The sequence below is a fragment of the Gossypium hirsutum genome, chromosome D07, assembly GCF_007990345.1.
Source record: "Gossypium hirsutum isolate 1008001.06 chromosome D07, Gossypium_hirsutum_v2.1, whole genome shotgun sequence".
Lineage (NCBI taxonomy): Eukaryota > Viridiplantae > Streptophyta > Magnoliopsida > Malvales > Malvaceae > Gossypium > Gossypium hirsutum.
In genome coordinates, this window is record NC_053443.1 from 1,332,282 (window position 1) to 1,398,888 (window position 66,607).

The 66,607-nt window shown below is 28.6% G+C and overlaps 6 protein-coding genes across 9 annotated transcripts in view; 4 read left to right on the top strand and 2 right to left on the bottom strand.

Annotated features, from left to right (window-relative positions):
* The window catches only part of LOC107932233 (receptor-like serine/threonine-protein kinase ALE2), a 6,924-nt gene extending 6,148 nt beyond the window's left edge, over positions 1-776 (bottom strand). The window contains exon 1 of the mRNA XM_016864194.2: positions 85-776. Coding sequence (XP_016719683.2) covers positions 85-166 — 82 coding nt within the window. The 5' untranslated portion in view covers positions 167-776. The remainder of the gene's footprint in view (positions 1-84) is intronic.
* Positions 777-12,524: 11,748 nt separating this feature from the next.
* LOC107932213 (pathogen-associated molecular patterns-induced protein A70) lies at positions 12,525-13,304 on the top strand. Its single transcript, XM_016864174.2, has one exon. It carries the CDS (start codon positions 12,525-12,527, stop codon positions 13,302-13,304), a length of 780 nt encoding a protein of 259 aa, XP_016719663.2.
* Positions 13,305-20,362: 7,058 nt separating this feature from the next.
* On the top strand, positions 20,363-23,277 carry LOC121219219 (translation machinery-associated protein 22). Its single transcript, XM_041096975.1, has 7 exons — positions 20,363-20,626; positions 20,726-20,797; positions 21,132-21,196; positions 21,291-21,372; positions 21,459-21,526; positions 21,617-21,700; positions 22,927-23,277. The coding sequence occupies exons 1-7, from the start codon at positions 20,479-20,481 to the stop codon at positions 22,981-22,983; spliced, it is 576 nt and encodes a 191-aa protein (XP_040952909.1). The 5' UTR covers positions 20,363-20,478; the 3' UTR covers positions 22,984-23,277.
* Positions 23,278-41,622: 18,345 nt separating this feature from the next.
* Positions 41,623-45,591, top strand: LOC107932208 (cytokinin dehydrogenase 3). The gene is made up of 5 exons (XM_016864166.2): positions 41,623-42,321; positions 42,975-43,102; positions 43,484-43,759; positions 44,307-44,575; positions 45,119-45,591. The coding sequence occupies exons 1-5, from the start codon at positions 41,715-41,717 to the stop codon at positions 45,411-45,413; spliced, it is 1,575 nt and encodes a 524-aa protein (XP_016719655.2). The 5' UTR covers positions 41,623-41,714; the 3' UTR covers positions 45,414-45,591.
* Positions 45,592-55,590: 9,999 nt separating this feature from the next.
* LOC107932249 (putative transcription factor bHLH041) lies at positions 55,591-59,565 on the top strand. 4 transcript variants are annotated; one of them, XM_041096979.1, is made up of 8 exons: positions 55,591-55,878; positions 56,045-56,146; positions 56,266-56,374; positions 56,483-56,515; positions 57,047-57,109; positions 57,208-57,882; positions 58,305-58,688; positions 59,364-59,565. In XM_041096979.1, the coding sequence occupies exons 1-8, from the start codon at positions 55,760-55,762 to the stop codon at positions 59,430-59,432; spliced, it is 1,554 nt and encodes a 517-aa protein (XP_040952913.1). In that variant the 5' UTR covers positions 55,591-55,759; the 3' UTR covers positions 59,433-59,565. The 4 variants fall into 4 exon arrangements, with proteins under 4 accessions (XP_040952913.1, XP_040952914.1, XP_040952910.1 ...); XM_041096980.1 differs by having other exon boundaries at positions 56,483-56,497; XM_041096976.1 differs by having other exon boundaries at positions 56,266-56,515.
* A 6,447-nt stretch (positions 59,566-66,012) lies between these two features.
* Positions 66,013-66,607, bottom strand: part of LOC107932242 (nucleosome assembly protein 1;3) — a 2,868-nt gene continuing 2,273 nt past the window's right edge. Inside the window, exons 11-12 of the mRNA XM_016864209.2 lie at positions 66,477-66,494; positions 66,013-66,389 (exon numbers count right to left, since the gene is read on the bottom strand). Coding sequence (XP_016719698.2) covers positions 66,324-66,389; positions 66,477-66,494 — 84 coding nt within the window. The 3' untranslated portion in view covers positions 66,013-66,323. The remainder of the gene's footprint in view (positions 66,390-66,476; positions 66,495-66,607) is intronic.

Consider the following 66,607-nt stretch of genomic DNA (forward strand, 5'->3'; position numbering starts at 1 on the left):
AAAGAACTAAACTCAACTCATTAAAACACAGTTGAATTTCAATAACTTCGAGCAAGAACTGGAAATAAAAGATAAAAGTTTTACCTAAATATCCTTGAACAAGCAAAGCAAAGCCAATGATACAGAGTTTGGCAAGGTGAAGAATCAGTGGCATCAACATCCCCATCCCATAAAGCACCAAATCTCACAAATTCTCTAAATCGAGCTCACTCAATGATTATGAAGAAGAAGAAGAATAAGAAAAATAAAAAAAACCAAAGAAAGTAATAAAGAAAATGAAACTGTATTATTTTAAAGAAATATACAGGTTACTTGAAGCAAGAGAAAAGGGAAGAAATATTAACAAATACCCCCTCCCCTACCAATCCCCCATACACACAAACAGTACAAAACAAGCAAAGATTAGTTGTTTTCTGAGAAAACCCAGATTGGGGTTTGGTAAAAAAAGAAGCAAAGCAATCTTTTTTTTTAAAGCTCTCAACTTTACAAAGTTTATGATTTTCCCATGTTAAAAAAGAACTGTTCTTTTTGCTACCATAAAGTTTGATGAACACACATAAAAAAGAAATGAAAAATATGAAATTGAATGAAAAACAAAAAAGACACCTCACGGAGTTCACAGTGCCAAGTAACATACAACCCTTTTTCTAAGAAAGAGAAACCAAAAATATATTATATAAAAAAGGAAAAGATTTGGACAGTTTGGTGGATGTTAAGCGTGTGAGAGAGAAAAACAAAAATAAAAAAGGGGAAAAGAACAGAAATTTAAGTTTAATATAATAGTAAATGCCAGTTTAGTGATGGGTTTTTAATGGGGTTTGAACCGAACTTTTTAATTGCATTGGGATTGAAATTTCATTAAGAAATTGTTTAATAGGGGGGGATTGGCTTTTGCTTAAAAACCCATTTTTTTTTCTTGTTGATTTTCAGTTGAATCTTGTTAGCCAGTAAGAGATAATGACACTCCATTGAAAGTGATGGACTATTGGGATGTGGCAAATTTCTAGTTTGACACCTCAACTAAAATTTGCTTTCCTTTTTTTTTTCTGAGTGATAAAAAGTTTAATATTTTTAAATAAACTTTCAAAGTTTAAATATTGTACATAAAAAGAATATTGAGAGAATTTATCATCCTTTTTAAGAGTTTGATTTTGAATTTATTAAAATTCAATATTGTTATCATATGCTAAAAATTTTAAGACAAAACAACCATTTCTTTTATAAGTTTCAGATAAAAGTAAAATTGTATTTTGTTCTTTTTATTTGAACAGTAAATAAATTAGTCTTTGTCTATTAGATCAAATAGTAAATTGATCTTTAGTGTTAAAAATTTTATTCATTCTATTATTAAAAATTGTTGTGGTTGACGAAATAATCAGCAAATTACACGTGGAGTTAATGTAAAATGACTAGTTTTTAATAATAAAAATTAATAAAATTTTTAACAAAAAGATCAGTTTATTTTTTTGATCTAATGCACGAAGACTATTTTATTTATTTTTCAAGTAAGAGAAGATAACATAAAATCTGATCAACTAGGTCATAAAGTCCAACTAATACAAAACTCATACAAGTTTAAAAAAACCCCATAAATTATAATTACAAATGATAAAACTCGAGACCTCAACCTTAGTGAACAGTGCTGGCATAGTTAGGGCTAAATCAGGGAGGTTTGAAGCTTTTGGAACAAATCTAAAGGCTATCATTCTATTACATCAGACAATGGACCCACCATTATGACAACAACATGTTGTTTTCATGGCATTCAAGTATGATATCTTTGAATGAATGAATGATTTAAGCCATCTCTGAAAAACAGGGATGAGAAGAATTCCCCTTTCCTCCTTTCTCTTTCCTTTTTAATACACCGACAGTTTTTTTTAAATGGTCATAAATAAGTTTAGGTGGCCACTAAAATAAAAGATTCTTAACCCATGGTTTTGGACAATTTCTTAAGGTTAAATTATAATTTTCATCCCTTAATTATATACTCAACTTGGGTTTTAGTTTTTATACTTTAATTCACTACAATTTAGTCCTCCTAATTTATGTATCATGAGTTAATTAGGCACTTATCCAATTAAAAAAGTATCCTTATTTTGGAAAGTTAGATCATATAATATATATATATGAGAGATAATGGGGTTTAAAACATGGACCACCAAGCTAGTTTCCAGACCGTAGTGGAGAAACTAAAAGACATTTAATGGCTAATAATGGGGGTCTCAACTCTCAACTCTATATTGCCCCACCCCACAATCAAAGCTAGACAGAGTCCATGGGGGAACTTGAAACAAGGGTGGATGTAGCCAAGGACAACACCTTTTTTCTCCAAAGACTTTTCGGTGTTCAATAATTAATATCGATTTCTGATTAAATTTTTATATTATTATTTTCCTATTTACAAAATTGAAATCCTAAAATTTATCTGATAAATATCCAACTTCTTATCATTCTATTCAGCAAAGAGAGAGGTGCATGTGACTAGAAAAAGGGGACCCAATAGGGTTGATTCTCCATTCAATTTGTATTGAATAAGCCTCCATTGTATATGTTTTGGTGATTAATGAGAGCTTAAAGGCTTTTAGTTTTCTATAAAAAGGGTGCCTAAAAGTAAATAATAAGTATTATAATAATTATAAAGTTTAAAAGAGCAAGTAGGCCTTGCATGTGCCCTATAAGATAATATTCTTTCCTATTATCTTTTATTACAACTATATATATTTGTATCGAATTTATTCTTTTTCTTTTAAAATTAATCATCTGTTTGGATTTTTTCGGGCTTGATATTAAATAAAATATTTAATTGAAAAATATCAAAAATTAATATCTAAACCTGAGTATACAATAGAGTTTAAATCCGTTTAGAATTGTTTAATTTGTTTCAAAAATAAACTACAAAAGTTGGCAAATAAATTTAAAATAGTGTAATGATTTTAATAATTTAGATAGCTTATTGAATTTAGACAAAAATTATTATGCCTAAGGTTGGTCCATTTCATTTATATAATATTTTTGTTATTTTTTTCTCCTAACAAATACAGCAAAAGCACCAAATGACAAATATCCTATTCAAACTACATTTAATTTTTATTTTTTTTGTCAACAACACTTAAATTATCTAAGTCCCTATTCTTTTGGACTGGGGGCTATATCATAAGAATTTAAAAATGCATATGATATATAAATGTATTTATTTTTAAAAAAAATGTTTATATAATGAATATTCGTAACATAAATATCAAATATGAATATTTTGGTCAATTTATAATTTTGGTCCCTTTATTACATTATACTCAACTTTGAGATTTAGTTCATCTACTTTAATTTGACACAATTTGATCTCTCTATTTTTATGACGTCATTAGTCAATCTAAATAGTTAATGTTGTTAACTAATCCAGTTAAAATGATGGGATGCATTTTTTTCTTAAAAACACCTATTCTAATACACACACAAGGCTTTACGTAATTTGGTACTTGAATTTGATGAATTTTTCATTAAATTAATCCTAAAACTTAAATTAAACACTAAAAAGTTAGCATCATTACACATAAGTACCAAAATATATAATTTTTGTCAAATGCAAATATCTATTGGACCAAAAAATAATACAAATATCACATTAAAAAATTCAAACTCAGATACCAAATATGTATATTAAGAAAAAAAAATCAGGTGAGAAATAGTGTTTAAAAAGAATTCCGCATTTGCTATAGACGAGTTCCCGTGATGAAAATTGGGTTTCAGCTCAAACAAAATGTCAAAATAAAGTACAAAAATTAACCCCAAATTTAAGTATAGTATAGTAGAGGGACCAAAATCAAAATTTAACCCAATATTGAAAAAAAATTAGATAGCATATGGGTCATACACAAGAAAGATTGTCTATGAATTATGCACAAAAAAAGATCACAAACATGTGGATGTTGACAAACACCCCCTTATAAATTCCCATTTCCTCTTTCGTTCCCACTTGTTGACCTACGTGAAATCAAGTGGAAAAGCACCATCTTTCATTTGTCTTCAAGCATTTTAGTACCATTATATATATATCATTCAACAACATAATTTGCAGTACCCACTCAGTTAGATTCTGGTGGCCCAATTCAGATAAAAGAAAAAAACAGAACATATATCACCATGTATGTTTTGTCTCTACTGTGTTTTTACCTTATAAATGACCCACAAACTCTACTTTGCTTACATTTTCAATCTAAACCAACCAAAAAGGAAAACTTAAAGAGCAATTTAAAGTTATGTGAAATAAAAGGGTAAAACTGTAATAATTTATTATCGAAAAATTCATATAATTCAAGAATTGTGTTTAAATATTTACTTGACTTTAAAAATATTGAAAATATTTAAATTGAGTTGAAAAATTTAAATTGAAGTGGAGCGATGGTGGATGTATCTAACATCCATGGAGGTAGTAGTGGATTTTAAGATTATTCATCCATTGATATCCCTATTATTAATTGGAGCCTACCAAAATCATTATAAAAACAAAAAAATATTTTTAAATTGAAACCATCAAAATTTGATACGATCGGACATATACTATAGCGTGAGATAAAAAATAAACTTAACGCATCGCATCACACCTAATCGCCCAACCAAAATAACTTGAACTTGGATGAGTTTCACGTGGAGTTGTAAAAGCAAATAATTTAACCAAATTTCATTTATCTTTCTTGCATCACAATCCTCCAATTTCGGTGCTTCACATCACTACTTTTAGCGAAAGAGGGCCATGCCATCTTCTTTCTTTTTTGCAACCCAACAACAAAACGTCATAGGCTTTGGGGTGTTGGGACCAATTCATAAAGGTTTTCAACTACTATATTTTTCTTTGTTTTTCAAAAGCAATACCACGTGGACACAAGCAATAACCTAACATGCACTTTCTTTTGGTAATCTCAAAATCTTTTAGTATTTAGTAGTCGCATTAAGTTCTGATTTAATTTAGAATTAAGTCAAGTCAAATCTTTAAACATGAACAATATTCTTCTAATACCGTGTTTCTTCATTTACAAGACTCAAACTCAAAACCTTATTTAAAAGATATTAAACTCTTTACTACTCGATCCAATAGACTGTCTGTTTATATGTGTATATACTCTATTGCCTTGGTATGCCTTTGTTTAAGGCTGAAAAGAGTAGCCTTTTTCTTTTTCAGTGAAATTCCACCAAATCGGTTTTGGAATTGGAACCCCTTTTACCTAATTTAACCAGCAAGAAACCTTTCAACGACCAAAGACCCACTCATAAGATATTTATATGCATCACTACTCTATTCAGTTAAGACCCCATTAGCCAGTAATGGCTATGTAACATTTTGAAAGGTTGGTGATTGAAGTGAAATGGTTTCCCTTTGATTTCTTCTCTTATTGGAAAAGTCAAAAGTGCACAAATGCAGATCATAAGGCAGTTTTGCATGAAATAATGTTAATGGAACCTAAAATTAGATCACCCTACTCTGCATGAAATAGTTGAAGTGCTTTTTGGTAAGGTTCTGGTTTTTCAAGTTAGGTCATTTTTAGGTTCGATTCATTTCGAGTTACATATTTAAAACACTTCAAATTTAAATCATTTTGAGTTTGAATTAAATGGATTCAGGTTTCTAACTTTATATAATCAAATTGAATCGAATCAAGTTTGAACTTAATTAATCGAGTTTCGTGTTCGAGCTAGAATTGACATGTTTATATGATGCCAACGTTGATACCAACCAAACATGGACATAGACAAAGATTCTCTCTTCTTCATCAATTACTATTCCTCGAAACAGTCCTATCCCATTAGAACTTGCATAAGACTACATCAAACTTATTCTATTCCGAAATCGAATGAGTGTCAAACATAAATGTTTTAATTATATAATTAAATGATTGTAAATCATAAACTCGAACTCAAATGTATATCCGAAGAATATAGTTCAAAACGCTGAATTTGTGGCAAATTTGCTACTAAGATCAAAGGCCACTAATTTTTTTGGTAAAGAAATTCAAAACCCAGCTATGGTCTTAAAGAGGACAGGCTCAAATGGTTGGAGCCTTTCTAGCCCATGCTTGTAGTCTATGAAGACAATATCACATGGGCTGACCCTTTGTAGACACAACATTTCGCAAAATGTATCTAGTGTTGTCTGTTGTGTGGGTAAATATGGGCAAATTAAAACATGACAAAACAGTTATAAAATGTATTTTTTAATTCCATCTACGATGAATTGTAAGAATCGAATCAAATTATTATTATTATTATTAATTTAATTATACTATTTCTATATTAATTTTTTTATGTAATTATATGTTAAAAAAAGTTCATAACTTATTTTGTATATAATTGTTTTATTTTTCTACCCATAATTGGAAATTAAGATCCAAAAGCTGCTTTCGTATTTTTTAAAATTTTGGGTTCATGAAATTAAAATATGTTACAACAACATTATATATATAAATAAAAACGATGTAATATCATGCATAAATAAAGGAATATTGATAATTTAATATCTCAAAATAGTGTTTGTAAGTCGACTATTAGGATTTCTCTAAAATCTATTTTTTACTTTTAATTAAAATAAAACGAGAAAATATTTAGTACGTTGACAGTTGAATTTTTGGATTCTACAGACAGAATTAGGGGTTGACAATTGTCTTAAGTAAAATATTTTTTAAAAAAGTCACATATCAATTTTTTTAAGTTTGCCTGCAGGGGCAAAACTAGAAAAAAAATTAGGGGACCGAAATTAAATTGTAATTTTTACGATAGTAAAAATACAATTTCATCATTTTAATACCCTCTATTTTTTATAATTTTTAAATGATTAAATCAAATTTTTATTATTTTAGGGGTTTACTAATTTAAAATTTTAAAATTTTTAAAAGTCCTAAATAAAAAATTTATCATTTTAGGGAGGCCGGGGCCCTATCAGCCCCTGATTTCGCCCTTATTTGTTTGTAAAATAAAAAATATATCGTAACAAATACTCACCCAAATAAAATTATAAGAAATTATTTAACTATTTCTTCGACGTGGTAGTTTAAATAATCTATTAATATATTAATCTTATATATTTTTTATTTATTAAAAATATACCATCAATTTGTTTTCAACTTCTTTAGTGAAAGACTTACCTCAATCTTATCCTTAAAAGAGAAGTTAATAATAATAAATTTGCCCTCAAAATTATACCCGCTTTTTTATATTAATATATTTTTTTTATTAAAAGTGATATTTAAATTAAAAAATTTTTGTCCCATATTGACACCTCGGTAAATTAACCATTAATCGATGATGGCTAAAGATGACGTGGCCAATCACATAAGGGCATGTGACAAAAAAACCCACCTAAAAATTATTATTTATATCAAATAATTCCAAAAAAATAAAAGAAAAAATTTATAAAAATCAGAAAAATATATTTAAAATTTTAAAAAATTAATGAAAAAATTATAATATATTGAATATACAATTTAAAATATAAAAATATATTAAAAATAAACGACCAATAATATTATTACACATGACATTTTAATATATTAAAATAATTTTAATTTTTATATAATTGGATCAATTTTATAACTTTAAGAGCTGAATTAAATTTAAAAAAATTAAAATAATTTAATTAATTCCTTTTCAAAATAATTCAAATACCATTCCAATATGATTTGTTTAGTCTAAAAATATCAAAAACTATGTTGGGTGCAATCTAAAGTCAAATTTCATTTGAAATATGATTCAATCAAAGTATGAGGACAAAAAAATTAGGTTCAACTTAAATGTGATCGAACATTGAAATATGAAACCCATTCCTTAGAAATTAAGATCCCATGTTCCCATCAATGGGTCCAATCCAAAAATGATTTTGCCCCATCCATGTGATTGATTGTTGATGCCTTCTAACTTTATCAAACATTTAATTCTTGAAGGGTTCCTTTTCCTTAAAAAGATCCCAATCTCAGACATAATAATTCCACACCATACTTAAAAAAAAAAATTATTTGTAACACATTTGATGATAGGGGCGTTTATGGGTTAGATTGGGTTTATGCGTAACATTACCTCATTTCGATCTAAAATATGGGTTTCAAAGTTTATATAATTGGTGAAGACGAAGTCTTAGGTCATGTGTGAGTTTTAATTCGATTAGTTAATATATATACGGGTCTCCATCTCTCCAAGCTCTATCATGTGATATTGTCATGTGTGAGTTTTAATTCGGTTAGTCAATTGTAGTTTAATTTTTTTCGATTCTTAACATGTTTTAATGTAATTGATTTTACACTTTATGGTTGCTTTGATGTATACTTGTATCCGTACTTTAAATGTGCTTGTAAACTTTCAAAAACATAAAATATAAAATTAATATGTTACAATTAAAACCTTATTAGACATTGAATGTTAGAGTCCAAGTTGGACCAATATTTTAAACAAATATAAAATTTTGTCTAAACTCATTTATAAGTAAAATATAACTGTCCGAACTCTTTCGAATATCTAAGTGAAATTCGAGCTCAAAAATGTTTATATTCCATAAGCATAATTGAATTGGTGAGATATACCCTTTAAGATATAATAAAAAAAATAAAGTTTTAAAGAACGTATTATAGTTTTTTTGGTAAACTACATTAATAGTCACCTAATTGTTGGTAGGTTTTTTGTTTTGGTCACCCAATTATGGAAAAGTTACAAAATGGTCATCCAACTATTCAATTTTATCTTTTTGGGTCACCAACTCGTTAAATGGCTAACAAAGAGATGATGTGGCGGCTTTTAAAGTTTGCATAATAACAAATTTAACCCTCAACATTCATACATTGCTTCAATTTAGTATTGATTCTAAAAAAATTAACCCTCAACATTTACATATTGTGTAATTTGATTTTGCTTTTCTTTGTGACCTTTTCACCTAAAAAGCTAAAAAAAATTTTATGAACTAAATTTGACTGCAAATATACCAAAAATATAAACACAAAAACAGTTCAAAACAATAATTTTCATATTTTATCATTTCTTTAAAGTTAACCCTTAATGTCACAAAAGAAAAGCAAAACTACAAAAAAGATCAAACTACACAATGTGTAAATGTTCAGGGTTAAATTTTTTAGAATCAAGAACACGATGTATGAATGTTGAGGGTTAAAGTTGCTATTATACTAATTTGAAAAGCTTCCGAGTTATCTTTCTATTAGTAATTAATGGATGGTGATAAAAATAAAAATAAGAAGTCAAATAATTGGGTGACTATTTTTTAACTTTCCATAGTTAGGTGCTAAAAAAGAAACTTATCAATAATTTAGTGACTATCAATGTAATTTACTTTTTTTTACTCTACTTATAAATTAAAATAGGGTAAACTACACCCAAGGTAACTAAACTATTAGTAAGTTTACATTTTGGTCACTCAACTTTAAAAAGTTACAAATGGTCATTGAACTATTTAAAAGTTTTCATTTAAGTCTTGAACTATTTGAAAGTTTTTATTTAAGTCACTGGATTGTTATGTTGCTTTTTTAAAGTTCGGCTAGAGAGTTTCAAGTGACGATTCGACAACTGGTACAGTGGATTAGTACTTATCGACGAGTAGAAGAATATACATTATATCCAAGTTGATCTGACGGTTAGTTTCGGAGATCGGATAAGAAAGTTGTTTGGATTTTGGTTCACAGATTCATGACCTTTAAAGTTGTCTCATGAAAAAAATGAAACTATAGAAAAGAGGGAAAATAGAGCTTTTGACTGGTGCAGACGGTGCGAATAGAGAAAGCCATACAGTAATAATTTTAACAGCCCAATGACTCAAATGAAGATTTTCAAATAATTCATTCAATGACCATTTTATAACTTTTTAAAGTTAAATAATTAAAACATAAATTTACTAATAATTTAATAACATTAAGTTATGAACACATAAAATAATGTAAATCTGAAATTGAAGAAGTAGGTCCATCGACGACCAAGACTTGTGTGTGAACGCTTTCTACCTAAATCTGTACTCAATTTGTAGTCACATTTTTCAAAATCTTTTTTGACTGCCACAGTATTTTTTTTGTCGTTTTCGCCTAAATAATTTATTTTCTTCAAAATTTTATCCTTTTTGCATTAATATTATCATTTTAATACATTAGTGATAAGCTCGAATTAGGCCTTTGAGGTTTTTCCCATTTAATTCACATTATTTTTTTGATATAATGTTTAAATTATGCACAATTCTTTTAATTTTTTAAATTAAATGCATACTTAAACCCCCAATACTTAAGTTACAAACAATGTTCTTGACATATTAAAAACTTAATATTTAATATTTTAGGTTAAAATATGTTATAAATGTTTATAATTTTTTTATAAATTTAGAATTTAATTAATTTTTTTTTAGAAATTTAGTTTTTCTACAAGTTTAATTGTTAACCTTGTTATTTTTTTTGCTAAATTTATTGGTGTGACATTTTGAAATTAAAAAAAAAACTTCACTTGATAGCTATGTAATTGAAAAAATGGCGTGATAATGAATCTAAATTTAACAAAACAATTTTAACAATGTTAACGATTGAATTTATATTTTTATTCAGAAAGGTAAAAAAAAAACCCGAATTACTTAAAATAAACATACAAAAACTAAATTCTAAATTTAAGAAAAGTATATGGACCAATAAAATTTTAAATCACATCTTTTATAATCAATAATTAAAATTTTAAATCACATTTTTTTTTATGAATTATAAGAGGAAGGTAAAGGTCTAGTAGCAACGTAACTAGCGCGATGAACACCCTAATCATCAGGCCAACACAAGAATTCTTAAACTACATCTTTTTAAAACAATAAAATTGTGATCTATATAAAATTTAAAAAAATATTTTAATCTTTTCTAAAAAGAAAACCCACACAGTTATATATGTGTCACGTGTACAATCACATATTTTAAATTAATAATAATCCTAATTAATATAAAATTTTAAATTATAGCATTATTGGTCTAACTTTATTAAATAGTTAGATTAACAGTATTGATTCCCTCAACAAAGTATGTATGTATATATAAAAGTGTAAAAACGTCACTCAAAACACATGATATCATCAATCAAGTAATCTTATAATGAATAATTTATTAGAGTTGAATCTTAATTCGACGAACATAATTATACTTATAACTCAAAACACATGATATCATCAATCAAGTAATCTTATAATTAATAATTTATTAGAGTTGAATCTTAATTCGACGAACATAATTATACTTATAATATTTAAGAAAATTAAAGAGATCATGACTAATTTAACACTTGTATAATAAAAGTAAGAACAACCAAAATTGAAAATTTTTGTTTTAAACTTTTAAATTTTATAAATTTATAAATTAATACACGATAAAATTATAATTTGTATCCTTCAAATTTTTTAAAATTTATTTTAACTGCAATACTAAATCTCAGAAATAGTAAAATCTAACATAAAAGAAAAAACAAATTTTATGCAAAGGGGTCCATTAAAAGCATCAATGACTTGACTGAGGAGTGGACCCTCTCCTCATATGTCCAATTTCATTATCAATATTTAATTCAACCTTTTATTTATTACTGGCCACATATTTGTAAAAATTAAGTTTCTTACAAAAATCCAAGAAAATGGGTATTTAACAACCTTCCATTTACTTATGGTACCAATAAATTTTCAAAATTCTCAAAGCTAGAATAAAAATAGATTTTTTTTTGAAGTGCAAAATTATTACCATTTAATAGTATATATGTGGTAGTTTGTTTGCATGTTATGAATGTGAAAATTCAGAGCTCATATATGTTAGAATGGGGACAGTGTGGATCTACCTGTCTGTTGTATGATAGCTGTCAATAAAATTTGGGTTTATATTTGATGGATTTTTTGGTAAAATTTTATATATTATTACCATCGACAGTATGGGTGACAAGTTTATCTAGATGGTCGACTAGGTAACATATTTATTACACAGTATTGTGTGATACTGCTCTAACATTATCCCTAGAAGTTCTATAGTGAGCGGCTAGAAACGAGTCACTTGGCTTGAGTGAAGTTCGCAAATGACCGATCATGAATGATTAGATGGAGGGCTACCCATGGACATCCGCTTGCAAAATTGCCAAGTCATTCTTCATTCTATGACGTGCCGGGTAAAAGTATAACAAAGTTTAGTCTCTCTTTTTTTTTTTAATTTTAATTTTAAAATGTTTTCATAATTTATTTATTTCAATTTCAATAATAAATAAATTTAAATCTAAAAAAAAAAATCAAGATATCCAAACCCATCACCTTACGTTCCTGGAAGTAGAGTGTAACCCGAAAAACCGAAGATTGTTCCTATTTTCACTTTACTCGAGATTGAAATTGACTTGAAAGCAATTGCAAAGCTACGTGCACCATGCTGATACGTTGAGTTTCTCTATTTAAGCCCTATAAAAAACAAACCGTCCTTCTCCATATTGTCAGCTACCTTCATATTCCTTCTCCGACGACTCTCCGGCAACACTATCACTTTACCATTACCTTCAATATGTTGGGTTTTATAGCCAGCTGGTTGACGCCGACGTCTTTGTTCCTCTTCCTCAATGTCGTCATCGGCACCATCTTCCTTATTTCCAACTTATTCCCTCCCAAACCACCGCCTCACGACCGCGGAGAATACTACTCAGCTCCACCACTCCAGCGAAGTCCGTCGTTACTCGACCGGGTCAAGTCAGTTAACTTTTCGACTTTCAAGTTTTCTCTCCCGAACCCGGATTTCGCTGACGATTATCATCTCCGACAGGAGGATAACAACTTAGAGCCACACCCGCTCGAGCGAGCACCGTCGATTCTCGAACGGGTCAAGTCTATTAACTTATCCCTCTACAAATACCCACCTCAAAACCCGGACCCAGTTTACGTCGAACCGTCCCTAACCCGAGCACCGTCGTTGTTACAGCGAGTGACCTCCTTTTGCAGATCCGACTCCGGTAAACTAAACACAGGAACGGTTCACAACCCTGAAACAGATGAACCCGGTTCAACCAAACCCGAGCACAACAACAACAACAACAACGTAAAGCAAATGAAGAAATCGGCGAGTGAGAAAACAAGGGAAAGAGCCGAAGAAGACGAAGAAGAAGTGGAAAAGAGACGACCGGTGACTACGAGGATAGAGAAAACGACGTCGTTCGGAGACGGCGACGATCAAGGCGTCGATGCCAAAGCCGATGATTTCATCAACCGGTTCAAGCAACAGCTGAAGTTACAAAGGCTGGATTCCCTGTTACGTTATAGGGACATGCTCAAGTCAAGGTCTAGCAACTAAAATTATGTAAGGTTTCGCCATTTTTGTTACTCTTTCAAGGTTTCCACAAAAAAGAACATGGTGTTTTCGTAATTTATCCGGTTTTTTATGATCCGGTTTACTCCGACCGGTGAATGGGGAAGTAAAGGGTAGTAGTGGATATCTAGCTCAGGATCGAGAGTACTGTTTTCACAAGCATGAAAATAAAGGTCTAACTCTGGTTTTAGTCCCTCTTCTATGCTGAAATTTATGATTTAATTCTTATTGTGATTTAGCAAATTTGATTGTCATTATTAGTAGGTCGGATTTGATAGCATCGTTATTAACGGTTTACTGCGAAAGTGATGAATTGATAATATGAATTTTTGCAGTAATGGAATTACTTATCAACAAAAAAAAATCTATATCAACAGTGGTTAACAGAATTATCAAATTGGACTTACTAACAATACTCTAAAATAAAAGAATCATATTATGCAAAAATTAAATATTTGTGATTAAATCTCAAATTTCAACATAGTAGAGGGACTGAAACCGGAATTAGACCAAACTAAAAATTACCAATGGTTGCCCTTTGGTTTCTAGTAAATTTTGTCGACAATGATGGGGATGTACGCTTGCATGGTTTTAAACTTGTAGTGTGTTCAAAGCATCGAAGACGAGAATTGAATAATGTTTTTATAGGGACTTAATTGTGGTATGTAGCCATGTTTATGACAATTAATGTAAATATACCATAATTATTTTGTTGCCGACTTCACTCACTGTCGTAAAAAACAATCTTACTTATAATTAATCATCATTTCATTGAATAGGATGTGTTAGCGTCAACCAAAGATTAAAAATTACGTCTAAAATTTGATCACATGAGATTAGGTTGTTTGGATAAGACATAAATATTTTTATATTATATCTAATCAGGAGATTATGAGACATCCAAGACAATAAAATTTAACTCCTCCATTAGATTAATAATTAGTTGATATATGGATTTCAACAGATAAGTTAAATAATTTATTTAGAATTTATAAAAGATTAAAATTTGAGATAAAAAAAGTTAGTAGTTAAATCGATTGCGTTTCATTATTGTTGAACTAAGGGTTAAATTGATCGAAGTGATTGAATCAGGAATTTTTTAAAATTTGTGCACCAAATAATTGTCTATATTTAAATTTGAATTTGTTTATGGGTTACTACTTGGTACATTGATGGGGTACTATATCTTATAAGATACTTGTCATCACCTCAACTCTGTTTGTGGAGTTTAATAACTTCACCAACAATGTATCAAATATTTTCTCTAAATCACAGTCAAGACTTCCTGATTCGTATTGTATGACAAATCAATAAATTTTGGAGCGTCACATAAGGTACCATTGTAAAATGGATATTCAAAGTAAAATGGATTTAGAGAGGTGAATCCAAAAAAAAATTTAGAGGAGCAAAATTGAATTATAAAATTTTGAAATGTCAACTATAAATTTTACCATGTATTAATTTATTATCTTTGAAGGGAGTAAATAGAATATTTTTATTTTTTATTTTTACAATTTTGGAAGGACCAGAGCCCTGCCTGCTAAAATATTAATATTTACATCTACTTCAAAATCAAATATAAATAATAATTCAAATATTATCAAATTTTAAAAAATAAATCCGCTATGAGTTTTATGTACTATAATTTTTGTACATTAGATTAAAGAGTAAACTGATTCTTTTGTTAAAGATCTCATCTATTTCTGTTGCTCAAACTGGTCCATGTACCTTAACATGAGGTACACGTGGCATGTGGCATGTCATATGTCATTGTTTGGTTATTTCGTCAACCATACCAGTTTTTAACAGCACAAATGGATAGAATTTTAACAGAAAGGATTAATTTATAACTCTTTAATCTAATGTACTCTCTTAAGTAGGGGGCAAAATGCAATCTAACTTTCAGTACAGAGACATTAATAGTAATTTTACCTGAAATAAAAAATAGCAGATGACTTACAAAAAAAAATATTGATGACTTTATTTAAACATAATTAAATATTAATTAGGGTATCTACCACCTGCGAGTGCTTTCCGAATAAATAAATGATTAGTTATCACTATTTTTATAAACGGATAAACTCTTGATAAGGTGAGTGAAAGATTAGCATGACATTGCTGGTCACATTTGCTTTCTTAATTGTAAACATTTGAAATGAGTAGGGGTAGGACCATATTTTCCGTTGGGTGGATTGTTGACAATAATCAAATTTTGGTTGATCCAATTTTTTGTTTGAACCTTTTAATATTTGGAAATTTTGAAATTATTTACTAAAATGAAAAAATTGCATTATTTACAAATTGAGATATGGAGACCCCGACGTTCATGGTCAATTCCAACTTTTTTTTTCTTTTTTGATGGAAACTTTCGTGCTAAAAGTAAGACATCGACAGAAGTACCTTTATAAAGGTCTACATATTTATAATTAGAAAGGAAAAATAGGCAAAAGTATTCTTTTTTTATATTTTACCAACCTCTTCGAGTTCGAAGATGTTTTGTTGAGCCAATTACATGAGTAGTGACTCTTGTAGTATTGCTTTTAGCACTGAGATAATTAATGTAACTTGCCATTTTTTATTAGGTTATGAATTTTGTTGATATTGTGATAATAACATACTTGAAGATTGGATCGGATCAAACAATCACACATCTGTGGAAATAAGGAGACTGGATCGGACTATATTATCTTGAACTTTATTATTATATTGCATATGTTATTTTAACTCCAATTTTTAACAAATCTCAAACTCTTAAATATTTGAAGAGACTTCTATATGTTGTGTATGAAAAACATTTTAGCACTTATTTATTCACTAAGGAACTAAAGAATCGGAGTGTGATATGACTTAAATAAATTGTTGTATTGGGATTAAAGAGAGTGAATTATCTCACTGAACTAGATTTCGCAGACATCGAACAACCGAATTGCGTAAACAACCGTTTGCGCTTTCTTTTTGTTCTTGTTATGATGCCTTTTTTATCTGGCACTGCAGCTGGCACTTCCATTTGTATAGCTTTTTTTTTTTGTGATTATTGATAGTAGGTTTCAACTAATTTGATATTTTTTAGCGATGTAAAAATTACAAATCTTATTTTATTTAAAGGTTCGACCAAGTTTAATTTCATATTTAATTATGTAATTATCGAATAATAAAGAATATAAAAAAAATAAAATAATATCACAGAAACTAAAAGCTTCTTTTGATGTACAAGTAATGTGAAAGCCAATTGGAGTCACACTCAATGTGCGATTCCATGACATGCAAGAATCTTCTTTTATGTACTTTTCAATTAAAAAACAAATTAATACACATATTCAAAGTTTTTTTTTCATTTATATATATTTTTTCAAATGATAAAAGCAAGTATTTTAACCTTGTTTAGGCTTAATGGATTCTTTTTATTCCTTTCTGGGGTGTTTAGTGTAATCTTATATCATGATTCTGAACAAATGTGATATCGAATCTATGCCATAATTCTAATTGAATGTAATTTCTTGGATAATATAATCGACAACGTTTGATATATATTGGAAAATAATTCTAAGAAAGTTAATCGAATGTGATTTTTTGTAATGTGATTATTAGTAATGTAATTGTCGAGAAAGTTACTTTACAACGTTTGATATACATTAAAAAGTAATCCCAAAAAAATTACATTATTATGTTCAGTACTAAATATTTCACTGAGAACATGATGATAATTTACAAAATTACCTTTATTAAATAAAAGATAATATTCATGTGTAAATATTAAATAATAATATTTTAATTAATAATTTTGTAGGTTACCATTTTGATTTATAATTATTTCAAATTTGTCTTACATGTATTTTCTAAATATATATAGCCACGCATATATACAATTATGTATTTGGAGAGAATATATATATATAATATGTTAAAAAAATAATAAAAAAAAGAAATAACATTTGATGCACCGTTGATACATAAGTCTTATACACCATTAATGAATAATAACATGACATCTCATCATTAAATTAAACAAAAAATATGAAGGACTTGTAAATGAAAACTAATAACTTTATTTAAACATAATTAAAATTAATTGTAGTTATAATAGATAAATATTAATAACTCTCGAATTTAGAATATTGGATTTAAAAGTTTAGGGTATAGAGTTTTAGCATTTATTTATAATTAATTAATATTTAATTATGTTTAAATAAAATTATTAATATTTATTTATAAATCCTCCACTATTTTTTATTTTATTTAATGATAATGTGTTATGTTTAAAATTTTTTTTTGATTTATTAAAATAGACTTATATTTTAAAACCTCATTTTTAATATGCATAAGAGATTTCATATATTAGAAATTTTATCACACACGTATGCATGTTGAAATCACAAATTTAGAACAAAAATGTGTGTTTAAAAATAATAAATTTGGCGAGAGAAAACATTTTATATTAAAAGTTAATTTTTTTTAAGTTTACTCAAGAATTATTATTGATGTAGTGGTAAAAAATTTGTTTATGAATCCATTAAACATAAGTTTAATCCCTAGATATGTTAATTTTAATTTTTTATTTTAAAAAATTGTTATACCAAAAAATAATTTTTATATATTAGAAATTCTGTTATATGCGTAGATCTGTCCGAATTTTGAGAGGGTCTGGGTAAAAATATTAGACCCGAAAAATGAGCTTGACAAAATAAATTGGGCCCATTTAAAATATGGGTTGAGCTTGAGCTTGAACATTCAAGGCCCTAGCCCGACCCGTTTTTAAGTTTATAATATACTTTATATTGTGTTATTTTTATATATTATGTAATTTAGAACACATTAAAAAATAAACATATACTAAATATATATAATACTACTCTAATGTAAACATTAAAATAATGTTAAGACTTGAGATGACTATATAAAATAATTTAATAAATAAAAAATGGATAAATTATTTTAAATTAAAAAATAATATGGGTGGGCTTAAAATAAGATTGGGTTAATCTTTTTGTAAATGTGAATGAGTTTGAGCAAAATTTTAAGCCTATATTTCAAGTCGGGCCGGGTTTAGACCCGACCCATGAGCACCTCTATGTACATAATAAAATTAAATTTTGGGTAAGTTGTAAATTTGAAGTTTTGTTAATCCAGTTGGCATGGATTCAAATCTCATCATATATTTTTATTGATTTTTTTAACACGAAAAGATTAAAGTACCCTCAAATAATATTATTTATTTTAAATAAATATAATTAATTGAGAAATTATACCTAGTATGAAATTTTGGACCCATAAGTTTGAGTTTATAAATTTTTTATTAGTGAAAAATTAACATAATTTTGTTAGTTAATTCTTTTTGGTTTAAAAGAAATTTAAATTAATTGAACTAATAAATATCTAAAGGAGTTTTGGGCTGGGTTGAATATAATCTGTTACACAATGTCAACGTGGTCCAGCCCAATCCGAGTAATGAACTTTTCTATTCAAATTAAAGGCAAAAATGTCTCTCTAGTCCCTTTTAATTTTAATATTGAACAATTTAACCTTTTGCAATTTCGAAAGTGAGACAATTAGTACTAGACTTCGCTTTTAATTTTAATATTGAACAATTTATATATTCTATCAATTAAATTTTAATTCCCATAAATTTAACTATCACTATTTACAAATTCGATTATTTTAGCCCAACTTTATTTACTAAAATATTATTTACCAAAATAATACGAGTTCCAAATTATTTACCAAAATATTATCTTTTGAACAATAACTCGAATTTTCACAAATTTTTTATATTCCCTAATAAATTGAGATCTCGAGATAGCAAAAATTTTCTGTTTTACTAGAGTCTAGACATCACTCTAACATGCCATATCGAGATCTCAAATCACCACCAATAATGACTATTTAATGCCAAAAATTACCTTGGGATTTCTAAATTGCCATAAATAGTGGTAATTTGGTGTTAAATTTATTAAAATATTGTTGATTTCACATAATTTTGATAAATAATTATAAATACATATGTTTAAGTAAATAATTTATATTTTTATAACATTTAAGTAAAAAAAAAGCCTATTCAACTTCAATCACAGCTTTTAATTATCCCAAAAAAGAAAAAATGTTTTCGTAATAGTTCATAAAAAATGTTCTTAATTTTTCTTTATGGTAATAGTTTCTGATAGAATAATTTGTTTTGAGGTTCAAAAGAATATTTTGATGGAAAATCAATATTTTTTTTATTTGTGAATATTAAATTGAAATCAAATCAAATTAAACCTGATTTTCATTTAGATAAATTGCATCAGTAGCCATCCAACTATTAGTAATTTTTTTTATCACCCAACTATGAAAAGTTATAAAATGGTCACTCAACTATTCAATTTTGTCATTTTTTATCATTAGTCGGTTAATGGTGGTAGCTTTTAAATTAGCATAATAGTAACTTTAACCCTCAATATTTATAAATTATGTCAATTTGGTCTTGATTCTAAAAATAATTTAACCCTCAACATTTACACATTGTGTAATTTGGTCCTTTTTTTGTTGCAATTTTGCTTTTCTTTGTGACATTAACGGTTAATTTTAGAAGAATGAGAAAATATGAAAAGTATTATCTTGGATTTCTGGACGTTTCCATTTTTTGTATATTTTAAATCAACTCTAGTTGATAAATTTGTTAGGTAAAAAGGTCACAAAGAAAAGCAAAACTACAAAAAAGATCAAATTACACAATGTGTAAATGTTGAGAGTTAGATTTTTTTAGAATCAAGACTAAATTGGCACAATATATATATGTTGAGGGTGAAAATTACTATTATGCCTATTTTAAAAGTTATCACCGTTAGTCATTTGGTTACCAAAAAGATAAAATTAAATAGTTAGGTGACTATTTTGTAATTTTTCATAGTTGGATGGCTAAAAAATAAATTTACTAATAGTTGAGTGACCATTTTGTCACACTTCATAATTAGATGACCAAAAAGAAATATACCAATAGTTTGGTGACTACTAGTGTAGTTTACCCTTTTAATTTTCTAGATTTTTCGCCCTATTTGAAAACACATATTATCATGTGAAATTGCGTTTTCGGAACGCTGCGTTTTGGTTCTTTCATACAAGTTTCAAGCAAGTCCTACAGTGAAGCTAAGAGAAGAGAAATTGAAATCCTTGAGGCGGCGGTCCAATGGCGGAGAAACCTCAACCGGTCGTCGTTCAATACTGTCAAGTCTGCGGTTTACCCGCCGAATACTGCGAATTCGGATCCGAATTCGATAAATGTAAGCCCTGGTTGATCCAAAACGCGCCCGACCTGTACCCGGATCTCCTCAAAGGTAACCGTTCTTTAACCACCGCCGTTGAGTTAAAAAACTTGAAACAGATCTTTCGACTTTATTTTTTGAATAATTTTTTTATTCAATTTACATTTGCAGAAGCGAATGCTAAAGAAGCTGATAAAGTTTCTGATCAATTACAATCCACTGGCATCTCTTCTGCTGATTCAGGTTAATTATTATTTGTAAATTGTAATTCTCTTTTACTTACTTTAGATTTCGGTTTGAACATCAGATCAGATCTGATTTGATTTTTGTTTGTGTAAGTTATTTTTGTATTTCACATTCTAATAATTGTTCCAAAAAAATGCTGTTCATTTAATTTTTACATTAATGCTTACTATTCAAAATGCTTCAACTTCTTATATAACGAACACATATGATCCATGGAGTTAAAGCTTAAAAACCATGCTTAATGATGCATATTTTCTCTATGTGCGCGATTATTGCTGTCATTAGTTTTGTTACTTGATTTTTTGCTTAAATTTTTTCCTTACTTGGTCAGGTAGTAGTTCAGAAGCTAAGCAAGAGGAAGTTAAACGTCTTCCTGGTGGGAAAATTAAAAAGAAAGTACAATCACAAACTCTTCTATGCATAAAAACATAACTTTAGTGGATTCATCCAGTCATTTTTATAGAATTGAAATTTGGATTTTCTGGTGTAGGAGAAGAAAGAAGTTGTAATTGAAAAGGTTGTGCGGAACAAGCGCAAATGTATAACTACTGTAAAAGGCCTGGAACTTTTTGGTGAGCCAGATGCTAGTTCTTTGCTTTCTAAAGTGTAACATGATGTGAATGTCAATATCTCATTACTGTGCTTTGACTTGGGTCAGGTGTAAAATTAAGCGATGCTTCAAAGAAACTTGGAAAGAAGTTTGCCACAGGGGCCTCTGTTGTAAAGGTGCAATACTTTGTGGAAAAGATAGATTAAATCTTTTTTTGTTGTAATATCTCATCGTTTTGTGCCTATTTTCCAACTGATTGGTTTCAGGGGCCAACTGACAAGGAACAGATTGATGTTCAAGGAGACATATCTTATGACATTGTGGAATTCATCACCAAAACCTGGGCTGATGTAATACTCATAACATTCTGGCCTTTTTTAATGTTCTATGCTAATTTGCATTTCTCTCCATTTCTTTGTTTCAAGTTCAATGATCAACTTCATATAGGCAGGCTTTTCCTCTTATACTAAGTTGTTCAACCAAACTAGAATAAGCATGCATCCAGCCTTATAAATCAAGATAAATAAATAAAAGCAGTCCGTCTCTCTTTATAACAATTCAAGTTGTACCCAATAATGCTGGCTGTCCCTCCTTGTATCAGTTCTCCCAGCCAAAATAAGCTAGTATGGTATGTAATTGGTTGATGTAAACCATATGAGAGACACTTTTCTTTCTTTACTTTCTTTTCCATTCTCTCACGAAGTAAACATGCATCCAAGAGGGAAAATGGAAAATGGTGCTGAAACTTTGCATTGGCTAATGTACCCTTTTTTTTGTGCGCATTGCTTATTGCTATTCTTAATGGATGCACCTTCTACATGTATACCTGCTGACACCTGTATCACTGTTGAATTCTGTTAAAATTCATTTGGATATTGTCATTTTGGCATAAAAGAAACAAAGAGGAAGTGTATTTCTTTTATTATTATGTGTTTTTTCTTCTTTTTAAAAGACCTAAAAGCACGAAAAGATGGTGTTTTGAAGTTTCTGAAACCTTGATATATTGACTTGTTGAGTAATATCAAACCTATAATGTGCGGCTGAAGAATCGTTGAGGGTTTAAAGGCCTAAAATTTCTTGTAATTATACCTAATTCAGAATTTTGTGCTAAGATTAGAAAAGAATATTGTAAATGTTTTTCAGATTGCCATGGCTCAATAAGAATTGGTGTTCTCTGAATGTTTTCTTTAACGAAGCAATTCGAAATTTGTTTATTTGTTATCCCTTTTCCTTTTATTAGTTGGTGATCGGAATAAGAATTTGAAAATGTTGATTTTTTTTAATGAGTTGTTGAGAGTCATGGATTCATGGGTTATTGGTTGTGCGGTAGTAGCAGCAGAAAAGTATTTCTTTCTTTTTTGGTCAAGTTCGCAAGAAAGGCTGAAACGATTTTCATTTTTCCCATGATTCTGTATCTCCATTATGTTTTAATCCTTTACTGGCTGCCTTCTTCATCATCGTCATCCTTTTTTTAAGGTTAAGTTTATCTACATGCCCTATTGTTTCGCTCTACAAAATTCTTTTACAATAATCAAGTTACATTTATAAACAACTTCTATTTTCCTCTCTTCCTTAGGTCCCGGAAACTGCAATTTTCTTTATCGAGGATGGAAAAAAGGTTCCAGCTGCTTGACTTTAAAAGGAAGGCTGATACATGATAGGAATCGCAGTATTTCTTCCTTTTTGAATGGGACTCTGTAAGATGTATTATGCCATCAAATTGAGAAGTTTGCTGCTTCTCAAAATTCAGAAGGCAGTATGACATTTTCCTTCTTTAAGAGTCACTTTCTACTCTTTTGCTGAAATAGTATAATTTTTGCTGTTGAAATGAACATATATGTGCATTTAAGTAACAGATGTGGTCTGTATAGTGGCAACTATCAATGGTGTACACTATTTTCATTTAATGTAGAATTTTCCTGAACAATATGCTATTTTAATTTGTTCATTGTGCCTCTATGTTTTGCTTATGTTTGTGCCTTCTATTGAATATTAGTGTCTTTTGTGTATTATAATTTTTCTTTAAACCAAAATGATCTCCATGTAGTTTCCTACCTTTCTATTTTCTGGTTGGATTAACCTTAGACAGTTAAATGTAATCAAGATTTGGACCCATTTGAAGACTCTGCAATCAGATGCAGGTTTGATGGTTGTAAAGATGCTGCTATAAAACCAAGGTAATGTATCTAGAAGCCAACTTTGTGCCTGACAGAGTAAGGTATTTCTCCGATAATACAGGATGCGTGTTTGAGAGGTTATGATTGAAAAGTGATTGCATGTCTGAATCATTCATTTATACGAGTAGTTAACTAACCTGGATAAGTGGTGGACAATCACAAGTGGAGATGGATATTCTCGATATGATAAAGATGGTAGTGACATGGACAGTCCTTTGTGTGTGTATTGATAGGATGGTTTGATGGTGCTATTTTGATGCTCTTGACTTGGTTTGATTGCAATGAGCTGTAAGCTAGTCTCAAAGATTCAATTATTAGTGGCTTGAAGGTAAATACTAGGGTGAAAAAGACTTAGAACATATATTCAGTGCACTAGGCCATGTTTTTGAATGGTATGAATAAGCATATTGAAACTAGCTTCTGGAGCAGTATTTACAATGATATTTGAAATTGCAATCATTTTGGGGTTAAAATTAATTTTCCTAGTAAACCTCCATGGCTAGTTGGATTGTCTACCTTTCTTTCTAGATATGTTAATTTGGAAACATGATGAAGTTGTGAATAGGATTGTGTCACAGGACGATTGGCAAGGAAGTCGAGATCAAATCTGTTTCTTTGCCTCAATTTTTGGAATGACCTATTTTGGTTGACAATTCAGGCTCATCAAAGGGAGCTTGAAATCTTAAGACTCATTAGAGAGAGAGAGCCCGATCTCTTTGTTTGATACCATTTGTTTTCAAAATTGAAAAGGTGGTTGAACTGGTCAAACCGTTTTCGGTTTGATTGGTCCAACCGATAATAAATTATGGGTAAACTATACCCAATGTCATTGAATTATTCTAAAGTTTGCACATTGGTAACTCAACTTTAAAAAGTTACAAAATGGTTATAGAACAATTCGAAAGTTTTTATGTAAGTTTTTGGGTTGTTAAATTTTTGAGATGTTACTGTTTATCATATATTATATAATATATATTAGCAATGTAATTTTCATATGGCTTTTAAAACAAATGTTTTGGGTGTTTTTTTTTTTTTTTTACTTTTATGCATTGTTTGGTTACTAGTGTAATAACACGAGTAAAAAAGTTACTTATTATTTATGTATTACAATAGTTAGGCATAAAATAAAGAATAGTTAGTACGAATTTAAACTTAAACTTAGAAAGATGAGCAATAACTCTTGTAAAAAATAAGACCTCTTCAAGATAAGTGAAAAATTTTCCTCCTCTTTGCTAAAATTGAGTAATTGGAATGGCTAAATATTACCAATTGAATTAGTTTATTGCTAACTTGTATACTAAAACATGTGTAAAAAATAATACACTTACAAAATATAGCACTAGTCAATTAACCTAACCTAAATTACTATGTTGTAGGTTTTTTTTTATGAATGTCTTTAAGTAAGCTTAGTATTTTTAGATAAAAAAAAGGTTAGGTTTAATTCAAAAAAAGCACACAAATTATTTTTATTTTTTCTCTTAAAAGCCACATGAAAATTAGTGGTTAATATATTTTATATATGATAAATAATGATTTGAAAGCTACATCAACCATCCATCAAAGATTTAATAACTTGATAACTTGAATGAGAACTTTCGAATTGTTTAGTCATCGTTTTGTAACTTTTTGAAGTTGAGCGATTAAAATATAAACTTTCAAATAATTTAATAATTATTTTATAATTTTTTGAAGTTGAGTGGCTAAAATATAAATTTATATATAATTTAGTGACTTTAAGTGTAGTTTACTCGTAAATTATTAAAAATTCACAAAAAAATTAGAAAAAATAGAGAAAACTGGTCAACTTGGTTTAATTGATTTGGAATAATTCACGAGGTAATCGATCTAACCTCTCTTGGAGTTTTGAGTAGTCTAATCTGTTTTAAACAGCATTGCCCATTAGTACCACTCTGATTACCTAAATAGTAAAATAAACGATTAACGTTCAAGAAAGTAAAGAAATCAACTAAGATAGAATAGTAATGGAGAAACCTAAGCCTTAATCAGAGAACTAAAACTAATGGTCTGTCCTAAGATAGGTTGGGCTCGACCTTGTTGTGCACAGTATCTAGTAGAGTAATTGTTCTTTTCTTTTTCTCATAGAACAATTGTTCTTCATTCAACAATATCTTGCATTTTCTTCACTTCAATGGATCAACTGCAATTTTAATTTTCTGTCTTGTAAAACTGGTCTGCTACATTGGGAAGAAAAGATGGCTGATAAAACTAAAATAGATTAATTTTGAGTATTAGATCCAAGTATTTTCTTTTATATTTATTTTTTATATTTAGAGTATTTTTAGAAATTATATTTCTATATCTATATGTACATGAGTGTCGAACATGAATATTTCAAAAAAATAAAAAATAAAATACCCAAACAATGCATAAAAAAAAACATCATCCTGTTGCGAGCTGAACTTTTTTCTTTATATAATCATGTATCTTCACAAGTTTTATAGTCTAAGAATAATTGTGTTCGGGTAATGTGGTATTTAGGTAAAAACCCTTTCAACAATGATAATTTTAGTATTAGAACTCAATCTAAATGCCTATGAAAGAAGTTCACTACCATTTCTTCTAATCACCTATTGGAAATTGTGACTAAAATTTAATTGGGTAAAAGTAACTTAGAGATTCTAATAATAGAAACTAGATTGTATTTTGCTCCATTTATTAAAAAAACAGGTAAATTAGTCACTCTACATTATCAAATAACCAATTGGTCATTCCATTAAAAATTTCATCCATTTTTACTGTTAAAAATTGGTTCATATATATTAGCATAATTGAATAATATTTTCAAGAGAAAAGACTAGTTTACTTTTTTTATCTAACATATAAAAATTTATTTATCTATACTTAAATAAATAAAATAAAATACAATCTAATTTTTAATATACGAACTTCCATAATATTTATACCTGAGTCAAATTTTGGGATTAGTGCTATTTTTTAAATTGGCAATAATGTGAAAATGCTAACAGCTGTGAAGTGTACTTATTTCGAATCTAATTCATCTTTCTTTTGTTTCTCGCTTTTTTTTTTGATAATTTCTACAGTACTGCTATGAAAATGTCAAATACAATTAGAAAGGGGAAGCTGATGTCTTACAGAAACATTTAAAGCCAAATTAATCTAACCAGCTACCTGTTTCTCTCGGTTTTAGCCTTTTTTCCTTTTTTGCAAGCTTCAATTATTAGCCTTAATACATTATTTCGTCCAATTTGGTATTAAAAGGTAACATTTGAGTTTTAGAATTGATTTGATAAAAATTCATAATTAGCTAATAATATTAATAATTAACTTTTTCAAATAAACTCCCAAAACCGAATTAAATCATATTTATCGGATTGTATTTGACAAATTAAACGTAAAGTTAAAGAAATTCATAATCAACACTAAATTTTTTTTATTAACAAAATCATAAAAAATTCAAACATAATAATAAAAAATATATAACTTGAATTAAGCACTAACAGGTTAACATAATTATTTTTGAGTACCAAAATATATAATTTTTATCAAATAAAAATATCAAACTCGAGTACTAAATAATATATTAAGGCTAATTATTATGACTGTCTTCCACCACGACATCATCTCCATCATCATTAACATCATCGACACAATCATCATACCTAGTTCCAGCCAGACCAGCCAACATTTTGTTTTACTTCACACCCTGTAAGCTTTTTCGTTTAAATGGTAGTGTGAAAAACACATTAATATATCAAAATAAGCTGAAAGCAATGTTTGAGCACAGCTCTCCCACGAGTGAGTTTGATCATGTTCACATTCTGAAACTGCTTCCTATTGTCCCTGCATTTTCACCATCATAGTTGTCCCACACACACATTATCAAGTTATTCCAGTTGTTATTTTTCCTTTTTGTCTCTATCATGCCATTTCGTTTTTGTTTTCTCTCTCTATGCCCCATCTGCTACATATCTGAGTAAGAATCTTTTGACATTGTGTTATTTTGATGTATTTTTTTTAAGTGTAAAATATGTTATATATAGGTTTATATATTCTTTTCGAATTTTAAATTTAGTCTTTTAAATTAAATTTTAGTTTATTATAACATCACTTTTTTAGTTACATTGCTGTTGAGTGAATATTTTTATAACGGTGGTTCACTTTCCATTTACACTAGTGTAAAACATAAATGATTTTACATCTTTTCCTAACTTTTATTTGATTAATATTTTAATAATGCAACCGTTAAATTTATCAAAATATTTGTACTTTTCATGCATGTAAAATTTTTAATCGGTTTGATATATCTATCATATTTACTTAAAAATATTGCATATATCAATATATATTTAACGGTTAAAAGTTTTTAAATAAAACGAATTGTTAAAAATTTTTAATTTATGTTAAACTTGAAATGCATGATCTGACATACATAAAGCATGAAATAGGATGATTGGTTGTTAAAATATTAATCGTATAAAAAGATAAGAAAATGTGTAAAACCACTTTAATTTTTTACAATGTAAGTGAAATTTTTTCATATATATGAGAACTTTTTTTCAAATATATATATATATATGAAAAGTTAATCACCATATTGTGGAATTTATTAATGTCATATTTATAAAAATATATATATATATATCTATATTATTAAGTGTTTGATAGAGATAGTATCGTTTATTAATTGATTCTCGACTCAATTATGAAATTATAAAAAAAATTATTATTTTTATAAAGTAATAAATATTATTTTTGGGATTTTCTTCCTTTTATGTTTCATTTATACTAGGGTTTGAACTAGAGATATTATAATTTTAATATCTTGAATTTACCATTTTAATTAAAATCTCATTTGGTTTTTATATCATTTTTTTAAAAATAAATTTATTATATAAAATTTTCACCCAATTCGTGACTATGTTATAATCTAATATAATTGACGCATATTTATTCTTATTTGATACAAAGATAATGGAGTTTTTTTATTTTTAACTTAACAAGTTTAATTAAGAAATCTACATATGTTTCATTTGCTTAATTTTTAGCTTTATAAATATAAATGAAATACACATGATAAGTTTTTATCTAATAATTATCCATAATATAATTTGAATAATTATGATCAAACTCAAGCATAAGAATGCACTATTGCACTAAGAACTTAAATACATCTAGACTATAAATGAATATGATTGAATTTAATCTTAAGACCTCAAAATTTCGAAAGTTTGTTATCATATCTATTTTTTTATACAATATTTAAAATTATCTATAGCCCATTCTCAACCTTTAAATAGAAGGATAATACACTTCAGCGCACTTAAATTTATGTCCTCTTACATTGACAATAATACCGATACTACTCTTGTTAAAACTCAATCCGCAGAATGAATTATTAAATTTGCTCGTCATATTCTAACATTTTCCTTCGAATCATGCTATATATATATATTTATTATGATGTCAAAAATAGCAACCCCATCAGGAATTGCTTCTCTATTTAACATATCTAATTACAAATTCGAGTGCTTCTCTATAAATTATGTGAGTTTTTTAAAAATTTGTGTTAGTTTTAAATATTATTATGTATAACTTCTGCCTAAATTTATTTAATTTTAAGTTTGAAATATTCTACCATGATTTTAATTATAATTATTTGACTGTATTGTAATTGTAATGGTATTTGTAAAAAATCATACTTATAAAAAATGATAATAAAATATGAAAAAATAATTGAAACTCTCTCATTAAAATTATTAAATGTTAATCTATAATCATGATTAAAATTTAAGTTCATGCTGCATTATAGGTAACCTACATAAAGAATATATAGGCATATTAGGGTGCAAATTTTTCAATGCTTAAAGCTAATCATTTCATTAGCTAGAAAAGCTTGTTTAGGCCAATTGATCTATATGGGACAAAATGAGAATAATTGGTGGCTCACTAATCATATAATGAGAATAATTGTTTGTAAACATGAAATAATATATAAAAAACCCCATTTTACACAGCAGATACTTTAGAAAATCATGGTTTTCTTTTGGCTAATTAGGCCGAAAAGTAGGCAAATGTTGGTGTATTTCCATGGAAATTGGTGCACTATATTGCAAACAACCCTTTTAGCCATGGGGATTATTAAATATTGAAAAAACACATTAATCTTTTTGGTTAGAAGTAATAGAACAGAAAAATCATGATTATAGAATAACATTTAATAATTTTAACGAGAGAGTTTCAATTACTTTTTCATATTTTATTATCATTTTTACAAATACCATCACAATTACAATACAGTCAAATGGGTCCTATTTCAGCTAATGATGCAGATTCAGCAGAGGCAGGGGCGGTGCTTATTGCATTGGATTTGTTCTTATCCACGGGATGGAAGATTAATGGCTATCTTAGTGTAGAAATTGGTTTAAAAATGGTGTACAATTGGTGTCTGGATAAGGATATGAGACCGTGGTCATTACAAACAACATTTTCAGATATTGAGAGGAAAATTGGACAGGTGGATGGTAAAGTATTCTCGATGGCAGATCAGAAAGGTAATGAAATGGCTTCAACCTTGGCGGTAGTAGGTAGTAATCGTGATGACATGTTTAAAGCTTAGTGGTGAGTTTTAGCTTTGATGCTGAAATTTTTTTTTCAATTATAGGAAATGTTTCATGGTGGCATTTTGTAAGTTGTTCCTTTGAATGCTATATAGTATTTTTGAAAAAGGGATAAATATGAACTTCGATCCAATGTGCAATTTAATACATAAACTTTGATTGGATGCAACTATACACATGGAAATTTGATTGTGATTCAACTATACACATTTAAAGAAATAAATGCACTATTTTTTTTTCATATTAGATAAATATAATTATTTATATATGCAATATGTAAACATACAATGAAGCTATATTGATAATTGTTTTAGTAATTTATGAAAATTGAATTAAATCAAAATTTCATTTATAAAATTGCACAAAATCATAGTTCATGTATAATATTACACATTTGACTAAAATTCATTTATAGTTCATCTTTAAGGTTGTAAGATTGATCCATACATCGTGTTAATGTGGTAGTTTAAATGATTGTATGTGCATGTACGAAGGTTTGAAATTCTATTGTATAAAATAAAAATAAGAATATTTTTTATGGATCTTATTTATTGTTAATGATATTTATTATCATAATAATATTAACTATATCTGTAGTACTTATAATAATACGACACGATTAAAAATAATACTGCTAGATTTGATCAGTACCCATGCCTCCAAAATCTTGCGAAATTGGATGCTTTCACATGGTGATGATCCATGGGATCACTAATAATTATTATCTTCAATTGTAGAAATAAGATTCAACAATGATTTATGATAAATATATATTATATTTGATTCCCAATGGGGGATGAGATTGAATTTGATGGAATGAGAAGTGATAAATTTTTAAGGAATTTACTGATTGAGTCTTAACTCGATTGATATCTATATTATTGTTAGTGTAGGAGGTCGTGAGTTTGAGCAGCTATGAATACTTTTAAGCACTGTATGAAAAAAACAGATATAATAAGGATCTATAATGAGATTTATTTTTTAAGACGTAATATTTTTTTAATAAATATGATATTTTAATTCTCATGAAAAAAGAAATGAGACAAATATTTTCCCATGTAGGTATATTATGATTAAGAATTGATTTATTATTTTTAACAAATATTAAATATGTTTCCTCTCCCAATATATGATTTTTATATATGCATGGTTATATTTATGTATTTATATAAACATTTTTATGGTAAGGATTCAAAAAATCCAAAGATGATTTTTTCATGATAAATTATTAAGAAAAATTCAAAAAATTCGATCCAACCCAACCCTAGAAAGAGATTGACGTTTGCACCACTACTGAAAAAGTTGACCAAAGAATGCAAATAAGAAGAGACGATATATAAAAAGAAGGAATAATATGTTGATTGCTTTTTTCTTTTTTGACATTATAAAATAATGGTTAAATTCAATTTTGATCCCTTTACTCTTTTTGTTTTGAAATTGTATAACAATGGTCAAATTTTAGTTCTATTCCCTATACTATCTCAAATTTGAGATTTAATCTTCATACTATAATTTTTAGCATAATTTGATCTCTCAATTTTTATTATGTCATTAGTTAGTCTAAATACTTTTTTTTTTCATTAAAATGCTGACGTGAAATTTTAAAAAATTGTTCAAATTGTTAAAATTCTAAAATGTCACACCGACAAATTTAGTATAAGAATTTTTTGTTCATTATAATGTCATTTTTTGTTACATGGCTCTCATATGAGTATTTTTTTTTAATTTTAAAATGTCACACCGACATATTTAGTATAAGAATTTTAACAATATTAACAACAGGATTTAAATTTTTAAATTCAAAGAATAAAGAGATTAAATTCTTGAAAATAAAAAGTATGAGACTGAGTTCCAATTATATATGAAAAGTAAAAGAACTTATAACCTTTAAATTTAAACTGTATAATTTAGCCCCAAAAATAATTAACTCAACACCAACGTAGTTGAGAACTAGACTAGTATAATAACAATGGTATGTAGTTTGAGATTAAAACTAATGATTTCACCCCAAAGCACGATACGACCAATAAAGTTATTATAAAATAATTAATTCTATAATTTAAGTATTTAAAAGTTGTTTTTATTATTATCAAAAGTGGTATTTAAGTTGTCAATTTCATTTCATTTTATTATCCAAAACATGAAGTTGGCTAATAAAAATGTAACACACGATTTGTTCTTATTAGATGTTGTATTTTATTGGAATAAAATGATAATTTCTTTTATATTTTTCTTATTCATTTTATAGTTCATATTCTAAAGTTGTAACTAGCCTCAAAAAAATATCACTACCATAAAGGTGGCGAAGGCAAACAACATTATTTTGAAGAGATGTAGAGCTATGGAATCTAAAGAGGGCTAGTGGCATTGGCTCCTATTATAGGACGTAACTTCAAATCTCAGCCCCCCATAGTACCGACAGTTCGAAAGCACAAGCTTATATAAAAACTCAACAACTTGCAACCACGAGTCGGGTCTTTATTATTATTATTATTATTATTATTATTATTATTACCTTCTAGACTCATAGCTAAAACTTCCCAACTTAACCCCACATGCATCACCTCCTAATCTTAGTATCATGTAAAACGCTTCCCCCAATCAAGTACCCATTTCTTAATCTACATTTGGGGTGATTTGGTCAGGTCGAAACAAGTTTGGGTAGGGTCGAATCTATCTTTAGGGAGATAACTTGTATTGACTATTGAAACAGTTGACTCTCATAAATAGAGATATAAATGTGATTGTCTGGATTGACAAAAAATTTGACAGGATCGAAGTTAAATTTGTCCTAAATCTGTTTATGGATTTATTCACTTATGATGTTAATTATGTGATTTAACGAAATCTCGAGTAAGTAAAAGACTATATGTGTTAACTCATATACTTTGATGTATTCAAAACCTGAGCTCTCATGGTAGTGGGTTGTACATTGGTACATTGAGTACATAACTTCTGCATGGCATGACAACAATTACAATAGTGAAATTCATAGCTCAAATAAAGAGTAAATGATATTCTCTCACTAGCATTGTATAGATTAGGATGGAACATGACTTTGAGTAAATTTTCTGAACAAATGACTATAATTACTATTTGTATGTAATGATCATTTTCAACATGGAAGATACAATGGTGACCATGGGATAAAATGGATCGAATTAGGTGAATAGATTTAACTTGAAGAGATTAAGGATATCATGTGAGGGTAACACACATATAACAAGGTCATTAGATAAAAGCTAAATACTTGTAGGTTTCATAATGGTATATAATAGGGACTTCAGTCATTGTACTTTAGTAGAATAATTCCGTGACTAAATAATTCAAATATGTTTGATCGATTTCTTCGCTAGGTCAACACAACTTTGTACGGATTGCGTAATAAGAACCGTATGGATGATTGGACAAAAATATTGAATAAGAAATAGATTGCAAGAATTATTATCTGTAATAAATGTGTTTTCTCAAAAGGACAATAGATGACTTAGAAATTATTTTGATTTTTGAGGTATTATTTAACTGTATGAAATTAAATAATTGAGTTCAAAGTAAAAATTGAATTAATTAGTCATCATAGTCATATTTTAATTAGGAAATTAAATTAATTTAAGCATAAATTCTATTACGATAAAGTTGTCATCATTTCAATAAAATTATAATCAAATTATGTAAATTAATTAATATTAAAAATAATAGATAGAAAACCTTTGTAACTAAATTGAATAATTATATGAAATTGTTTTGATACAGATTAAGACTAGAGAGCACATATAATTAAACTCGATACAAATGTGTTCCATGACACACAATGCGCTTTGCCTACCTCCTCATTTGGGGACTACTAGTGGACTCCATTTTTTATTAAAAAATTATTTTTGTGCTTATTTAATTCAAATATAACTCTAGTGTTTTTTTATTTATATATAGAGACTTAGGGATATCGAAATTAATATGTAACAATAAGGGTAAATACTATCGAATTTTAGTGAAAATTTATTTGAGTTATTTTTTTTGAACTCAAATAAATTTTATTTTTCTTGAGTTTTTTTGTTATAAATTTATGAGATTATAATTGCATTCTTCTTGGCAATTATAATTCAAATTATATGGAAAATTTAATTTCAGTTTTGGATCCTCTATTTAGAGGAAGTCGACTTCCCCCTTTAGGAAGTCTCAGTTTTCATCTTGTATTCAGTTTTTTAAGTTAGAGCCCACCCTTCAAGCATTTGCAAGTACGATAACAATGGAGAAAATCATTTAGTTGAAAACTTGAAGAATTTGAATTCTAGTTGGATAGTTCAACAAATCTGGCATCCCATATTTGCATTTCAGCCTCTCTCAAAGCTTGAAAACACAAGTACTATATTTGATCAAATTTATTACTATAGATATCATGATAAATGTTTTAATTTATGAAAAAATTTTAAAATTCCACTATGTCAACTCAAACATTTTTCATACCAATTTTTTTCAACAATTGGCCTCTAAGCCTAGGTTATGCTCTGTCTATTGATATAAATTGATGATCCAATAGTTTCCTCTTTCTGTTGTGTGATTAAATTAATAGAAAGTGACATTCTCAATCTATTACATGTATGAATATACATATAAATGAATCATATATTTGTTATTATTTAATTTTGTCAAGGTTGTGGTTTCTAAAATTAGAATGATTGTATTTAGGTTATATTTATTTATATATATAATTAGATTGTGGACTATAATCTCCACATGTTTTTTTTATTTTTATTTTTTGCCATTAGAAAATCTTGTGAGTAGAAAAAGGACTAGAAATGGTGTATTAATGAAAAATCAAAACGAAGACCTCGGACCAGATAATTGGAAAAGCCGACACCACCTTAGGGAAAATTACCTATAGCTTCTTCAACCTTTAAATAGGAGGATAACACGCTTCAGCACACTCAAACTCACGTCCTCCAACACTAACAATAATACTGATACCAATCGAGTTAAGACTCAATCTATTATAAATTTACATTGAACACATTATCAACTAGTAATTAGTATAATAATAAATAACTGTTCTCAATTTAAAACAGAAGAAACTGTCCTTTATTCTTTAATTTAAAAGAAAAAAAGTAACAATGTGCACAGTAAAGAAGGAAATTTTAAGCAACTTTTTGAACTCTTTATCGAGACCAGATTATGGTGTGTAATTAAGGAACAACATGATTAAGGAATTTGCTTTTATTATTTGTACTTTATTCATGCACGCATGGGTAGCTATGATTGCATTACGTGACATAGATTTTGTGGCGGTGCAATGTCTTAAATGTTTTGGACCAATGTATGTGATGTTGTAGGCTGGCATCGATCCCCATAAAGATTTTCAATATCTCTCACAAAACAGTCCCCCACGAGTTCATTCCCCATGTTTTTCTGCACGAGGGTGGGGGGGCCTTCGCCTTTGCCTTATTTTTTCTTCGCTCCTCATGATATCAATGCTACAATTACTTAAACAAAAGTTATTGAACCTTCCTCTTTCTATGTATAGTGTTCATCATGAAGAAGCATGTGTTCACATTTCACACGTGATTTAGCCTTCTTTTATATTCGTTTTATGTTCTATTTTGAGGTTAATATTTATATTTTTTAATAATATTATCTTCAACATTTGAATTCACTCTTTCATTAAAAGTATAACGTATCTTACCAATGCACCAAATATTTATTAATCTTTTGATTTAGTATTAACTTATATACATGCGAAATGACTATATTGTTATATTTCAAAATGCTATGAAATGGTTAATATTTAATGTATTATTGATAGTGTATAATTTTGTGCGTTATTAGTGAATTAGATGATGATACATCATGTAAGATGAAGTGATTTCTTTAAAATCAAATGATGACACATCAATGCATTAAATATAGGGTTAATATACAATTCGGCACTTATATTTGGCTTCAATGTTTAATTTGATACTTGAATTTTTTTTACCCATACAAGTACCTAAGTTTGACTTTAGTGTTCAATGTGGTAATTAGGTTTTTCTTTTGTCCCAATTAAACACCTATGTTTTTTTTACTAAAGCACAAGGTCCAAAATTGATTGGGCACATGATTTTGTTTAGTTTGGGTGCTAAATTGAGCATTGAAGCCAAAACTTAAGTACCAAATTGAGACAAAAAAACTCAGGTACTAAATTGAACATTAAAATCAAATATAGGTACCAAATGATTTGTTAACCCTTAAATATAAATCCTTTAACTATTACAAATTTGTATTCGCTTTTGCTTATTGATTGCAATAAATATTGATAAATGGAAGAAGCAAAACTTGTAAAGTAATGTTATACTTTCGTGTTGCAACCATTATTTAAATCTCTTGCTTGCATGTTTAATAGACATTGATATGTTAATTCTTATCTGAACTCGAAAATTCGATTTGATCAATTTGAATACTATTTTGATTTGAACTTGAATTGATTTAAATTTAAAATCGATTAAAACTCAAATCTAGAGCAAAATCAAGCATTTAGTGTTGGGGTCAAAATAAAATTATAAAAGAACCAAAACTAAAGATTTTGTTTTAAAAAGATTTAAATTGAATTATTGATAATTGGAAAGGACCAAAACTGATATTATTCAATTTAACCAAGGGAGATCAAGAACTTGACTTGAAATGACTTGAGCATGTACCTAAAAATAACCCAAACTTATAAAAACTCAACTTGGAAAACTTAAACTTCAAACCCGAAATTAACTCTAATCGAAATAACTCAAAAAATTTTAAAATCTAAATTTATCCAAAATTATATGTTTGTAAAATTGAAAGGTTCAAAACGTTATTTTTTCATGGTTTACTTATAATTCCAAATTTCTAATTTAAATGTGGGATTGTCAACCCACTACTGTCTTCTGTTAGGTATAAAAACCTAACAATCACTGATTTTGACATGTGGGAGATGTCATACAATGCATGCTTATATATATAGTTGTTTTCATGATAGTTTCTTGCGATGTTTATATCTTATCTTAAAAGATAACATGGATTATATTGAACTTTATGCACATTTGACTATTTATGACGAAGAGAATTCTGAAATGAAGTGTTGAAAGGTCTTAATTCGTACCTGTAAGATCTTTAGGTCAAAGATTTGTCTTTTGAATGAAATGAATTGTTTTGTTAGTCTATTACTCGAATTCAATAACTTAAAAACATATACTTGAAAAATTTTGAACCACAATATTTTGTTCAAGGGAGAATTCATGTATTCGACTCTTTGATTCAAAAACGGAAGAATCAAGTCCTCGTGGAACCATAAAAATTTTAAAAATATTAACTCTATTCAATAGTAAATGATATTTTTTTTAAAAATAAAATGTTAATTTTATTCGAATCCTTTTAATAGTATAGTGACTAAATTGATCCATTCAATAATAGAGGGATTAATTTAATCATTTTACAATAATAGAAGGACCTCATATATACATTCACCTTTTTAAACCCCAACCCAGGCTAAAAAGAGTACCGTCACGACACCATTAAAGATAACTGTAACAACATATTCAATCTCATTCTTTTTTTTCTAAACTCACCAACCCCAAAACGGGATACATATAGGTCATATCTTAACCTGGATTTAAATTGGACTTTATCAAAGAGGCAATCATATTATGAGGGGCTCAATCCAAACCCTCATTTTCCTATAAATATCCCTCTCTTCCAAGATCAAAGGTGAGGGTGATATACAAGAGAAACCATTAACACCATTTTGTACCTCCATTGACTCTTCGCACCACTATTGGTGTGAACCACTATAGCAAACCACTCTAAAACTTTGTACAACTTAATTGTTATAACGATCAACACCACATGTGAAAATCTAGATGAAAAACTATGGTTCAATTGGCCCAAACATCCTAGAAGTGCAAGAATATTAGGTCGACTATGAGCATTACTAGAACCAATATTATAACCAGTATGGATATGGACATAACCAATATGGTTAGGGGGTAGTACTAGTACAATAATAAGTAGCAATATCGCCAGCAACAACCAAGGATGGAATATCAGAAGTAGACTACTTACAGCCAATATGGTTAACCATTCAATCAAGGAGAATACTACCAACAACCTCAAGCTCAAGCTATATGAGTAGCTACAGCCTTTAGGAACCCCACCATGCAGAATAATACTCTCGCATCACAAAAATACACCAGACTATATGAGTAGCTCAAGCTCTTGCTAGAAAAATACAACCAACAAGAAGAGACTATATGATAGTACGCTCAAATCATTTGTGAATTAATGGTAGAACAAAACAATCTAGAAACAAAATATTTAACACCAAGGAATGACAATATAACTTCATCAACAACTAGGCATAGGAATCACCTAGGTAGGGTAAGATCAAGGGAGTAGGGAGTAGCCCAGAAGGAGTGGGCCTGGTGCCAACTAGCTCCCCTTTCGAACGATAAATGGAGGCATTAAGGAGTTGAGAAATGGTCCAACTGAAGGAATTGAAGAAGTTAGGAAAGGCTTTATCGGTCTAATACAAAAATGGTCCATTGACTTCCTAGGTTGTTTTAGAGCCAATCCTAATTTCCTTTAATCTAGCAAAGTAGATTATAAGGGAATGAAAGATCCAAGAGACCACTTATTAGGAAATCTATAAAGGTTTATGTGGATGACATGTTGGTAAAAAGTACTTCCACGGAACGGTGTGTGAAAAATTTAGCAAATGTTTTTACCATCTTGAGAAAACATGGTATAAGATTGATCCTTGCCAAGTGCACTTTTGCAGTTGGCATAGTAAATTTTTAGGACTTATGGTCTCACAAAGAGTAATAGAGTCCACCTTAAAAAATATTAAAGTTGTGTTAGGTCTTCACCAATCAAGGAATACTAAAGAAATTCAAAAGTTGATTGGAAGGCTAGCAGCCCTCCGTAGGTTTGTTTTGATGTCAACAAGCAAATGTCTTATATTCTTTAAAGCATTGAAAATTGCAACCATATACGATAAAGATCTCTCTTTCAGTAAAAAATAACATCCTTTCACCCCAAAATGGCAATATCAAAGAAGTTCACTTTATAAACTTCTCTTCAACTAGGGGACAATTGTTATACAATCTATGTTTTAACACCACCATGCCACAAAGTGCATTGTCACGATGCTATCAAAGACAATTGCCACATCAAATCCAATCTCATTAATGGTTCCAATTTCTCAAGCTCACCAACCTTACATCAGATACATCCAAGCCATACCTTAAATTGAGTTTAAATTGGACTCTACTAAAGAGGCAATTATGTAATAAGAGACCCACTTCAACCCTCATTTTCCTATAAATATCTCCCTCTTCCAAGATCAGAAGAGGAGGATATACAAGAGAAACCATTAACCATCACTCTACTTAAACATTATCCTAAAACTTCATCTTTAGTGATTCTCCACACCATTTGCTATGTAAACCACTACAACAAACTACCCTAATGCTCTATATAACTTAATTATTATAATATATATGCATTAACATCTCGATTTATTATAATTCTCAAAATGAAATATTGATATAATTTGCTTAGAATCTTTTTCAAATTTGATAATCTTAATTGATGGCATAACGGAATGTATGCTCACAAATTCAAACACCAAAATTCAAGCTCCCCGAATTTTGTAAGGTAATGTACCCCAAAAACCAAGTATAACTTCTTTGGATTTCATTGAATTTTTAGCTGAATGAAATTCAAAATTCAAGTAATTTTATGCATATTCTTTTATGACAATCTTTAACTTGTAAATGAGTTAAAAAGAATTTTTTTTTTACATTTATGTTAAAATTGTAAGTGGATATTATTTTTTAAAAATAATAAGTGGATAATTTATTCAAATTACTAAATACATATATGAGGTTATAATAATGAAAAAAAAGTGATTATAATGATTTCTAAGAGTAAATTCCCATTAGATCCTCTTGCATGTCATGGACCATGTATTCATAATTTAGTCCATCTTTAATCTTAATTGATTTAAATATCAAAATACATCATAAAGATGGTGTTGTTGAATTTATATATAATTTTAATTATTTTAATATTGAATCACATCTTAAAGATGCATTCTAATAAAATCATAATTTTTATGGACATCTTGAAGATGAATACCAATAAAACTCCATCTTTCTTTGACATTTTTTATTGAATAACCTAACCCATAATTCAATAATTCTTTAATCTTCGTTGACTTAAACATAAAAAAATGCTTATAATAAAAAAATTGAATCTTCCTTTATTATTTTTCATGAATAATTTAACTTATATTAATTAACTTAAATATCGAAAAACATCAACGATTCATGCAAGAATCTTCCATTTTTCATTTTCACAAATATAACCAAGCTCATGATAGCTTCACGACTTACACCAACGAAAACATGAACACAAATGATGATATAGAGGACAAAGAGAGTTTAATATTAATATGATAACTAATAATAAGTGGCAGCTAGCTAGGTTATTATTATGGTCCCTAATTTGACTTTAATGTTTGATTTACATGTAACCTAAGATACATACAAACCAAATCAGCAAATCTTTGTAAAGAAGAAAAATCCGGCTGATGTCTCCACACACTAAATTTCTCTACAATATGACAATATGATTGATTAAAATCTCTAATCCGAACACGAAATAACCTTAACTTATAAGAATTAAAAAAAAACCTAAAAGAGAAAAGAAAATTCTTAAAGATCCTTTTGATGATTACCCAAATTTGAATCATACTTTTAATAATAAAAGAAATTTGGAAACAAAGAAAATTTGGTAAACAAGCCTAAAAATTGACCCATGCTTGATTAATATTAGCCCTCTTGAAAAAAAGGAAAGAAAAGCAGCCCCACAAGAATGAAAAACCTGTGGGTGGTTGGCTGGCTATAGTTTATAGCTTGAGAAATCTCTGATGATAATACCATAAAAAGATAAAAAATGGTCTAAATCTGATTTTAGTCCCTCTATTATGTTTAAATTTAGTTTGAACTCCTTTACTTAAAATTAACATAATTTGATCTTCTTTATTAGTAAGTCCAAATTTATAACACTGGTAGCTATTGTTGTTAAAGTAATGACATAAAATTTCTTTTTATTGATATCTAGTCGCAACCAAAATCCTATGTGAAAAATCCAATCAACTATATTCAACCTATTTAAAGTTGTTTTAAAAAAACAATTTCACGTCAGAAATTTAATGACAACAATTAATGGAGCTAATCTGGACTTACTAATAATATTATAAAAATAGATGAGCCAAATTATAGGGACTAAAATCAAAATTAGACCAAAACACATACTTTAATTAGCCATTGGATAACGACGTCGTTTCTTCGAAAACCTTTCATCGTCTTCATGCAAAATTGCCTTCGCCCTCTATTCATGTGTTATGTATATGTACATGTACGTGTACATATACATATACATACACTTCCCTCCTTTCGCCATCTCTATAAAATCATGAACGACTCAAAGTCTCTTAAACCAAAGAAAAGAGCTGATAATCACCTTGTTTTCTTTCCCCTCTTCTTTAACCCTTCCTTTTACAAAGCTTTTGATTCACCATTAAAATGGCTGTAAGCTTCCCAATTCCATCATACTTCACAGCTATATTCATTATAAGCCGTTTGATGTCCATCATAGGGATATCAAAGCATTGGAACAATAAGCTTCTCCCCCCACTTGATAACATTACAGACAAGCTCTCCCTTGACCCTTCCGCCATTGAATCAGCTTCTCAAGATTTCGGTCACATTGTAAAATCCATCCCCAAGGCTGTTCTTCAACCTTCATCCATTGCTGACATTGCCTCCCTCATAAATTTCAGCTACAACAGTTCGATTCCCTTTACTATTGCAGCCAAAGGGCATGGCCATTCGGTGAGGGGCCAAGCGATGGCCAGCGATGGCGTCGTCGTCAACATGACTTCGATGAAAAAGCATCGGAACGGGACCGGAATCTGGGTCTCGAACGATGGGGTTTATGCAGATGTTGGCGGTGAACAGCTTTGGATCGATGTGTTGAATGCTACGTTGAAACATGGTGTTGCACCTGTTTCTTGGACAGATTATTTGTACCTTACCGTAGGTGGAACACTCTCTAATGGTGGAATTAGTGGTCAAAGCTTTCGTTATGGTCCTCAAATCAGTAATGTTTATGAAATGGATGTTATAACAGGTAAGATATTTTCATTTTCTAATGTTAGAAAAAGATAATAAAACATCAATAAATAAATTAATAAATTAATTTGCGGTATTCTTGCTTTCAAATTTAGCTTCTCGAGTCTCATCATATACAATTGTCATGTATAAATCTTTAGTTTTGTGGTGCGTAGTCGTCGTAGGTAAGTTAATTCATTTTTGTTTTATATTGATTTAATTCTATTTTGTAACTGTTACAACATATATTTATAATTATTCTGTATATGTACTTCTAAACTCTAAAATATTAATTATTAATTTGGATTTAATTTTAAGGGTTCTAACAAGTTGGCTGCCTATAATTTATTATATGATGTCTATAAATGTATTCTTTAGGTTAGGAAGCCAATGATGTTAGGGCATATACATTAATACATTATTAAAAAGAAATTAAAAGGGGTGATTTAGGGACTAAACTAAATATTAGGTTTATATTTCATGTATACAAATCCTTATAAAATGATAAAATTTCAAGACAGTATGCAAGTTTGATTAATTATAGAACAATAAATTGTTTGTAACACATGTTACAATTTACAGACAGGCAACATCAACATCATATATTGCTTGTTTGCATGCATGCAGTTATTATGGAGGGCTAAATTATATATTTGTGATTCTTAAATTCAGGAAAAGCTGAGATTGTGACATGCTCTCCAAATAAGAATTCAGAGCTATTTTATGCTGCTCTTGGAGGTTTAGGCCAGTTTGGAATAATAACCAGAGCAAGAATCCCACTTGAGCCAGCACCAAAAAGGGTAAATATTACATCTAATTTAAATTAGGGTTTAATTCCGTTTTTGAAATTTAGTTTCTAGAAATCTTGTCTCTCTATTTGTCTAATATGAAAATTGAAATTCAATAGATTTTCATTAAATTTAAATATGAACCAGTTTAATTGACAAGTTACATAATAAAATCCAATGAAATTAAACAAAATTAGTAAATATTAGGTCTCATTAAGTAAATGACCCAAAAGAGTAGACTTTAATCTTTAAATCAAATAAGTAGAAAGAATTTATTTCAAATCTCCAAAAGACAAAACCCTTTGTTTAATTAACCCCATTGCTACTTGTTTCATGTTCATCTCTAACTTTCATTTCTTTTTTGGGTTGAAATTTAACTTGGGTTTATAACAGGTTAAATGGATAAGAATGTTGTACAATGATTTCACAGCTTTTACTAGAGACCAAGAGCTTTTAATCTCCATTAATGGAAGGCATGACAGTCATGCATTGGATTATTTAGAAGGTTCGCTTTTAATGGATCATGGTTCACCAGATAATTGGAGATCATCTTTTTTTCCACCCAAACATCACCCAAAAATAACCTCTTCGATTACCAATCATCGCATCATTTATTGTCTTGAAGTTGTCAAGCACTATGATGATCAAACTCAAAACACTGTGGACAAGGTAAATTATAAATCAATCGTCAATATATGGTTTTTAGGTCAACTTTCAGATTTAGTTTATGTGTTTTAATTTGGTATAATTTAGTTTATCTATTTTAGTAATATTATTATTTAATTTTAGTGTTAGTTATTCTGATTAAAATTTTTCTTATTGCAACACAGGAAAAAAAATTTATCATGTGATGAGTTGGAAATGGTGTTTTTTAGAAGTGATAAAGTAACATTTAGCCCTTAAATTTAGAAACTTTTTTTACCTTGATCCATGAACATTTATTGGTCCACATCTGTCCGGAAACTTGATAGATTTTCTTAATTTAGCCTCATCATCACTAAAGTTTCATGGGCTAAATATTACTTTATCCCTCTTAAGAAAAATTCATATGAGCATTTTAACTCAAATGCGTACTATTGGTCTTATTTATTTGGATTAATTAACATTAATTATGCCAAATTTAACTATAAGGACTAAAACCATAAGTTGACCAATGATTTTATGTTGAATTATAAGGTAATAATTATTATTTTCTTTTGTGTGTGTGTATATATAGGAGTTGGAACAGCTTTTGAAAGGTTTGAGCTACATGCCTGGATTTATGTTCGAAAAAGATGTGTTATATGCAGAATTCTTGAATAGAGTCCTAAGAGGAGAGCTGAAAGCTAGGTCAGAAGGGTTATGGGATGTTCCTCATCCATGGTTGAATCTTTTTATACCCAAATCTCAAATTGAAGGTTTCAATGATGGTGTTTTCAAGGGCATTGTCCTTGAACGAAACATTACTACAGGACCAGTCCTTGTTTACCCCATGAACAGAAAAAAGTAAATTGCTTTGCCTCCCCCCCTTTCTATTTTAGGGTTAATTCCAACTGACATCCCGAACTTCAAATTGGTCCCCAAACTTTAGAATGCTCTAATTGAGTCCTTAAAGTATCAATATCTTTTTTGTCAATCCAACCATCAGCTTGGACATTAAATACTAGCTCTGATCTAAAGTGAAGTGACACATGAATCATATTTTAAACACGTGCATCTACTACATGGCCAACTTGGATCTAAAGTGTTAAGAAAAATAGATTGTTCTCGTTAACACAGTATATTCAAGTTGTCCACGTGATAGGTACAAACATGTTTAAAACTTAACTCCATGAGTTTTAGATATGCTTCTTGTAAGATCCGAGCTAACATTTAATGCCTAGTTGTTGACAGCTAAGCTGACAACAAGACCTGATTGATGCGATAATAATACTTTAAAGACTTAATTAGAATTCAAAGCATAGTTCAGAGATGTTCGGTGGAATTAACCCTATTATGATCCACAATTTTCTTGAGAACCAAACATCTTACGTCACGATGTTTTGGCAGATGGGATGATAGGATGTCGGCTGTTATACCAGATGAGGAGATTTTCTACACAGTGGGGTTCTTGCATTCAAGTGGATTTGATGATTGGGAAGCTTTTGATGATCAAAATAAAGAAATATTGAAGTTTTGTGAAGATGCTGGCATTGGGGTTAAACAATATCTTCCTCATTTCACTTCTAAGGATGAATGGGTTCATCATTTTGGTTCAAAATGGGAAACTTTCCAGCAGAGAAAATTTCAGTTTGATCCAAAAATGATATTGTCACCAGGACAAAGAATTTTCAATAACAATTAAGTCCTTTCTCTTCTTTTTTCTTTTCTAGTTTTTATTGGCTTTCTAGGGGTTAAATGTAGTGTAAGTGTATAACTCTTTGAGTTTAGCATATATATTAAAGTTTGACACAATCTTGCTATAGGCTTTTAATATTGTCTACATTTTATTTTATAATAATAGTAATTATTATAAGGGTTAATATTTTAATGCATTAACTATATAATTCTACGCACTATTAATAAAATAGATTAATTTAGTTTTTTTTTATAAATATTAAATTTATACATGAATTTTGGTCAAATGTGTAACTTGATACATAAATTTAATTTGGTGCTGCAATTTTATACATGAAACTTGAATTATAGTTCATATGTATACATAAAACTTTGATTTTAATCCAATTGTAAACATTTAAAAAAATGAATGCATATATTTATTTTCATATTAGATTAATATAATTGTTTGTGTATGTAATATCAACGTAAAATTGTGTTGATTCGATAATGTTATTAGTGATTTGTGAAAAATGAATCAAATCAATTTTTCATGTATAAAACCGTAAAAAGAAAAAAAACAAAACTCACATAAAACATTACACATTAAATCAAAATTCATGTATAATTTTAATATTTATCCTCTTTGATTTATAATGTGTCATTATTTGCTTTACTAAAAGTGCGTAGAATTAGCACACTTTTAAAAATAAATAAAGTTTGATTAGATTATGTGACACTTGAGTGATGAAAAAAATTATATAAAAATATATCAAATCAACACTAAAGATTGAACCCACACCCAAAGAATTTTATATCTCTCGATTTAACTTTTTAGTAAATTGATAGTGAATAAACTATTTTAAAAATTTGTTATGTGCCTATCTTTTTTTTAAATTCTTTTAATATTTTATTAGCAAAACGCACTGTACTATACCCCACCGTCTATCCAAATTAATCCTAGTAGGCATTACATATACACATAGGGTAATTTATAACCAATCCTCACAAGAATTAAGGAGTTCCATAATTAAACATATAAGAAATTAATTAAGAGACCAATTTCAGTTCATATTACATCCCTTAATGGTGAAACTTTTTGTAATCCATTCATAAAGCTTATATATAATAATAATAACAACTAAGTCTAATTATGCTCTTTTTTTTCAATTAAAATTTAATCTCTTTAATTTTAATTTTAGGAGTTTAGTCTCTTTACTCTTTTTACCTAATAATTAAAGCACAGTTGATAACACCATCAGAATTTCGTTAAATTAAATTATGTGAAATTTAAAAATAAAAGAAATTTAATTACATAATCAATTTAAAGTGAAGTAGAAGTCGATAAGCAAAGAAAAAAGTATCAACTTCCACTTTAATTGCTTAAATTAGTATTAAAGAAGCTTACAATCTCATAGTTAGAATAAAAAACCATACAATCCAATCTATAACATATTTATTTTTCTTAAATGGGAAAAAGTAAGGAGAAAAAATAAATAAAGAGTATGATTGGTGTGGTAGGCAGCATTGCCTCCGATAGTGAAGGCACATCAATTAACACTACCCCTTTATATCAAGGTAGCTAAACAATGTCTATTAAAAAGGGTACAGCTTTTAGGGTTTCATATTCCCTTCACTTTATTTATAAAATAAAAACTATAGTATTAATTTAGTATGTGAATTATGATGTTAGCCGCAAGAACCACATTAAAAATAATTAAAAAAAGTAGTGTTTCACAATGTTGGCATCTCTTACTGCATATTGCTTAAAACCAGGAAACATAAACAGCATTTTGGCTGCTCCTTCTCCCATCATTTTATTACCAATAAAAGCTTGTTTGTGTTTGTATTCTTTGTTAATCACTGTCTTAATTCCAACACCATTATTATGTTGTAGATGATTAACATCTTCTTTTCATATGTAACATATGTTGTACGATAAGCAAAGATTTTCTTTTTCAAATTGGTATAATAGAGATTTAATCCTCAATATTTATCTATTGTGTTAATTTCATTTTGATTCTAACAAAAATTAACCCCCAATGTTTATACATTGTGTAATTTGGTCCTTTTTTTGTAATTCTTTTGGTGACATTGAGGGTTAATTTTAAAATAATGAGAAGAGATGAAAATTATTATCTTGGAATTTTTAGTGTTTACATTTTTTATATATTTTAGATCAAAAAAATCAGATTGCACAATGTATAAATATTGAGAGTCAAAGATGCTATTATGCCAATTTTAAAAACTGTCATGCCATCTTTTCACTGGCCATTTAACGACTAGTGACAAAAAAGAACAAATCAAATAGTTAGGTGACCAAAAAAGAAACTTACCAATAATTGGGTGAGTATCTGTAATTTACCCTTTTATTTAATTATGAAAAATGTGTGTTTATAGTTAATGAAAAATGTTTTTTTTATGTAAATCAAATCCAATTAACATGGAAAAATTAGGTTACAAAACTTTAGAACATTCCTAAAACTCCAAATACATGTGGAAGCATGTTTTTTCTTTTTGTTTATTTGTGTTTCAAGATGAATTTCCTCTTAATTTCATAATATTCATTATTTCCATTATTTCATTTTGGTAAAAACATCTTTCCGGATTTTTCTTAATCTCTATATTAAGCAAATTGATTCCTTTTAAAGAGATTGAAACAGCTGTTAATTTTAAAAATGAGTAATTAATGACCATTATGCCTAAATACTTTTACTTTTAAATATGAACCCAAAAAGAAGTTAATTATTATGCTTAATACATTTTTCATACTACTATCTTTTTTATACTTACTAAATATATTGTGAATGTATCATATTATCAAAGGTCCTAAAATTAGGAACTAAGCCAATTGAATCGAGAATCAATTGGTTTGACAGTTCAATCATAAAAGCTAAGCTACGAAATTAAAGAATCGAGTCAAATCAATGTTGTTTGAATTAGATTGTCCAGTTGAGTCAATTAGACTGAGAATAGATTAAGGTATCAATCTAAAGAAAGTCATTATATCAATTGATTTGGAAATTAATACGAACAAAAAATATTGAGCCGAACTTTTAAATTTTTTAATAATTTATTAAATCAAACTGATTAAATCAATAACCGTTAGATCAAACTGGAACCTTGAACCGACTGGACTTTTTCATTATATTTTTTTATTCAACCCTGATCTTATCTATTTTGTGTTTTAGGTGTTAGTTCAACTATTAAAACCAATTATTATTCTATTCAATTCTAAAATGAGGCCTCTTCTTTGGACTCAAGCCACAAGGGATGGGCCAACCAGCCTGCCTGGCCAGTAAATTAAGCTCCTACTACACCCACAAATTCTTCACTTATATGGGTTAACCAGCCCCTTGGGTTTTAGGGTGATATCACCACTTGCCTACAAAAATCAAGTTCCAACCTTAGAAATAATATTGTTGGAAAAAAATTTATATGTTTAGGTATTTAAAGATAACGGTATAAAATATTTAATATTTAATTCGGATTTTAAGATTGATTTGATAAAAGCTAATTGCTACTATTATTACGTTTAAACTTTTAATGATTTTGTTAATAAAATAATATTAGTGTTTGAATTTGTTAAATTTTGTATTTGTCAAATACAGTCCTGTGATTTTGATTTAATTCAAGTTTTAGGGCTGATTGATGAAATTTAATTACTAATGTTATGAATTTTCATCAAATAAACTCTAAAACATGAATTAAACACTAAGAAGTTAACACCGCTACTTTCATATACCAAAATGTATTACCTTTTCTAAATACAAGCACCTTGGACCAAAAACTAACATAGATACCTCATCAGAAAAAGTGTTAAACTCAAGTACCAAATTATGTATTCAACTTTTTTTTATTAGTATCTAGAAATATTCAAGCAAATAAATATATAAAATCAATATCGAATACGTGTTGAGTGCAATGATAAAATATATCATTTTCTTAAGAAAATAACGTAAATTCAAATTTTAAAAAATATATTATTGATAGAAATAATCATAAACTTTAAAAAAATTAATTTTTATAAATAGTAAAATTTTAATTGAATTTTACCGATTGACAAAAGTATTAATTTTTCAGGTGGGGCACATGTATAGTATCAACATCATATGTAGTTGTCTAATCTTAATTCGAAATATGGGTTTCATACTTTTCTAAGTTTATCCATATTTGTAAATGGTTAACTTAAAAGTTAATTATTTCGTAAATAGGCGGTGAAAAATTTTTATTCCACAAGCGAAATTAAAATTTTGACACATCTTAATTTAAAAAAAAAATTAGGCTCAAACATATTATTTTTAATATTTTATTTTTTATTTTTTATTTAGTCATTTGACATTTTTTTCCTTAATTAAATATACGAAACTTAGCATATTTTTAATGCTAGTCTTTAATGTCATGCATGTTACATGTGATTCACATATTTATTGTTTTAATTCATAAAATGAGATATTTTTATTTCATGTAATTAAAGTAAAAAAATATTATTTGAATTTTTTAACGTAATTAAAATATATTAATTATTTTGATAATTAAATATTAACAATAAAAGCTTCAAATCATAATTAAACTATGAATGAAAAATGAAACTCAAACTTTATATTTTAGCTATTAATTTAATGAAAATACATGAATGCTAATATAACTATTTTGTGGTAGTAAATTTTAATTTTACATTAATGAAATACCAATAAAAATGTAATTCAAAAAATAATTTAAATTATAATAAAAGTGTAATTTAATGTGCATAAAATGTCATATCATTTAACATGCACAGATGGAGTGAAATTTATTAAATTAAAATCAATCAAGTCGCGACGACATTTTAGATGGGATTCAGACATTTTTGGGTTTAGATGTCTCCATAGCGTTTGAAGATCTATCTCTTAGCTTCGAAATGCACTTTGAATTACTCAATTTTGAGTTTGGGATCTCAAGTTATGATTATTTTAGTGAAGACTAGGCGATCAGAATTTCTAGATTGGATTATTACGGAAATTACAAGTTTTGGGCTTGTAATTCCAGTTTAATTCATATTGGGTTCGACTTTTAGACTTAATTTTTATTATATATGAGTCCAACGTTGTATTTATTAAGTTTTATTATTTTATTATTTATTTATTCCGAATTTTGGATATGAAAAGGTTTGGCATCTATTTAAGCACTTTTATAAATGTTAGACCATTATATGACCATTTGAAATGTTAAACCCTTACGAGAACATCCTCTAAAAGGTTAGATTCCAACATTTAGCCTTGTTTTTTTTCCTCTTTTAAGTAGTTAGATTTAAGGCCTCATTGGTCTTTATTAGTACGAGACACAAGTACTGTAACATCCCAAATAATACAAGGTAATCCTTCTCACACTTAACCTTGAAATATGTTTTGTTTGTTTGCACTTATCGTCCAATGCCAAATAATATATATGGAAGAATATTTGATATATTATTGGGGCATAAGTTTCATGCACCATAGTGAATAGTAATGTGACACATCATCAGTAAATAACACAAAAAATAGTGGAGGGCTTATAAATAAATACTAATAAATTTATCTAAACATAATTAAATAATAATTCATTATAAACCTTAGACCCTAAACCCTTAAACACAATATCCTAAATCCGATAGTTATTAATATTTATTTATAATAGTTATAATTAATGCTTAATTATGTTTAAATAAATTTATTAATATTTATTTACAAGTCCTTCATTTTTTATTTAATCTAATAATGATATTTTATATTACTATTCACCAATGATGCCTGAGACCAATACTATGTGTGTAGTGGTAGTTAAGTTAAGAGAATTTGTCAAAAGTCTTAACCGTTCAAAAACATTTCTATTTCTTCTTCACTTGACTTTTCCAATATGGTAGGTAATTAGTAATTAGTAATAGTATTAATTAAAATAAGCTTGCTAATTATTAATGGAAAAAAATTTTGGTAAGACACAAGTTGAAGATGAGAGCATGTATTAATGAGTATTTTCTCCAAACAAAAATCGAATATGATTACGTAAGTCTTTTAAAATTGATAACATGTTAAAATCATTAGGAACAACTAGGAAATAAATATTTTCATATATGAACATGAAATAAAGAAAGAAAGAAAGAAAGAACAAAGATTTGCTTTCCTTTTAGATTTAGTGTTAGTGACACACACTAAAATGGGAAAGGATTGTGTTCATACAATGGTAGACTCAATCCAACATGGATTTATAAAATTAGGGCATGGTGTTTTAGGTCATTAAAAACAATTATTGTAACACCCCTTACCCGTATCCAACACCGGAATAGGGTACGAGGCATTACCAAAACACATACACTTGTAAACGTATTTAACCGAGTTATAAAATTTCATCAAAATTAAAACTTTCAAAATAATTAACATGTTTCTATAACTTTTCACAATATATCCTCAAAATATTATAATCATAATAATTAGGGCCTGCGAGACCCGATACATACTCATGCAATTTAATGCTTCATTTCCATTTCATTCAATTCGCAATTTCTCATGCTCATAATTTAAATCATATCACTAGAAATTTCCATTTAATTCACGTACAATTCAATGACATCAAATTCAAAACTAATACGTATTTACCATTTAACTCAATGTTTATTGATTATACCATTCAATAACACATTTATGAAATTCTCAATTTAGCAATGAAAATATCACTTTAGTTTGAATAACAACATCGTCCTGATATAAATACACTACCACTTATCCATTTACTTTAATTCTTTTGGGCCCATTTGTCACTTACCATCCTTAATCAAATTAGGGAACGGTCACGGAAAATTGAGTACTTCACTTTCACATTGCCATAGTATAACTATGGTCTTACGTATGATCACTTATCACTTGTCCCTGATCAGATAAGTGTAGCCACCTATCACTTTGTTTCTTGATCAGATAAGTGTAACCACTTATCACTTTGTCTCTTGATCAGATAAGTGTAGCCACTTATCACTTTGTCTCTTGATCAGATAAGTGTAGCTAAAGCTATCACTTATCACTTTTCACTTGTCACTTGATCAGATAAGTGTAGCCGAAGCTATCACTTATCACTTTTCACTTGTCACTTGATCAGATAAGTGTAGCCGAAGCTATCACTTATCACTTTGTCACTTGATCAGATAAGTATAGCCGAAGCTATTACTTATCACTTTCCACTTGTCACTTGATCAGATAAGTGTAGCTAAAGCTACCACTTATCACTTTGTCACTTGATCAGATAAGTATAGCCGAAGCTATTACTTATCACTTTCCACTTGTCACTTGATCAGATAAGTGTAGCTAAAGCTACCACTTATCACTTTGTCACTTGATCAGAAGTACTCAAATCCGGCGTTCCGCTCAATTTGATCATTTATTCATATATCAGGCTTACCAACATGTGTTAATTCATAAACCATTCATGGTATTATTTCATGCCAAATCATATACTGAATATACCATACACACATACTATGAAACTTTATTTTCACACATGAGCTTAAACCATGACCAATAATGCACAAAAATAAGCATCATTCATATTTCATCGTTTATGAGTTATAATCAAACATATGACCATTTATACACGAATCATTCATATATTTCCCAATTTTCCTCCTCCTCCTCTCCATTCCACATCCTTAATGTGTATAACACACTTAAACAACATTAACCATAATTTCAATATTCACTAACATGTATATTCAAAGCTGTTTATCCGAGTCAGAGTCACTAAATTATTTTTATCTGGAGCTACAGAGCTCCAAATTAAGATCCGTTAATTTTCCCTGAAACTAGACTCACAGATCTTCATACCATAAAATTTTCATAATTTTTGGTTCAGCCAAATAGTACAGTTTATTCTTTAAAGTTTCCCCTGTTTCGCTGTCTGACAGTTCCGACCAGTCTTCACTAAAAATTAATTATCTCATTGTACAGAATTCGGATGATGTTTTAGCTTGTTTCTTATAAAAATAGACTCATTAAGGATTCTAACCATATAACTATAACTCATAATCATTTTTGTACAATTTTTAATGATTTTCCAAAGTCAGAACAGGGGAACCCGAATTCATTCTGACCTTGTCTCACAAAATCTATTATATCTCATGATTTACAATTCCATTGCTCACATCATTTCTTTTATAAGAAACTAGACTCAATAAGCTTTAGTTTCATATTTTATTCATCCTCTAATTCAATCTATACAATTTTTGGTGATTTTTCAAAGTTACACTACTGCTGCTGTCCAAAACTGCTTTAGTGCAAAATGTTGATTTCCATTTTGCCCCAAATTTCACAGTTTATACAATTCGGTCCTTTCTCAATTAACCCCTCAATTAATCTAATTTTCTCAATTAGTACTTTACTAGACATTATAAGTTGTTACACAACTATTGAAATTCAGAATTTCCACATATAACTCTATCTTCAAACTCTTTTACTATTAGGTCCCAAACATTCACTTTCTATTCAATTCTTTCAATAAAATCAGCATATGAACAATTTAAAGCTCTAATTTCATGCTAAATCATCATATACTTCCAGCACATATTCATATCAACTTTCAACTTCTTTCATAAAATCAAAAACTAATGGATTTAACAAGTGGGCCTAGTTGTAAAAGTTATAAAAATACAAAAATTTCAAGAAATAGTCAAGAATTGAACTTACTTGTAATAAAAATATGAAGAACCAGCTTGAAGAAGCCCTTCCATGGTGTTTTAGCTGATGAGAATTCAGAAAAATGAAGAGAAATCTGGATAATTCCACTTGGGTCCTAACTTTATTAAGAAAAATTTGCAATTTTCCAATTTTGCCCTTAATTCTCCTTACTTTCTTGCTGATTTCATGCCTCTGCCGTCCAGCCCAAATAGACCTTGGGTCTATTTGCCTTTTAAGCCCTCTTCCTTTTATCATTTAAGCTATTTAATCATTTCCCAAAATTTTGCATTTGTTACAATTTAGTCCTTTTTGTTCAATTAATTATCGGAACTTTAAAATTTCTTAACGAAACTTTAATACTAACTTTTTAACACTCCATAAATATTTATAAAAATATTTATGGCTCAGTTTAAAATCCCCGAGGTCTTGATACCTCATTTCGATTCTAATTATTTTAATATTTATTTCTAGTGTACTATTCACTATTTCAAAAATTTTCCTAACTTCATATTTAACTTATACTTACTAAATTAATAATATTTTCTACCCATTTGTCGAATTTAGTGATCTCGAATCACCGTTCCGACACCTCTGAAAATTCAAGCCATTACATTTTTTTTTTCGTCGGATTTGTGGTCCAGAAACCACTGTTCCGACTAAGCCTAAAATCGGGCTATTACAATTATAAAAGTATTTTTCATATAATATTATTGCATATTCGTCTGCTATGCTTTATACTGATTTAATTTTATGTTATAATTATTGTAAATTTATTTTTTTATATAATATTAAAATTAAGAACGGGGTAATGTGATTTAAATTCGTGTTAAGTGAATATTTGAAAAAAAAATTAAAATAAAAAAACAATATTATAAAAAACTAATTGCAATATTATAATACATTATTTTTATTTAACAAAAACACTTTAAATAAAAGAAACTTTTTTTAAAGAAAAATAAAAAAAAAGTGGGGTAAAAGGGAATCTGCATTCCCTGGCTAACTATTTTCAAAGAAATCATGGAGAAGGAAGACTTTGAAGTTTGACCATTACTTTTCCATATTTTCTTTGGCTGGCTGGTGGGCTGGGTCTGCCTATTCTCTTGGTTTAGGATTAAATTCTATTTTAGTCCCTCTAGTATATTCAACTTGGGGAGTTAGTCCCTATACTTTAAATTACCATAATTTAATCGTTAATAAGCTTATACGAAGTTTTCTTTTAAAACCCTGAAATTCCAATTTGAACCTCAAGTTTCAAACTTTTTTTTAAATCCACATCACCCGATTAACAAAACTTGTTTTAAACGGTACTACTGATATAAACGAAGGTATAACATTAATAGCAATAGAAAGATGAAATTATATCAATAGAACTAACCTTCCACCAAATTGATTATAGTAAAGGACTAAAATCATAATTTAACCTTTTTTGCTTTGAGTATATCAATCAATCTCCTGAATACTTTTCCAAGTTCTCCCCTTGTATATATATAAAGCTTTGTTGCTATTTTTCAAACCAAAAAAAAAAAAAAACCTCTTGTACCTCTCAGCTATCTTAGTTTCTTATCATTTATTTTTCTAAAAAAAAAAAAATCAAATGACATGAACCCTAAACCAGCAGTATATGGATCCGTGAAAGGATCTACCTACTGCTAAAAAAAGACCCCAAAGGAAAAAAAGGTTGGAATAATATTTGATTTTCATGGACGCCGTCTTCAACCTCGATGAAGCATCACGAGCTGAATTCCTGCATTTACTCATGCAATCAACTGGCTGTTCTTACATTTGCTTATGGTCCTACTCTTTCTTGCAGCAAGCCAAGTATTTATCTATCTATCTCTCCTTCACCATCATCTCTTTCTCTCCATATATTTCCTTTAAAATATATATATATAAACACCATGCATAAATGGGTAAAGCATTTTGATCCTTTTAAATATTTGAAATTTTTGGGTAACTGGTGTTTTGTTTTGTTTTTCAAAAACAGCTGTTTAATCGGTTTGGATGGGTGTTGTAATGAAGAGAACAGCCAAGCTTTGGGGTTGTTTCTTGAATATAAGCAATTAATATTGCGTCTCGAAAATGATAAGTATGGGCAAATTTTTCTTACATGTTCTTTTTTTTTTTTGGGGGGGGGGAGGGTGGGGTTGGGGTTCTAGTTTTAGACCAGTTTGGCATTAATCTGTGTGCGAATTTTTTGTATTACAGTGGACTAGTTCCAGGTTTTGCTTTTAAGAATAATCAACCTTACATTGAATTAAGGGAACTGGAGCTTCAAAACCGAGCATTCCATGAGACACAAAGGCAATTTTATCGGGTAATAAAAATAAAATGCAAATTTTACATTACAAAAGAACTAACTGTAATAAATTTTGGTTTTCACTTGAAAATAACCAGACATATAACTCTGTTTTTATTATTGCAGGTAGCGGGGATTAAGGTTTGTTTTCAAGCCAATGTATGATTATGGAGGGTTTTAAACTTTTTGAATTATTTCGGCTTGATGTTAAGATTTCCAAAGTAGTTTTGAATTTGTGTCATTCTGATTTATTTACTCCAACTCATTCTTCTTTCTCATCATTTTGGATCCAATTTATTTAGGTTTCTGGTGAATCAATGTATAAATTTCAAAGTATTTTTTTGTTAATTAAGCTCAAATTTTCTGAGTCAAATCATTTTAAATTCAGGCCATTTTAATTTGTTTTGGTTTTTGGTGAATCAATGTATAATTAAGTATAGGTTTTAAATCTACGAGTTCATTTTAGGTTTATAATGTTCTTAGTCAAGCTATCTATGTTTGGGTTTCGATTTATTTTAAATTTTTATGATTTTAAGTTCGAATTTAATAGATTAAGAATGGTACTTTTTTTATGATGAAAGTAATAGAATAAATTTATATTAACATCCTTCGTTAAAAGCTTGGATTGTATAAAAAAATATTATCCTAACATGTACTTGATTTTGTGTGTTATATAATTAAATATCACAGACGGCAGCATTCATGGCATGCAGAAGTGGAGAGATTGAGTTAGGGTCGTCAAGTGTGGTACAAGTAAGCAAAAATAAACTCTCCACATATTATAATGCCGCCATTGCTTTTGTTTATTATATATATATGTATATGTATATCTAATTTGTCAATAATTGTAGCTTAACATGGAGATGGAGATGAGAAGTTTCTTCTCAGAAGATCAGCTTCCTGAATCAACTGACCAGAATAGGCCGTCTTCGTCTTCGTCGTCGTTAAGATCGTTATCGACGAGTAGTCCGGATTCTTCTTTGATCTTCACCGTCCCAACCACTCATGAACCCGCACCCTCTTCCTTGCAACAAGCCACAATCACTCCCTCCTCGATCAACGATCCGCGTCGAGCCATGCAAGCCTTTTCTCAAACGGGGAGCAACATTCCGCTACCGACGTTGGAGAGCGAAAACGCCGCGATGACGAGAGCGATTCTCGCCGTTTTAACTTCTCCTTCTTCTTCTTCCTCCTCCTCTTCGACTCCCTTTTATCGAAACCAAAGTTTACCCTACAATAATTACCGGCTAAACCCTAAAGCTAGCGCGTTTAAGCGCTACGCGACTGGGTTAGGCGCTGGCCCGGCGACGACGCCGGCGAGGGCTAGTTTACGAGCTCAAGCTATGATGAAAAGGGCCATTTTGTTTTATCGAAAATTCAATTTAGCGAGGCGCGAACAACTACTGCGAAGCCGCCCCGGCCCCACTAGCAACCAGTTGCACCATATGATGTCGGAACGGAAAAGAAGAGAAAAACTCAATGAAAGTTTCGTGGCATTACGATCCCTTCTTCCTTCAGGCACCAAGGTACCTTCAACACCATTCCTCCCTCAATTACATTTCTTATTTTCTTTATTTAAAAATCTTAGTCCTAAATTAAAGGGATAAAATCATATTTATTTTCTTTAACTTTTAAACTTTTCCCATCTTAGTCTATTTCTCAATTTGGCCTTTCATTTTTAATATTTTTATATTTTATATAATTTTTTTACCACACAATCTCAAAGTAGCACATCATCACTTTTGAATAAAATCCCTATTCAGGGGTCAAATTGAAAAAAATTCAAATTTCGAGACTAATGTGAACTCAAAAAAATTCTGAGATCATTTTATCCCTAATTTAAACAAGATAATTTAATTTTTCAAGTATAGGGACTAAATCTCAAACTTTGTTAAAATACAGGGATTGATGATAAATTTAACCATAATTTTGTTGGGTATTGATGTAGAGAGACAAAGCATCTGTGCTGACGACGGCGAGGGAATACTTGGTTTCATTGAAAGCTCAAATTATGGAACTCAATCGGCAAAAACAGTTATTAGAAGCCCCGATTTTGCCGTCCAAAGAAGGAGCTGCTGCCATAGAAGTTAATGATCCATCAAACGAGAGAGTTAATGTTCGGGTCATACCCGTACCCGAATCAACATCCGAAGAAAGACTCGCCGACCTGAGAGTTACCATCAGAGGTGAACGGCCGATCGTCGATATCTTAATCCATTTGCTTGAATTCTTGAAGCTCGATAGAAAGGTGAGCTTGATGTCCATTGAAGCTAACACCGGTGTATCGGAATTTGGCTCCGTTAATCTTGTTAGCTTGAGACTCAGAATCCAGGTATGCAAATTCTGACTGTTTTTGGATCGGGTTAATTTGAGTTTAAGTTATTTTAAGTTTAGGTTAATTTTTAGCTCAAATTTATTTTTTAGGTATGATATTCGGGTTGGAGTGGTTTCGAATAGACTAGATTTGTAAGTTGGGAATGGATGTTAGTTTCGGGTTGGATTAATGTTTTTGGATCTTCCAAGTTATTTTGGGTTGGTTATTGAAAGTTCGAGTCAACTTTTACTTCGGGTCATTTTGAGTTTAGGTTGTCTTAAGTCCAATTCACTTTGGGTTCAAGTTTATTCAAGTTTGTTAGTTGAGTTTTGAAGTTAAATCATTTTTGGATTTTTTATTTAAATTTGATAATTATTTGTTTGAATTATTTCGAGTTGAAGTCATCTTAAGTTTGAATAGCACTGAATCTCGGCATCAAGTTAGGAGAGAGCTTTGTTTTTTTTTTTTTAAATTGGGTTTTAGTGAGATTTCTCAAAAAGAAAATTGAAGATTTAATGAAAAATTATTTTTTACAAAATAAGATTTTTAAAAAATTTGAAAGGTTTTTGATGAAATTTTTTCAAAAAAAATTAAAGGCTCTAACCATTTGGTTCATTCCAGATTCAAATTATTTGGAATTTAAAGCATTTTAAGTGAAATTATTTTAAATTCAAATTTGTGAAAATTTTGTAGGGCGATGGATGGGATGAATCCACCTTCCAGGAAGCAGTGAGAAGGCTAATCACAGACTTGGCACAGTGATTTAATCACCCTAATTGAAGTAGTCAAACTATTTTTTTCTGCGGTCAGCAGCTATAATTTGTTTTTCCTTAATACCGTAATTATATTCATTCACATTTAACCATTATATATAACATATAATTTTGAATTTTAATCGGGTTATTCTAGTGAATTTTTCTACTCCCTATACTTTCTTTTGATTATATCATGCTATCGTATGTCAAATTATAAACACGTGTACTTATCGCATAAATAATTTTGATTTTATGTGTGAACAAACGGGCAATTGTCAATTCTGACACATCAAAATCCAAAGCATACATGTAGTCAGTACACATACGTTCATCGTGTTTTAAATATGCTCCACTTAAATTAGAAAATCATTTTAAACTTTAAATCTTAGAGTGAGGACCACTAGAGCAATTAAACCTTATCAATCCAGGCTTTGCATATATAAATTTTCTAAGTATGACTAAATAAATTGTCGCCCAAATTGACTGAAAGTGTATGGATGAAGTGGAAATTATGAAAGCAACCCCTTTTTTTGAAAGAGCAAGCAACCCACCTATAAAATCCAAGAATAAAACTTTAACAATATGCATTCAAAGTTGGTCCAAATGTCAATAATACTTTTACTTTTCAATACAATCAAACTATTGAAACGAAATTTCAGGTGGGTTGGCTAGCTAATGTATACCATGGAAATTATGGAATATTTATATTGTATTTAATTAAAAAATATTTATTTTAGTATTTTTTATAAAATAAATTATATTACTATGAGGCTATTCCGTCCTTTTAATTTGTATTTTTATATAAAATATAATGGGAATTGAATCTTTCACTTTTACATTTTTAACTCTATCATTTCACCTAAAACTTTATTTCATTTTTATATCTGTATCGTGGGTGTAGCATAATCTATATAGTTGGAATTATGCATGTGTAATACTACGCTTCGCAATTTAAAAGGTACAATGTTAAATTATGGTTTTAATTTCTTTCCTATGCTAAATATTACAATTTAATCTCTTTATTTTAATTTGATTTGATTTGATCATCTGCTTTTGTAATGTTTTTAGAAAGCTCAAATTGTTGTAATTAAAATGATTTTTTTTATACAATAAAATCTCAAACTCACACACTTATTCACACAACCATTTAAGCTACCACACAGGCACGACTTATAGATCGATCTCATGATTTTGGGGATACGGTGAACACTCTTTACCAATAGACTAAATGTTGGGGTTTGTTGTAATTAAAATGATGATCATTAATTTAATTAGACATTTTTAAAAAGGTAAAATATTTAATTATTATTTTGGTCTCTCTTATGTTAAAATAAATTTTGGATTTAATCCTTTTACTTTAACTTGACATAATTTGATTATCTATTTTTTGTTGTTATTAGTAGGCCCAAATTGAAAATACTGATAATTGTTATCGTTAAAGTGACTATCTATATATATATTAACTATTATTCAATCACGCAATTAGGGTTACTTGAAAATCCAGATAATTTTATACTATTGATAATAAATTTATTTGTCAAGTACAAATAATTTTGTTTATTAAAAAAATCATATAATAGCAACTAAAAAAATGATGTTGTCAATTTGGACTTACTAATAATATTGTAGAGGTAAAAAAAGATCAAATGATGACAAACTAATATAAATTAAGAGATTAAATCTTAAGTTTTCGTATAATAACAAGACTAAAACCTGAATTAAGGGATTTTTATTCTAAATTATTTTTAGTGTTTATAGCGTTAAAAGTACCATGGAGGTCATTATACTATGAATTAGATTGAATTTTGCCTCCTCTATTCAGAAAATAGATAATTAGTCATTATATGTTAGATTAAAGAGTAAATTGGTTTTTTTTTGTTAAAAATTTCATCAAATTTCTATTGTTAAAAGCTGGTTCATGTATGCCAGTATGCGGTACGCCCGCACACCAGGTGCAATTGCCTGGTTATTTCGTTTGCCACGCCAGTTTTTAATAGTAAAAATGGATGAAATTTTTAATAGAAAAAACTAGTTTGCTCTTTAATCTATCATATAATGGTTAATTTACCTTTTTTTAATAAATGGGGCAAAATATAATCTGATTTTGATTTCTGGTACAGGGGCCTCCATGACACTTATACCCATTTATATATATTGAAGGAACTTATTTTTCTTATTTTTAAATTACAAATATTAAGAAAATAAATAAACATTTGACCAACCCAAAACTTTATTCCTTGCGTAATTTTTCTTTTTTGTTTTGTTTATCATTTTCGGGGGTTGAGACGGCGCTTTTGACTGAGAAAAGTAGGCAAGTGGAAGTCTAGTATATCCATGTTTTTTGATGTCTTGTTTCCAACTGACTTGTCTTAACCTAATCTCTATTGCTTTCAGGAGAGGATTTCGACTACACACGGACCAATACTAGAATATCTAAGTTAAAATATATTGTTAGTACTTGCATTTTCATAAAATTTGAAGTTTAGCCTTTGTATTTTGTTGACATGAAGAATTAGTGAGGAGTAGAGAGTAATGTTGATAGCAGTTCACCTTGATAGGCCGGAGAGTTGCAATATTCGATGGGGAGAGAAAAGTGGAGATAACGGAGAGGAAAGAGTGTTTATAAGGTTTTGTTGTGTGTTCAATGATCTCTTCACTGTAATAAGTAAACATATATATATGAGACAAAGGGTGCCACATGTTAGGATCTCATTGACGGCAAAGTCACATCTTGTCTTCTTACAACGGTAACGATGTCATCTTTTAGGTTGATGACGTAATGCTTTGGGAACCAACAAGCACAAGGTTCCACATGCTCCTAATAAAGGTAGCCTTACACGAAGGTCCTTTGGGTTTACTATGGAGTTGCCTAATGTTGGAGTTCCGCTTGGTGTGAGGTTCACTTGGAAGGGACATGTGTAAGGCTGGTGGAGGTAGCATAACATACTTAAAAGTTAAAAATCAAGTCCTCCTACTTTTTTTATTTAAAAATCTGAACCCATCATTAAAATCGTAATTATTTTCCGTCAAAATTTGTCAACTTAGAATTTTGATTAGGTTGTGCTCATATGACAATATATATGATTAGTAAAAAATAAATATGATAAGTTGACAAATCTTGATAAAAACTACCAACAACAATAATGATTGGACTAATACTTTTAAATTGTAAAAGTAGGAGGATTAATTTTTTTTAACTTTTTAAAAATATAATAATATTATTATAAAAGCATGATATATACTTCGGGTTTGATTTAATACATTTTTTTTGAATTTTTCATATTTTCTAAGTTTGAAAGAGGGATATGTAAAACTTAGGTCTAAACTTTGGAGATGAGATTACCGAGAATGGCAACTACAACATGTTTGGGGTAAAATGAAACAAATTGATAGTTAAGATATCATTTTTGACAAAAAAAAAATTAAGTACCTAACTGAGAAAAGTAATATAATTTGAGATTAATTTTGTAATTAAACTTGGTAAAAAAATTTAAATATTTTAATTACAAAAACAATTATTTAACACATTGATCATGTTTTTTTTAAATTTTACAAACCACCTTAAAAAATTAACCAGCATCATTAATTAATTTTTAAATGAATAAATAAGACAATGATAAAATTTTAATCTACTTATATGAAATTAAAAAAATTGCTATCAATAAATCAAATAATAATCATGTTTAACTCTTATAAAATTAAAATATTCTGAAATAATAATTTATGGACCGGAGAGGTCAAGATTAGATGGCTACCCCCAAAACTTTTTTACCCTATAGAATCCAAAGCAGATTTCATAAAATAAAATTAAATATTCCATGGTGGCTTAAACTTTAATTCCGATTCAATCATACACATTCAAAAAAATAAATGTATTAATTTATTTTTATATTGGATAAATATAATTATTTATGTATGCAATATATAAACAGATAATTATGTTAATAATTCACGAGAATTAAATTAAATTAAAATTTTATGTATAAAATTACATGTTACATTCGAACGGATAAAACTTTATTTACATTTCGATATAAAAACAATAATTGAAAATGATATAACTTCAATTCATTATTTGTAAAGTTAAAAAAAAATATATCCCAAAAATACATAAAATTGAATTTAAAATTCAATTAAGTCATTATCACTAATGTTATCAAAGTGAGTCAAAGGAGTTGGCCAAATATACCACAATATTCAATTTCAATGTTGAGAAATAAAATTTGATGAATGGCTCTGTGTTTAAAGCAACAAAAGTCCCCTTTTTTTAAAGGCCAAATTGACTTCCCATGTCCATATATAATTACCAAGAGATTTTATTGGATCAATAAACCGCAAGTGCAATGATAAAATACATTATATTTTCAATAAATGTATTCAGGTTTAAATTCTAAAAACGGCATTTAAGAGAAAAATAACTATAAACCCTAAAAATTGATATTATAAAAAAACAAATGAACACTTCGAAAAAATTAATCTTCGTAAATTATAAATAAAAAATCAAAATTACTTTGTTCTTTTTTTAAACGTCTCAAAACATTGCATGAAGCCATTTTTCAAGGCTTGTAAGTTCCTAGTAGTTGCCTTTTTCCCTATTTTAACTCAACCTTGCATTTAAACCTATAAACCAATCACTCAACTCAAAAGGCAATGGAACCTACTTCTAGAAACTAAAATTATTTCTACTTTTATAATTATTATATCATGATATTTGTTAATGATAATGAATTTTATGGTGATCATCATCATCAATTACGTTTACAAAAAGAAGTGGTTATTATGCCAATTGAGTCTTAGCTTGATTGGTATGGTTATTAATGTCAATACAAGATGATGTGAGTTTGAATGTGTTGAAGCATATTATCCTGATATTTATGGGTTGGGAGGCTATGAGGAGTAGTTTTAGGCATTGTGTCAAAAAGAATAAATATGATCAAAACCTATAATGAGAATATTAAAAAAATGATTATAGACAAATTTAATTTTGTTTATATTAAAATTAAATTTGATTTAATTGTGTTAAAAATATTTATTAGCAACAAAAACATTGTACAATAGTTAGCTTTTAAAATCAAAAGTACTCAAAAAGTAAAAAAAAACTCGGGTTGAGGCATTTTTTTGGCTTATAAGTTTTGGAAATCATAAAAATATCCTCATTTACATTATCTATTTAAAAATATTTAAAATTTATATTAAATTATTTTTTATAAAAAATTATTTAAATATCATTTATCATTATATTTAAAATATTAAAATATTTTATGTATCATTAAATTTATAAATAATTTATATTAATTATTTAAAATTTTATATTTCATGCATCATTGTATTAAATTATTTAAATATAATTTAAATTAATTTATATTTTTTATTTTCGTTAAAATAAATGCTTGGTAGTCATGTTTGGTAGGATGTAAAATGTTTACTTTTCATGGATTTTTTTAATTCTTTATAATTTTGTTACATCAAAATATAAGAGTAAGCTACACCCAATGTCACTAAATTAGTAAGTTTATATTTTAGTTGCTCAACTTTAAAAAATTATAAAGTGATAATTAAACTATTTGAAAGTTGTCATTTATATCATTAAGCTATTAAAATCGATGTGGCATAACCTTATTTACTAGCGCCGCTTGTCTACAAGTTGACTGTTACGAATCTACAAATGAAAATCCAAATAGCCGTCAAATCAACTTAAATCTCAAGTATGTACTTCAACTCGTAAATAAATATTGACCCTCATACCAATCATCAAATAATCAATCTGCTAGCCAGACTTTCAATTTATATAAACAACTTTCAAATAATTCAATAATCATTTTATAATTTTTTAAAACCGAATGAACAAATATAGTTACTTTCCTACAAACTTATGATCAACGGTCAAAAATTATCTTTTTTCACGTAAATAAAAAGTTGAAAAAGTGTTGGACAACTTACTAGTTTTTTTTTAAACACAATAGTGAGTATAATTTTCTATCACATTCACATTCCCAAAAAAGCATTTCACGAGTTAAACAAGTTAATATAAATTTCCCACTATCTAAAGGAATAAATTCCACATGAAACTCTCTTTTAAAAAAGAGAACATTTTGGATTTATAATTATTTTTTAAAATATATATATAAAGATTTACAAATATGGAATAATAAAATTAAATAAATCTCAAGTATAAAATACACATCAATAAACTTTTCAAATACAATCCATAAATTATTCCATAAACAATAAAATGCATAATCCATCATTCAATAACAAAAAATTTAAATTTTTTTTCCGGCCGGTCTGTACAGGAACACAATGGTACCGTCTCCAAAACGAAACTGAATGTTTGTTACTGAAATGGAGCATTCCAGGCAGTACCGGAACAGAATTTTACTACTTTTTCTGCAATCAACCTAGCCCAACACTACTTTATATTTAAATTAATTATAAAAATATGTGAAAGTTCAACAATCCATGTAGGCTTTTAGAAGGCAAAATACTCATGGTGCTTCCTTTTGAACCATGGAGCAAATCCAAGTAAAAAAAGAATCAACTGTAAGAATTGGCAAGTAATTATAAAATAAATACAATCACACAAGCCATAAAATAATTGATGACAAGCTATATATATATATATAATAAGAACACTATGGCAGACATATACTCTTGAGTTCCTGGGAACATGCACATAGAGAAAATCTCATACTAACAGTCGCATCCTAGTAAATCAACCCGCCCCCAAACAAGGGAAAAGAAGGGTTCTCCAAACCAATCATATTTCGTGGTTTTAACATGTATAAATAACCACCAAACCTGCAAACAACCTTACCCCTTCTCTTCCATGAAACATATCATATATAGACCATGCAAGCTTTAACATTGCCATGCATCTTCCAAAGCAGCAATTAGAGCCCTATTGCTGCTTGCAATCTGGCGGCCTCTCACCTTGCTGCCCATCCCCTTGTGCTCTTCCACTCTTCTACGATACATAATAAAAATAATCAGGCATCAATTTCGTCATGAGGGGGCAAGGGTAAAATAAATAAATTACATGAAATTTATGTACCTTTTGTGCAAATGAGGACTGCAGCAACATTTTCATGCATTGTAACAAGGATCGAATGAAAAATTAGCATCACTTGAAATTCCAAAAGGAAAATAAGGCGTATTCATATAAGATGAGACAAATCAAGGATA

Coding starts and splice junctions, on each gene's coding strand:
- LOC107932208 (XM_016864166.2), top strand. CDS start 41,715: ATGGCTGTAAGCTTCCCAATTCCATCATACTTCACAGCTATATTCATT. Junction 42,322..42,974: donor TGAAATGGATGTTATAACAG/GTAAGATATTTT, acceptor TCTTAAATTCAG/GAAAAGCTGAGATTGTGACA. Junction 44,576..45,118: donor TACCCCATGAACAGAAAAAA/GTAAATTGCTTT, acceptor ATGTTTTGGCAG/ATGGGATGATAGGATGTCGG.
- LOC107932213 (XM_016864174.2), top strand. CDS start 12,525: ATGTTGGGTTTTATAGCCAGCTGGTTGACGCCGACGTCTTTGTTCCTC.
- LOC107932249 (XM_041096976.1), top strand. CDS start 55,760: ATGGACGCCGTCTTCAACCTCGATGAAGCATCACGAGCTGAATTCCTG. Junction 57,110..57,207: donor GGTCGTCAAGTGTGGTACAA/GTAAGCAAAAAT, acceptor CAATAATTGTAG/CTTAACATGGAGATGGAGAT. Junction 58,689..59,363: donor GCTTGAGACTCAGAATCCAG/GTATGCAAATTC, acceptor AAAATTTTGTAG/GGCGATGGATGGGATGAATC.
- LOC121219219 (XM_041096975.1), top strand. CDS start 20,479: ATGGCGGAGAAACCTCAACCGGTCGTCGTTCAATACTGTCAAGTCTGC. Junction 20,798..21,131: donor CATCTCTTCTGCTGATTCAG/GTTAATTATTAT, acceptor TTACTTGGTCAG/GTAGTAGTTCAGAAGCTAAG. Junction 21,197..21,290: donor GTGGGAAAATTAAAAAGAAA/GTACAATCACAA, acceptor TTTCTGGTGTAG/GAGAAGAAAGAAGTTGTAAT.